At 43.4% G+C, this 72,089-nt stretch overlaps 1 protein-coding gene across 1 annotated transcript; it reads left to right on the top strand.

Annotated features, from left to right (window-relative positions):
• Positions 1-29,578: 29,578 nt before the first annotated feature.
• Positions 29,579-59,908, top strand: EDNRB (endothelin receptor type B). The gene is made up of 7 exons (XM_044429187.1): positions 29,579-30,197; positions 40,186-40,298; positions 43,142-43,346; positions 45,479-45,628; positions 46,861-46,994; positions 48,174-48,282; positions 56,128-59,908. The coding sequence occupies exons 1-7, from the start codon at positions 29,772-29,774 to the stop codon at positions 56,257-56,259; spliced, it is 1,269 nt and encodes a 422-aa protein (XP_044285122.1). The 5' UTR covers positions 29,579-29,771; the 3' UTR covers positions 56,260-59,908.
• Positions 59,909-72,089: the final 12,181 nt, after the last annotated feature.

The raw sequence follows: 72,089 nt of genomic DNA, 5'->3' as shown, positions 1-72,089 counted from the left end.
TGCAGAGATGCAGGCATGCTCAGGAGTGGGAATGGGGATAACCAGTCTGAGAACTTCATGGACCAATCAGGATGGGTGTGCTGAGCTCCATAGGAAGCCATAGAGTAAGGAAGGAGATTTCACCTTCAGGGACCACCAGGATGCATGTGAAGAGCAGGAGGACAGAGCAGGGAATGTGGAAACCAAGTTACCAAGGGAGCCACGTGATCAGTAAGTTCGGGCCAGGGTTGGTTTGCTGTAGAAATCATGCAGGGGTGTTTGCCATGGTATGTTTGCCTAAAAACTGAGGTTCCTATGACCTAGACATGGGTTTGACACCACCAGTAGAGACAACCTTTCAGAAGGAACAAAAATTATGATCCAAAGGAGAGACACATCTAATAAAGGGGAATATTTACAAAAATAAATAAAATGCTGCCCTTCAAATAACAGGATGAGATTGTTTAGAGGCCAACAGTGTATAACAAGAAAAACAACACTGAACACCACCACCACCCCACAGTTTTTTCCTTATCATTGTTGTAGCTGAGTTGCCTTTTTTTTTTTTTTTTAACTCTTAGAGCTTTCATCGGAAGTCTGGCATCATCCTTTGACGTCTGAAATTACACAACCTTATCTAAACTGATACCCCATATTGCATTTCTATAATACTCTCACACCACTGTACCTTGAAATGGAAGCAAGCCTGGGAAACCCTAGCCATTATCTCTTAAAAACTGATGAAAGTGGGAAAATGGTGAATATCTCCTGGCCAAAATTCACCAGGGCCTCCTCTTTGCAGCAAGAAAATGCTGGTGAGATTTTTCGGCGCCAGGTAAAGACCTTTTTATTTAAACATCATTCCAATTGTTAAAACATATGATCTGGCCAGGGCAACTTCTTCCTTCTCTTTCTCCTCCTATATTTTTATTTTATACTGATAATTTTAATTTTATTTTTGTAAATCAATGTATTCTTTGTATTTTTATATTTAATGGTAATTTATTATGTACTATTGTATTTCAATGTATTTTATCATGTTGTAAGCCGCCCCGAGGTTTCGGCAAGGGGCGGCATAGAAATGCTATAATAATAATAATAATAATAATAATTATTATTATTATTATTATTATTATTATTTCCCTCTCTGGATGGGCAGGGCAGGAAGACCCATTTTGGAGGCCCTCCTTCACTCCCTGTTTGCTTTTCTTTGCTTCCTCTCTAAGCTGGTGATGATTTTCCACAGAATTTTTAAAAACAGGCTTTATGGCAGTTCGATGTACAGGTTTTTTGTAACTAGGGATTTGTAACTCGGGGACTGCCTGTATATCCTTTGGAGACTAACGTTTCCAGAGGATAACAAATTGCCACCAGAGAGGAGGTGAAGTAGCTCTCTTAAAAGGCAGTTTTCAAAGGGTTCACAGGATAGTTAACCTCTCATACCTCCAAATGGAGGAATATACTGCAAAGGCTACATCCGATTTATACCTTGGAATCCCTGCAGAAGCAGAAGGCTCCAGGGACATCACCCTGTACACACAGAGACTATGGGAATTACACCTAAATCTTGGGGATTCAGATTTTTAAGGGATTAGTCTGCTTTCCCTCGCAGCAAAACCAATTACATAATTCTATCATCACATGGATTTAACACATTTACAGAGCAATACGGGAGGGAGAGGGAGAAATGGAGGTAGAAGAACCGCCTTTTCCAATGTCCAATCTGCTCACAACACTGTGGGGAAAGGGGGAAAGGTACTGCTTTTTTGTTTTTGTCTGTCCTTCCTTCCTTCCTTCCTTCCTTCCTTCCTTCCTTTCTATGCTCCTTCATTCCTTCTTTCCCCTTCTGTTGGCTCTGGTGGGGGCAGGAGGGGATGAACTGCACCAGTTCCAGGGCTGGCCTAGTTCTTCCCCTCTCTCAGGGGAATGGTGTTGTGTGCAGGTGTCCTATCAGATCACAGACAGACGCACAGGAGGCACCCCGTTTTGGCGGGACTGACATTTCAGCTTCCAATGATGAGACGCACGCATGGGAGGCTACCTATCCTGGCAGGGCTGACTACTCATACTCTGACAAAGAGATTGTTTTTGAAATGGTCCCAGTCCCAGCTGTGGCTGAAGGTCCTGACACTATGCAGGGCTTAGCTATGGAAGAGATTAGCCCGAGGGCACAGCAAGGGCCCAGTGGACCTGGCCATGGGACCGGCAGGCGTGGCGGGGGGGGGGGGGGGAGCTGCAGCCTCCTGAGGAAAGAGACATGCAAATGTAAGGGGACCTGCCACCTGCTGATAATGGGATGCCACCATGGGAGAGTGGTCCAACTAGGGACACGTGGGGGAGGAAGGCATGCCCAGATCCACAGCATTCCTTCAAGAAAGAGACGCAGAAGGGTTCATCCAGAGTTTGGGATAATGAATGACAGAAAGGGCTCAACGTTTTTCTTTGCACATGCTCAGACTCAGATGTAATAAGAAAGACTTTTGGCAAAGGAGCACTGGTGAGACTGATATTGCTCAGAGAGAGAAGCGTGGCTTGCAACAGAGGGCAAGGCATACAAATCCAGAGCCCATCCTGGGAAGGACTGCACCAGCCTTGCTCCCCACAAAACCCTGCCTTACTCACCAAGGCTTTCTCTGGCTCATGGACACTTGCATTTAATCAAATACTGCTCCATCTTACTGATCCTTGTACTGTTCTGTATTGTTATTGTAGTTTTAAACTGTTTTAAAAATGCATTTGAAATGTATTTGCATTATTGTAATTTAAATGGCTTTAAGGATGCTTTAATATTTTATTTAAATGTATTTTAATATTTATAGGTTAACTGCTTAGAGATTTTTATGTTAAGTGATATAAAGATTAATATCAAAATTTGTACTCTCCTTGCAATATTAGTGAAGATTCAAAGCACTTCCTGCAGAGCTTTCCCCAGCCTCACGGCTTCTTTACAGGATGCACTTACTATGTTCTTGTGATCCCTCAAGTCATGGAAGTTTGTGAGGCCTTTTTACATTGTTGTTCTTCTAATGGGTTTTTCCAGCCTTTTAACAGATCATTTTAGAAAAGGGAAGGTCTGGTATTAGATTTTGAACCACAACATGCTGGAACAAAAGCCTCAAGAGAACTTGCAAATCTGCTCTGGTGCAGTTATACCACAGCACCACTTTCTAATTGGTTCATAGAATATACAGAAAAGCAGAGAAATACAAAAATCTGGGGGGAAACTGCATATAAAGGATGCATTTTCCTTTTTTGCAGTACAAATGGGCTTCAGTAAAGTAGTGGACTGAACCCCTCAAGGAGAGATGTCCAAAGAGTTCTTTCAGACAGTGGGGTCATAGCACAGATATTCAGATGGAACTGTGCTGCTGTTCCACCTTTTCCTTCTTAATGGATTTTCCAGGGTAAGAAAAAAGATGGAAGAAGCTGTGGGAAAATATGGGAGAATTTAGAGTGAAAGATGCCACTGTCGGGACACTCCATAAAATTCCATTACTGAGGCCAGGTGAAGTCACAACAAAGACCTCATCAGTATGTGTCCCATTCTGGGCACCACAGTCAAAGAAAGATGCAGGCCAGCTGGAAAGGGTTCAGAGGAGGGCAACAAGAAGGATGCAGTGCAGTTGTCCTGCATAAGAGCAGCCAAGTGCAGGGGCTTCTGGATGAGCCACAGTGACATTTCTACAGACTCCATTGTCCACCTCCTGATAGGCTTTGTATGCAAATAAAGCAGTGATCCTCAGGGGTGAAGCACCTGCTCTGCGTGCAGAAGGACCCAAGTTCAATTCTCAGCATCTCCAGGAGGGCTGGGAAATTCCTGCCTGAAACCCTGAAGAATTGCTGCCCATCAGTGTTAACTACACTGGGCTTGATGGACCCCTGTTCTGACTCTGCATGAGACAGCTGTTCCTTACTTGAGAGTAAGCCCCATTGCACTCACTGAGACTTGATTTCAAGTAAATATGTATAAAGGGTTGTGCAACAAGAAGGAAATCTATTGTGTGTTGAAAAGAATGAAGACTCTTATACAAGAATCCAGAACCAGGGCAAATAAGAAAAATACTCAGAATAAGCATGTAGAAAAATCCTGGCTTTTGAAGGACTTTGACACTAGCATTTCCCAGAAAACAATAAAGCAAACTCCTTATAGTGGCCAACTGTTTTGAGCATTTTAATATATATTTATATATTTGAGTATAAGAAATTAATTCAACACTCTGATCTCAAACCCTGAGGCTGGCAAGCATGGGAACAAATTATATGCAATTAAGTTATTCGAGTCTGACAGCCCATGAAATCTGAGTGGACAAGGCAACATGAATTTCTGCCTTTAATTCTTCCTTTTTCTAGACGACATCAAAACACATAGCCTGCAAAGAGCAGATGCACCCAGCCACTCTAGCTTGCACATCATTATCACGTCTGACAGAACATACAGAGAAATGACACAACAACAACCAAGCCCAAGGCACAGAATTCTCCTTACCAAAAAATAATGCATCCAAAAGCAAAGTTAAGAAGGAACAAAACAATGCGCTATAAAAACTACAACAGTATGAGCCAAGCTTATTTTGAAATATATTTGGCTGAACTTGTTCTAGAATTTAGAGAAGCGGGTTTATTAGGGGTTTTACTATTTGTGTGCATTATATGTGGAATTAAAGATCCTGTACAGTGTGGATTTTTTCCTCCTTCATATTTGGAATCAAGTAGGATAAGCTATACTATGGGGCACATTTTTCTGAGCTGCTATGAACCAATCCTTTATGCATTTTTCAGTGTCAGACTGAAGTTCTCCACCTTGAGCAACAGCTTGCCAGGCAGAAAGTCAGCCGTGGTCTTGATCTGCACGGTGCAGGGACAGCTTACATAACCAAATAGGGGCAGTTCTGTGGCTCCTGCTCAGCCTGTGAGGCAAAGGCCATTGTCTGGGTTTTTCGCTTTACATCGCTCTGTTTATATTACTTCACTGGTATGGAAAAGTTCACAGCAGATGTATGTGCTAGCTTAATCCTGTGCTTTTCAGAGTCATTTATGTGGAAAACAAAGATAAATATGCCTAGCACTGTAAAGCTTTGGCCTCCCCAGAGGAGCTCCCTGAAAAAATTGGGCACCATAGCCAAAATTGCAGGGGAAGGATGTCTTGGATGGGCTTGCATGTCAAAGGTAGGCAGGCCTGGGCGCTTGCCAAGGTGCCTCACCCCATGAAGAGCCCACTGACAAGCGCTCCACAGAGTTGCCCCTCCTATCCATAATGGCAACCTCCTCTTCGTCCTCGTAGTTTGCTCTGTCTGAGGCAAGAGGAGGAGCACTAGATGAGACTGCCTTCTGGCTCATGGGCTAACTTTCCAGTTTCTCAGGCAGGAAACAGCAGTTGGTGGTCATGGTGGGGGACAGGGCGGGTTCTCCAGGGAAGGTGTCCATTGAAGAGTTTGAGGCCCAAGGGACCTCAAACCCCGGGAGCCAGCACTGTGTACCTTTCTGTCATCAGATGAATGTGGTCTCCACCTGAATGTCTGAATGAACTCTCCAGGATCAAACCCGAATCAAAATCTTACCATTCCTTTTCAATCACTGGCTTGTTTTCCTCTGGTTGGCTCTTGAATAACCCACTTGAATAATCTAAGTGAATTTCATCTCACTACGGTATGCCTCAAGAAGCATCTGCAAAATAGTTAAGCCATCAAGTGAATGCAATTCCCCAATCCAGTAGTTAGGGAGCCACATGACCTCTTTTATAGACACAGTCCTCTGTTTGAAGATAACCGCTACTTCAGGGGTGGCAAGAAAGTAGATCTCCAGATGTTTTGGATTTCAGTTTCCACAATTCCTGATAACCGGCCATGCTGGAAGGCGCTTCTGGCAGTTGAAGTCCCAGACATCTGGAAGCCTATGTCCTCCCCACCCCTGCTTTATTTGAGGGGCTGTACTGCCAATTCCAGTTTAAAAGTTACATGCCTTAAGAACTGTTATCTATCAACAGCACCTAAACAGGCAGGCGTACAAATAATCACATCAAAGTTTTCCAGTTTGCTGACATTTACTCTATTTCTGTTCAAATTATAATAATTTGTTCTAAACTTGTATGTATCCAACTGTGTGCCTCTGATTGTTCTCCTTTTTGGAGAGTCAATTCTCTTTTTTGGCAGTTCCTAAGTGCCTACCCTACCCTGACTGTAAGCTGCTGGGTACATGATGCCAGCTACCTCCTTCGATAATTCATATTATTGAATCAAATTAATTTGATGCTTGACAGCATCCAGAAGGCCACCTAAGATGCCTAGCTCCCTGTCTTCAGCTTGGTGGGCAACAGGTACGTTGGCCTGGACAATATCTATAGGGATTCATTATGCTACTTGGCTCATGTTATCGTTATTACTACATTGCATTTATATCCTGTCTTTTTTCCTCTTGCAAAAAATCCCAAGGTGGGTACATAGTTCTCCACTCCATTTTTATCCTCACAAGAACAACCCTGTGGGATGGGTTAGGCTGTGAGTCCATGACTGGCCCAAAGGCATTGAGTGAGCTTCCTGGCTGTGGGAGGGCTAGAAGCCAGATCTCCCAGGTCTCCAGTCCCACAGTCTTAACCACTGTACCACACTGGCTCTCTGTGGGATGAGTAGTGCAGCATTCTAAAAGGGGCAAACATTGTTTTAATTAAAAAAGTAATACAGGGTTTAAAAGAGAAACTCACTGAATATTCACTAAGTCCTGCAACCTTCTATGCATCTCTCCCCTCTGAGACATATCTTAATCTCAGGAACCATGCACTCAACTTGGCAACCATCTTTGGCAGCACCTGTGTCTGTGAACAGACTTTTTCCTGATTGAAACATCTGAAATCTCTAACCAGATCCAGACTAACTGATGCACACTTGCATCACTGGCAGTGACGAATATGGAACCGGACAATGACCATCTCATTAGCCAAAAGCAGGCCCATACTTCCCATTGAAATAGTAATACGTTTATGTTGATTAAAATTGTTCTTCATTTTAAATATTGTATTGTTTCTTCCTGTTTTTTTGCACTACAAATAAGATAAGTGCAGTGTGCATAGGAATTCCTCCATACTTTTTTCAAACTACAGTCCGGCCACCCAACAGCCTGAGGGACAGTGAACTGGCCCCCTGTTTAAAAAGTTTGAGGACCCCTGCTCTAGGGTCTCAGGATCAGAGTGGAATCATGTGACAAACTGCTACACTCCGATTAGCTCAAAAGCTAATCCCCAAGAGCATCTGGGAAGTTGACACCATGCCAGGGAAATCTAAATAAGCTTGTTGTAGCTCTTTCTTCCTCAACACATTTAAACCCATAAGCTCATTTGCACCATAGACTGACTAGTTAAAATTCACTGGCTCTTTTGAAATGGATGTCTACGGTCATTAGAAAGGCGCGCCCCAATTTAGAGATTTACTGGCTAGGCTACTGACATCCGGAACAGAGGTTATCACATTACTGGACAAAAAGGCCTTAAGCCTCCCATAAGAGACCACCTTTTACTGAATTCAGATTACCATAAAATCAGTTAATTAATTATTAGCAATATTTATATCCCGTCCTTTACAAATATCCCAGGAAAGCTTACAAAATAAGAATTTCTCCTTTATTGTGGCTCTTCTTACCAACATCTGAGCAGAAGCCAAGAAGTTCTCTTTGAGATCAATTTTTCTGCAATGAACTGTGCATATCCTGTAGAAGCCAAGATGCTACAGTAGATAACATGCAACAAAATGAATTATACTGACTTTGTTTGGAATTGTGTGTGTTTGCATGTATGATTGCTGCCTTCCCGTTGTGTTTCCTCTTTTTTATTAAATGAACTCCTTTTTTAATGTGTGGGCATCTGGCTGCTTTATTTCAATTGTGAATTCTTACCCAAGGCTCCCCCACATGAAGGAGCATGCAGTTTCAAATTCTTAAGATGTTTGTAGATTTTCGTACATTATCTGTGTCTGAACTTGAGCAAGTAAATCCAAAGCACCTGCCTTCTTGTTCTTCTTACCTAGGGCTGGGCTGAAGGGAAGAGAGCTCAGCAACTAATGGAATTATTTATTTGTTTGTTTAAAGCACTTGTATGCTTCTCAGTTGTGCCACAGTACCTCTGGATGACTCATAGTCAAGATGCTGAAAGCACTATGTCTAAGCCCATCAGATCTGCTACAGAGTTGGTGCCCAGATTAATCAAGCAAAGTCCAAATGACACCACCTTTGACCCTTTTCACCAGAATGGCTGACACCAGTGTAGGCCATGCTTCCAGTTTCCAAACACAGTAAAATTATTCTCAAAGAGTACCCAATAGCCCTCCATGAGGATAAGCTGCAGCACAAGCTGTTCTGAGTTTTTCACCAGAAGAAAGAACACAGGCTAGAAATTTAATACAGCTTTGGATCCAGCTCCAAGATCATTGGAAGATTCAAAATACTACTGTATGTGCTATAATGGTTATCGGCATTTACCATTACTGTTATTATTATTATTCATCCTTCTCTTATAATTACAAGTGGTGGTATTATTGCTGCTAATGGTTTGCATCCAGAGAACTACCTGTGGAATTGAGCAGGCGGAAAGAAGAGGATGCTGCCTTCATCCCTCAGTATCAAAAACGTTGGCCTGTGGATCAGTGGGAGATATAACTGGACGGAATCTGTAGAAGTCCACAAGATCTACAGCCAGTTAAATGGAGGCATTTTGAATTCAAATTGGTTGGCACACAATTAGATTCTCACAGGCCTGCACAACACGTGACTCAATGCACTGAATGGCAATGAACATCAGACTTTGCAGCCTACCTAGTACAATGGTATCTTGGCTCATAAATTTAATCCATTCCAGACTCTGGTCATGACCCAAAATGGTCGTGAGCCAAGTTAAATTTCCCTATAAGGTTCAATGTAAATAAGGTCAATCCATCCTGTAAGTTTTTTTTTTAATCAGAAAAATGTGAAGCAAAGTGACAAAGAACAACAAAGATCATGACCATCTCCCCTCCCCATCCTGAGCACGAGCGTGGCCATCTCCCCACTACCCACCCCCCAGCACAACCACGATCATGTCCGTCATCCCAGCACGCGGGGGGAGAGACGGCACGATCACAGGCATGCTGGGGGAGGGAGGGACAGGCGTGAACAGGGCACGCTGGGGGAGGGAGAGATGGGCACGAATGGGGTGCACTGGGGAGAGAGACAGGTGTGATCGTGCTGGCAGGGGGAGATGGCCAAGATCATGGTTGCGCTCCTGCAGGAAAGATGGGCTCAATTACAGGCGCGCTCCTGCAGGAAAGATGGGCACGATCTCAGCCATCTCCTGCTCCTGCCCCAAGCACAATTGCAGCCATCTCCCACTCGGGGGGTGGGGGGAGAGGGCTGTGATCATGGTCGCCACCCAATGTGGAATTCATGACCTGAGTCAATTTTTTTATGAAATTTGTGTTCGCAACCCGATTTGGTCGTGAACCAAAGTGTTTGTGAGCCGAGGTACTGCTGTATTATAAAAATTTGGTTGCAGTTCACAATGCAGGTCACTGGAAAGTCAGTGTGGTGTCCTGGTTAAAGATTGACTGAGACTTTGGAGACTTGGATTCTAGACCCCATTTAGCGATGAAACCCATTGGGTGACTTTGAGACAGTCACTACTTCTCAAACTAACCTACCTCACAGAGTTGTTGTCAGAATAAAATGGAGCGGAAGAGGACTATGTAAAAGCCACTGGGCATTGCCCATAAAAGAAACAAATAGGATATACATGCAATAAATAAATAAAACGATGCTAATATTAAAAACATACACCTCTCCTGCATCCAGAAAAATGCAAAAGATCACCATAAATGTGCAGAAAGCAGAAGTAGCCTTGTTGACCATAAGCAAAACTTCCAAAATTCATATTATAAAGTAACAAGGTTTCTGGAAATGGCTAATGTGTCTGCTACTGTGAATCAGCTTGGTACCCTCCAGATGAGTCAGGCTACAATAGCTCCTATTAGCCGCAGCCAACACGGCTATTTACGAAGAGGAGTGCAGGCGCATGACAGTTGAGGGTAGAAAGGGAGGGCTCCTGCCACTAGACAGCTTCTTTTCTGCCCCCAGAATTCCGGAGACATGAATGCAAGTAGCAGGATAAGAGAGAAACAATGGACAACTGTTTGCTTTCTTTCATTAAGAATCACCCCAGCATTCAAAACTACCAGGCAGAACAAGTAACCTTTAGTTCCAGCGGGTCAGGAGGAGGGAACTTAATTGATGGAACCATTCATAAGCCACCATTTGACAAATGGCGGCTGCGGCCTATGGGTCCTGTGGTGTAATAAAGCTTCCCAGTGTTGTCCCTCTCTATGGCTGCAGTTGTGCTCAGTGGGGGTTGGGCAGTGGGGCTGCCTGAGCACTCTTTCTTGCTCCCCCACCCAGAACCTATAAAGGGAACACTTCTGCCTTCTCCTGCTATGCACTGGGGTTTTGGGAGTCACCGCTTCAGCAAACTACATAGGATCTCTGTAGAAAGCTTAGCAGTCCAACAGCAGAGTAAAGAAATCATAAGCCCTATACCCACAGAATAATCCACAGGGCAGACAATAGCTAGAGAGATGTGAACGTCTAGGAGACCCCACCCAAGGACCCCCCACCCAATTTTTCCAAGCTCCTATTTTAAAAAGCTCCTATAAAATATTTTCTCCTTTGAAATTATTTGACAGTCACCCCTCAACTACCAAGCACTCTTCAACTCCCAAGATGGAACTCAGGAAAGCTACTGGTGTGCCATTGCTACTGATGCTGATTCTGGAAATGCCAATCAGATATCCAGTTACATACTGCCTCTAATTTCACAGCACTCGGCCCTGAAGTCAGTCAAGTCAAGCCAAAGCTGTTAAACTGTCAAGGTATCCTGGGATGGGGAAGTTTGGCCATGTGTCCTCTTTTACAGAGGTCAGTCCTCTATTTGAACAGCAGTTTAAGTCTGGTTTAGAGTTAAAGAACCACAATAATGGAAAGCAAAGGGGGCCTTAAAGTTGCCCATCAACAGTTAGGACCTAGACCTAGAAATGAACACAAATACACAGGTCAACTGGCCGTGGACCTCCCTGCGATGCAATTGGAATTTCTAATTAAATTATACAAATCAACTCTATATTTGGATTTATACAAGTACATATGCAAATATTATACAATTCTGTGTCCTTTTTTGTGCTCTTTTTGGATGGTGCATGTCCTCTTTTTTGTGATTGCATAAGTGGCCACCCTAATGTTGGGAGAATTTTTCCTGATAATTCTCAGGCTTCCTTAAGGAAAGCCATGACATGAAAACTAATATAAAGCATCCGTCAGAACAAAGTTGCATGCCAGGGCCCTGCACCAGAGGTTCTAATGTACACAACTTACTGACACTGTCTGATAACAAGAGTACCACATAGTAAGCTTTTGCTTGTTTGCAATGTCCATGTATCCCTGTTTCCAAAGTATGCTCATGCTAAGAATTTATACTGTTTATGCTTCACTTGAATCTCCACTCAACTCCACCTAGATATTCTGGGGAGCAGGAATTTGCTGCTTTTCACAGCCCACTTGAAAGTAAGTGGCTTATCTTGTGGGGGGAAATCTGGGAGGCATCAGTTTACCCTTTGCTTTCCTGTTTGGCACAAGATTTCCTCTTCCCCACCCTCAGAAGTGTATTTAAAATGCATTTGCAGAAGAGCAAATTTTTATCTAGTTCAAACTGTGAATTGGCATCCTTTGACTATGAGAAAAGGAAACCATTCTTTATTTAAGCCCACTGATTGAAATAGATATATTTGTAAGACTCAGGGAACTTCTCTCACAAAACAGATATTAAAAATGAGTCCTCTGGCAGATGTGGCAGCCATTTTAAACCCACTAACAGGGGTCTAAGATCCAATGAACACAATAGAATTAACTTCCAAGTAAACCTGTATAGTATTGCCCTGCAAATCACACCTACAGTCATTATAAGCAAGGTCATGTATCAGCTATGATTCTGAACAAGCACGGCAGGGTGGGTATTTAAGAATGTGGTATGGAGGACAGAATCCCTGCAAGAATTGCATTTTTTAAAAGCCAGTTTCTAGCCCGTATGGTTGAAGATACATGATTCATGGTCATAAACATGTTATGATGTAAACATGTTATGATTCAGCTGCATGAGTGTAGGCAAGCAGTCCTAAGCATCTTTACACAGAATTAAGTCCCAGGGACATCAATGGGGTTTTACCTGCTTAAGAGCGCTTTGGATTATAGCCAGAGTCTCAGAAATCAGAAAGATCATTCAGTAAGATTTCTAGCAACCAGGATAGACTTTCCCTTAATTCAAGGCTTATGAATAAGCAAGCAATTGGGTAAAAAACCCACTTCATTCCAAAAGATGCCTTTCTAGAAACCTTTTATTTCTAACACCAGGTTTGAGGTTAACTCTCTAAACTTTACCAATAAATGATTTTTACCAATAAATCAAGGCAGTTGGGAGTTGATTCTCTAATACTCACTCAAAAATTATGACTGAAAAGTGAGTCTAAGATTTAAACAACCAGAGAGCTTCACAGTAGTTGTTGAACTTTGATATATTGAGGAAACTGTATCCCTCCCCCACCCAAAAAAGATCCTCAATGCATTGCAAATAAAGTACAGAGTCTTTAGAAGCACACCACTTTCTGAAAAGTTTCCACAACCCATAAACATACTGCAAGCAAATTACATGTATTTTTGGAATTCAGCTTTTCTTGAGGCAGAAGTTGGATTATCTTACTGTCTAGTTCACAGGGGGAGGGAGGGAGGTTTCACCATTGACAGGCTCTTGGTTTTCAATTTGCAAATAATTAACACTCAGACTCATGGGGAAGGTCTACATATCTAGGCTTCTGCAGCTCCATTGGATCAGTGCTCCAGTTCCTGCAGTAACTAATGACAGCATGCCCCCCGGGTAACAGCAAATGCAACTAAAAAATCATGGCCCATGTGCAGACACTTTTATAACCTGCTAGTCACATATACCAGTGCAGACGGTTAAGTTTCCAAATAATGTTAGTACAATAGCATCTTGATGTCCTTAGGCATGACATAATGTTCTAAACCAATCAGAAATACTGGTAACAATAGTATGGAAAATATTACTGATTGCTTTGTTGATATGTCAATTCAGTAGATTTCTTTGCAGTTTGGATCCTGCTTAAACATGTAAATGTGTCTGATTGAGGAACCATTCAGAAAAAATGGTTTGACAACCACAATGTGCAGGGACTTGCCTCTGTGGGACTAAATAATAAAGCGGGTCCATTCAAAAACAAATGTACATCATTGTTTCAGTTTTCTGCAGCTGAAGAATTCCATCTTCTTAAAGTAACAGCAGCACTAAACAGTGACCTGGCTTGGAATTCAGGCACTTTCTGAGAAAGCGGTGCAGGTATTTTTATAACACAAAGGCACATATAAGCAACCTTTTTCTGCCAGGATTTATCTGAATTTTCCCAACACCATTAAGAGCTTCAAAACTCTACAACGTATAAAAATGGCAGTTGTTGTCAAACATCTATGGTTTATCTGATAAGGTTTACCATTGTGCAAAGCCACTGTACATGTTGAGCTACAGCCAACATCAGCTTTCTTCAACCTGGTGCCCTCAAGAGAAGTCTCAGTTTCCCTAACCATTGGGAATGCTTGTCTGAGTTTATGGGAATTGTAGTCCAAGATATAGGGAGCGCACCAGGTTGAGGAAATTCGGCCTGTTCAGCTCATCTGAAGGTCCTCCTGAGTATCTGTGCGTGATTTTGGAATTTCCATTCAGGGTAAGGTGATTGCTCGATACATATGATAAGTGGGTGATCACAGCCAGCTACGAGGGCAGCAGGAGCCCCTGACTCAGTGATAGGAAATGATGGGTGTCTGGTGAAAGCATGAAAGTGCAATCAGATGGAACCTGCTACTGAGATCCGTGAATTAATCGTTAAGCAAGCAGTCCTACTAAGATCTGGTGTAAACCACACAAGTTTCACTTGAAGCTTTACAGCCTTGCTCTCAGACAAATAGGAGCGGTCCCTTGAGCCACAAAGGCAAAAGCAAGTAAACTGTACATAGGTATCATAGTTGCAGATACATTTAGAACTGTGTTTTATTTTTTTCATATAATGAACAACCATTCCCTAAATAATAACACAGACAAGGTGTTGTGGGAGAATAAGTCACGGCCATGAGATACGCTCTGTGCACTGTATGTGACAAGAACAGCAAGTATGTTGTGAGCCACCCCGAGGCTTCGGCAAATGGGGCGGCATAGAAATGTTTTAATAAATAAATAAATAGGTGCGCTGGGGGTGTGCAATCAAAGAAACAGCAACCGTGTATTCAGACATGCAGGAGACACAGGCAGCATGGAGGCAGCCCCTGAAGACGGAGTCTGTACAAGCCACTTTCATACCCTCTCCATTACACGTGCAGTTTGGGGAAGGGTCAGGGATCAGGTGGGGGATCATGTGGGCAGTTTGCTAGGGGCACTTGAAAGGAAAACAAAATGGGTTGAATGGAGTCAGACAGACACAAAATGAAGAACTTTCAGGATAGACAAACGTTAGCATATCTAAAGTGTACCCGAGGGAAGAAGTTTCAAGACAGGCGCACCTTAGCCTGTGCATATGTGGGGGGCAAGACTTGAGAGATGGCTTCCTGATCAGATCAGGGTCCCATCTGAAGTCCAAGGGTGTTCTTACACTGTCAAGCTCTCAGCAGCCATACTATGGCGGAACTTTTGCTCATTTTGTTATGAATAATATTTCTGTACGTTTTGTAAGACCAGTATCATACAGCACAGCAGCCATCCCATTGCTTACAAACCCTAGAGCACACACGCACATCCAGAGCACGGGCACAAACATTGCTTCAACATCCACACTTGTGCGGATATGGCCATGATTCACACATCTTTCCATTAGGTGCTGAGCTGTGTTTCATTCTTCATTCATTATAACCACTAAACAGCATCCTTTGGCGTTTCTTGTATGGAAGAAGAGGCGTGTTGTCCAAGAGGCTCCTGTATCCAGCTTTTGACTGAAACTAAATAGATGCATCCTTGAGTAAAGAACACATTAAAAATGAGCCCTCTGTGGTTTGGTTCTATTCAGAGAAAGGGGGCGGGGGGGGGGGAAAGCTCTCCTCTTCCACTCAGTTTTTTCATTCTGAAAGACAAACATATTTTGACTGGTTGGTAGCCACAACTGCATTTAAGCACAAAAGAAGAGCTGTAATCCAGCCTACCTCTTAGCCAAAAAAAGAGGGAGGGGAGCACAGCTTGGCTCAGAATATGTACAAAACTATATATCCCACAACACAGACTGCCAAGTACAACAGATAAAGTTAAGAGAGCTTGTGTGGTCTGCAATGGTTCCTCCTGCCCCTTGGCTGTGAGCCAGATCAGGAAGCCGATACTAATTGTCCTCTATTGTCTTGCAAAGCAGATGGAATTAAGTTGGTGTGATGAGGCCCAGAGACTATTTACAATGCAAAGAAAAAGCTGAAATGAGGAATGATAGGGGAGAAGAGGAATAGGGCAAACTTTCCCCCCTCTCTCATAATTCTGAAATGTGGTTTAAAGTGTTTAATGTAATTTTATGTGTTTTACTGTTACTGATACTGCATTTTATTTATTTATTGTGCACAGCCTAAAGAGCTTCAGTTATTGGGTAGCAGAGAACTTAAATAAATACATGCTACAACCTGGGTTTACCCCATAAAGCTGAATGGTGGAACGGCCAAGACCAAAAATAGAAGTACACACTACATGGAACACTGTGGAATTTGCTAGCACAAAATGGTCACCTACTTGGATAGCTGTAACAAGGATTAGGAAAATTAATGGAGAATAAGATCAATGCATTATCTCATTATCTCATAAAGGTGGAATGGTGTACAGAGCTACCTGACTCCCAGGCCAAAGCCTACCTGCTGGCTGCCAAGTAGCCACCAAGCCACATTCCACTTGCTGTTCCTGGTAAGTACTGTTGTCTCTCCAGTCACAGTCTCTGCATGCAAAACCTGGATAGTGAAGAAAGCTGACAGGAAGAAAATGAATGCATTTGAAAGGTGGTGCTGGAGGAGAGCTTTGCATGACTAACAAGCGGGTCCTAGTCAAATCGAGCCAGAGTTTTACCTAGACGCAAATGTGACAAAACTGAGGCTGTTGTATTTCAGACACGTCATGAGAAGGTGTTGGGAAAATTTGGATAAATCCTGTCTGAAAAGCATTACTTCTGTGTGCCTTTGCATTGTGGGATCAAATCCTGTCTTCCTTCTCAAAACCAAGCTGTCACTGTTTAAAATGGCATCCCCCCCCCCCCCGCTCCTTTCTCTCACCTTTAGCTGTAAGCTACAGTACACAGGTCATTTAGTCCGAATTTACATTGTAAATAGTCATTGTTGGAATTCAGTTTACAGGAAGTATCTTTTGATAGCCCAGAGGCTCCATGTGCCCTGGCCAATTCAGAATGTCTAGAGTAGATAAGAGTCCTGAGTTCATGCATAGTTTCAGTAGCTTGAATTTACATGTCTAAGCAGACCTGGAGATGGGTTCAAGCTACTGAACTAAAGTGTCAAGACAGGCAATTAGAAATATTGTAATCTCTTTGTCACTGTATGATTGACTGATATTCCTTTATCTGTTCTGCATGTGATGACCTCAGAATCTTATTGTAATCTCTGCATTCTGTCATCAATTGCCCTGTACCTGTGTACCTATAAAATACCCTGCAATGGTGTTGAAGCTTTGCAGCAGAGTTCACCTCTGCCTGCCCGGTAATGCATGCATTATCATGAGTACCACAGGAACCTTGGGGTAAATACAATAAAGCCTCAGATGGTCTGAATGCTTGGTCTTTCCCACGAACCCACGAGATTCCGGGATTCTGACAAAGGCAAGACAATCATTTTAGGGAAAGTCAAAGGCAGAAGATGAAAGGTAAGACCAACTATGAGATGGACTGAATTCATAAAGGAAGCCACCACCTTGAACTTGGAAGAACTCTTTTCTCTCATGTGTTCTTTTCTGGGAAAAATGTGGGTCTGCCTTTCTCCCCCTATCCCTCTCTATGTGAAATCTGACAGGTATCATCCTCTCAGAAAGGGAAGGGAAAGGGATTGTTTGTTTTTAGTATTTTATTTAAAGGTTCTGATTGTACCCATAAGCAATTGGATGCCCCTGCTGCTATCTGCCTGAAATCTGAAATGCATCATTGGCTCTGAGGGGGGCTACTGTGCTTGCATATTCCACCCAGTTCTGTCAAAAAGCAAAAAGTCCGGAGCAATTTGTGTCTTTCCCCATGCAAGTCAAATGAGAGATGCACAAAAGGTCAGATTGTCTCAAGGGAGGCTTGGCTTGAGACCTGAGATTGAATGGGTCCTGCCTGAGGACCTCCCAGCTGAATCAGGCTACCTTCCCAAGTGGTGCAGCAGGGTCCTAATCACATTGTGGTCTTTGGTGCACATCCATAATGGTGAATATCCCATAGGAAGCACTTTGTGGGAGGGGCAGGATGACGTAAAAATAATGTTAGCAATCAATTCTAGTGTGACATCAGCTTTTACATTCACTTCTTTTAAATTTTCATCTATTTTATTATTATGAGGTTTTAACTTTTATGAACTGCAGAGACAACTTTGGCTATTGGTTGGTATACAAACACAGTACAACACAAAAACTTTCTGTTTTAATTGAGATTGTAAGCTGCCTTAAGCACTGGTGAGAGAAATGTGGATTATCCATGTTTACATATTTTTAAAAAATCAGTTCCACAGCAAGACACGACTAGGATGCAGAGCACCAGGTTAGACAACCAGGAAGCTGGCAGAGAAACCAGCTCAGAAATGGTATCCAGGAAATGAATGACCAAGGACAGCAAATGCAGAAGAAAATGAAATAAAACCTCCAAGGACTTCTGCACATCTGGCACTGAGCCCAGTGGGCATCAATGCATCTTTGGCTTTCTTCGCAGGAAGAGCAGAATGTCCTTCACATGAGTTTTATCCCCAGCAATTTTCCTCTCTGCCTGCTATATCTTCCTGAATGTTCCATTGTATGACACACGATGGCTCTGTGGCAAAGACCAGAACTGCAACGTTATGCTAGGGTTCCATAGCAAATAATGGCTCCATCCAGAATCCATCCTGAATTTCCTCACTGCAAAAGGAGCCATGAAAACGGCTGGAAAGCATGACAAAGGCCCTAGGAAGATGGCAAAGTCCTAAGGAATGCCCACACGCTTCTGTGAGTGAGGGATCATGAGTCCACCGCAAATGGCTGGGTTATGAGGCAGCACAGAAATAAATAAATGCAGCAAAAGAAGTCTGAGGTTCCAGAAGCCAAGGTTCTACCAGCAATTCTGCCAAAGGGATGCAGAGACGGTTTGAGCAGACGGCTAGTCTCCTCTTCCTCAGGAGAGGGTTGCTGGGAGGAGGAGGGACTGCAGCAGCAGGGTCCTCTGAATCCAGGATGGCAAAGCCATGCCCACAGAGCCCTTCGACTGAGGGCCAGGGCAACAGCCGCAGCCCCATATCTCCTGCTGTGCTTCTGCCTTGCACCAGCATTGTTTTGGGCAATGCTCGGCAGCACAAAAGCCCACACAGCAAGGGGTCCTGCACCACAGGTGTGAAATGCACCCTGTGGTATCCTGATTCAGGTGTAAGCCTTGCTGGACATAATGGCACTTCCTTTTCAGCAGAGAAGCATGGAAGGATTTTGCTGCAAATGTTTTAAGGGCTATATCACAAATCTTCCACACTCTTGCCTCCTCCCTCCCCCAGGTGAAAATGGTAAAAAAGCTAGCAGAATTCATTACCATTTAATACCTGCAAAATAATATTTCACACCTCACAGTGGCACAAACCAGTCTAATCTTGGCTGAGATTTAGTCGAAAGAAAATCAGCCCTAAAGACCCTTCTTTTCATAAAATGCAAAATGGATCACTCAAACAAAGCCATTTTTGCCAGTCAGAATTTCTTTGGGGTGGATTTTTTATTTTTTACAGTAACTGAGAAACAGCACTTAAACAATGCAGATGAGGGTGGGGTTCCCAGTAGATATAAATACAGCATGAAGAACGTCATCATACTTCCCATAATATTCCCCTGTGTACCTCTGGGAAAATAAAGGCCATCTTCCTTGCTAACTGAATTCCTGTCATTGTACTGTGGGGCTGTACTACTTCAGTTTGGAATCTGTGAGAGGAGCCCAAGGTTATCATCGCCAGGGTCATTCACAAGCCCTGAAATTGTGGACTTTTATTTTTGCAGGGTGAAGCTGGCCATAAATCAGGGTGGACAAGCTGAGCAGTTGACAGAAGTGTTGTGAGAACATGAGCCGTTTTTTACCAGAAGACGGATTGAATATGAAGGCCTGTACATTTCTTTGATCAAGGTCATCGTTTTCCTACATTTCCCTGCACAGTTGATGCGATGGGCAGCTCATGGTTTGCCAAGAGTCTAACTTCATTTCCCCCCTTCCTATTAAAGAGACAACAGTGATGAAAGAAAATTTGCAACATTATGCAGTACCTGTTTCTTTTAAAAGTACTAGTCTTCTGCATGGGGCCAGGAAACAAGAGATGGAACAAAACATGAAAATTTGCCCAATACCCAGGTCAGGCAATCTGCTCATTGATCCCAGAACTGTCAGCTTTGACTGGCGGCAGCTCTCCAGGGTCTTCCTGCCACCTGCTACCTGACCACTTAACTGGAGATGCCAGGACTAAACCTGGGCTTTTCTGCTTACAAAGCTTGCAAAGCATGAGCTCCACCACTCAGTAATGCTGCTCGCTCCAAAAGCCTGGGAAATCCAGGAGGAAGCCTGGACACCACCTGGCAGGTCCAGGGAGGAGCCAGGACATAATCTGGAGAGCCGGAATGGAATAAGGTTGGTATCTGGCTGGTTATGGGAGGACCAAGCAGAGTATGTTGGACAGGACAGTATAGAGCCCAGTGAAATCTAGGGTGTACTGGCTTTGGGAGCATCCATTATTATTGTTTTATTGAATCAACCTGTAATGAACTGGCTGATTGCACTAATATCTTTCGACAGAGCTAATATGAAGCTAGATGTATTCTTATGCAAACTGTTACTGATCTCATCCTAATCCTTTTAAAGCTGCAACCTGCCCTTTATTTACAATTGTGTGCTTTGCTTTGCTTTGCTTTGCTTTGCTTTGCTTTGCTTTGCTTTGCTTTGCTTTTGATTATGTGGTCATAGTCCAGTTTAGGTTTTGGACTATGTGAAACTAATTTTTATGAATATGATCTTCATTGTTTTGGTCTTCATTGTTTGACTTCATTGAGTGAGCAGGTCCTCATTGTTTGCGACAGACAGTGGCTGAGAGCTTTACTGGGGACACCAAAGGTAAACAAGATATGGGCAGATCTCTTCAGACAAAATAATGGCACAGAGCAGCCAAGCTATCTTTAGGAGCAGCTTCAAGTCAAGGCTTTTCCTCTAGATTGTCACCAGAAGTACTTTGGGGGCATATATAAACACACAAACCAATGTGTTCAAGGAGAGTACACAAGTTCAGAGGTACATGTTTATTTATTTCCACTGGTTTCCTGAGAAAAGCTTTAGGTGCTCTGCTAATAGCTGGCTTTATGGCAAAAGTCCAGACTGCAGAAGATCAGCAGTGTTCTAGAGGTATTTCTGTGAAGGAAGAGCTAAAGGGAAAGGAGGACTTGTCCACCACCCTCATCTATTTTTCTTCCACTGTTTCATTGAAATATGTTTCAGACAAGCCAAAATTGTGAATTGCAAAGTAGTTGTCAGGTGTTTGGGTATAGCTAATGAAGAATTCACAGCTCTCTGAAGAATGTTGGAGAGGAGCCCTTACAGTTAAACATGTATAAAAGCAATACAGATTAGTAGTGTAAATATGACCTTAGCAGAGGAAAAGGTAGCTAACCTCAGTGCCAAATAGACTTTCCACCAGCAGGTATAGAGGAAGAGTGTGGCCAATTACTGTATGGGAGAGGATCCATAGCTCAATAATTAGCACATGCTTGGCATGCAGAAGTTCCTAGATTCAGTCCCTGCAAAAGAAGTCTGGAAAGCCTCTGTCAAGCTACTGCTGACAATACTGACTTAGATGGTCTGACTCTGCACATAAAGGTAAATGTTTCCCCTTGACGTTAGGTCCAGTCATGCCTGACTCTAGGGGGTGGTGCTCATCTCCGTTTCCTAGCCGAGGGAGCCAGCGTTCATCTGCAGACAGTCTCCGTGGTCATGTGGCCAGCATGACTAAACACCGAAGTGCACAGAACACTGTTACCTGCCCACCGAAGTGGTACCTTTTTATCTACTTGCATTTGCATGCTTTCGAACTGCAAGGTTGGCAGGAGCTGGGACGGAGCAACAGGAACTCACCCCATTGTGCAGATTTGAACCAGCAACCTTTTGATCAACCAGCCCAGCAGCACAGTGGTTTAAACCACTGCGCCACCTGCATCCCTCTGTATATACATTGGTATAATAAAGGCAAGGCTCACAAGAACACAACACAAGCTTGAAACAGATACCTTCAATAGTATGGATAAATCTATTTCATGAAGCTTGTTTGATGCCTGTAGAGCTTCCTGTTCCACTGAGATTAAGAGCTGACTAAAAGAACTGGCACACAAACACTTACAGCCCTCAAATTCATAGCTGTTGAAAAGCTATTAAAATCAGCTACTTGTTTCCTGAAGAAGGAGCTTTAAAAAAGGCAAATGCATATGTTTCCTCTGGAGTTATTCCTCCAGGGCTGAATTTGGCCCTGAAAAATGGAGAAAACAAAAAGGATGCAAACCAATTACAGGTTCCAACATCAACACTACCTGCTGAAATGTTCTGCATAGGCCAGATGTGTAAGCTTCTTCAACACAGCTGTGAAGCACCTGCCCACAGTGTTTCCAGTTTTTAAATCTCACCCAACTCTCTGAGTTAAAATTTGCAGACATGCCAGACAACTTGAAATACCTAAGATGCATCTTACAATTTCTCAGGTAAGTAAAGAACCATCTCTGCTGGAATGAATCCTCTTGGGAGCCTGACAAACAACAGCCAACAAACCTGTAAAAATTTAGACTAGGTGTATTTTCACACAACATTCACATATTGAATAGTCTTCTGGCAGATCATTTAAAGTGAAGAAAGATCAAGACGGCCGCTGTTACTCCTTCATTCACAAATTCAAGGGTTAAATATAGCACACAGAATATAGCACACACAGCACACAATGTTTAGACAGAAAAAGTCCCACAACTCCTGGTGTTCCTCATCTAAGATTTCTGTCTAAATGTGCAAACTAACTGCTTTAGTTCAGGCATTGTAATAGATTTGGTTGGCTTTTGTGGATTACAACTCACTTCATCAGATGCTAAAAGTGTTCTAGCTAGATTCTACCTTTTATAAAGTAGTGAAGATGGTCTGAGTACCATGAACGTTTTCTCCATTATCAGTCCTGCAGCTGCCCCACACTTCGCTTGATGTGCATCCCGCATCTATCTATTCAGGTGGACCGTCACACAGGCCACCAAGGCATGACCTGCTTTACACACACCAGAGTAGGGGAAAATTTGGCCTTCCACATGTTCTTGGATTCCAAACTCCCATCATCCCTGACATCAGCCATGATGGCTGGGGCTGATGAGAACTGGGAATTCAGCAACACCTGCAGGATCACAGGTCCCTTATCCCTGGTGTAGACCTGGGCTCTCCAGCAAGGTCTACATATATATCTTCATGTGAAAGGAAATTTATACTACCTGTGTCACAAAAAGCATAGATATCTAATTTGACAAAATTGTTTTTGATTTCTTAAGTCACAGGGATATCACAACATTGTATCACAACATTTTCCTTGCACCATGCATTTTGTATTCTAGAACAGCAACACAACACAAAAGCAGAATGGAAAGGGCGAGGGCGAGGCAGAGGCACCATTGTCCACATCTTTCTGAAGAAATCATTCCCCTATTCAGTTCCTTACCAGTACTGACTGAGAGTGAATCTAGCTTTAATCACCTGTAGAGTAGACCCACTACTCTAGAGTAGGGAAACCTCAGTCCTCCTGCTGATTTCAATGGGTCTGCATAAAGTGTGGGCATGCATGGATCCACCCTGCAGTCATAAAGTGAAGTTAAATATAGCTTAGGTGTCTCAGCATGGATGCAGATGTAAGTTGTGTGTGTGTGTGTGTGTGTGTGTGTGTGAGAGAGAGAGAGAGAGAGAGAGAGAGAGAGAGAGAGAGAGAGAGAGAGAATGCACATGTATCACATCAAGCAAGATTCTATTAAAGTTTTCCTTCCCCAGTAGAGAAAACTCTAGGAAATTTCCAAAGGTACCCATGCCTCTAGCAAGTGCCGGACTACAGGGAGCCACCATAATTCAGCAAAAAGAAACTGATAAGCAGCATCAGATTTCTTTCCACTTGCAAGATGCACTGAAATTATACTGAAATTATAAATTATACCCTTCCAAATTATACTGCTGGGTGGAGGGGAAGCAAGTGCCAGAATGAGTCCACCATCTGTTCCCTCCTCCTCTCCCCACCACTTAACAGGCATAAGAGCTGGTGGTGGTGCCAGTTTGATCTTGTTGGCAATGGAAAGAGGACCCTCAATGACCATCTGCAACTGAAGGCACAAGGTCACCTGCTCCATGCCTAGTTTCTCATATCCCTGAGGCAGCAGGGAGATGTTCCAGCCCAATACATCACATCCAGCAGTGTATGTGCTTTTCTTTCCAAAACAGTTGTTCTGGACATTATCATTGAACCTTGGAAAATATTCCAAACATTGCATTCTTCAATGTTATGTTGTCCAAGCTTATCTTCTTGAGCTCAGTTTTCTTGTTTTTAGTTGCCTTTGGATCTGCTCGCGCTCCCTCTCTCTTTTCCCATAAGGGAAAGATGAGAGATGAGTATCCAAGGGCCATGAAACCCTGAGAAGGGGCACATAAAGAGTGAAAGCAGCAAAGATCATGGCACTCATTCCTTGGATAACTTAATTAACTGCCTTGATCTGGGCCCAATCTGGAATGGAAGGAAGAAACACCATGATATGCTCACAAATCTAACAGAAGCACCGCTGAGTCCATATGCACTGCGCTCGCTATGCTAGGATAGCTGAGCATTCAGCATGTGCAACAGATAATTGCATGGCGCATGACGGCAGGGCCACCCCTTTAGGTCCACTGCCATGTTCCCATCAGCCATGCCTCTATGGGCACAGGCTCCCCCCTAGTGCGGACCACCAGCCACATATTGTGCTTTTTTTTCTCAAAGTCCCCAGAGTGTAGCGAAACCAGGAGCTCTCTCAAACCTGTGGTAGGATCCCATATTTGCTTAGTGGCAAACAACTCTCATTTTGCAACAGCCTGGGAGGCTCACTTTGGGTGCTTATCACACTTTCCCCTTGCTGGATAATGCTGCTTTGCATCAATAGCCTGCCACACATGTATCACATTTGTGTAGGGAAAAGGAGGGGAGTTTGTCAGTCAAAGGGCCTCATTCCAATCTGGCTAAGGTCTCATCTGTGGGCGTGGCCAAAAGCCAATGAGTGCTCAAAAATATTATTCTTACTCTTTGCAAGATGGCTTGCTGGGGCAGCAGAGGGTGCAGCCATCATCCAAGAGGACCAGAGAGAGCTGCACTTTCCCCATAACGGGCAAAACGGCAGTGCCTTATTCTACCTCTGCTGGCATCCCTGGGCACCACGTTGCCTCCTTGGTGCTGTGCTTGGTGCACAGGCACAGCCTAGGCTGCACACAACTGGAAGTCCTGAGTGTGTGGGCTCACATGTGGTGAAACTTCCCAACTGCTCTGTGGGCCCTGCTGATGTGCTCAGTGCCTGGCAGCACCATCCTCTCAAGGCAGTCCCATGCATAAATATTCAGAAGACATTGAAGAGCACTTAGGGGCAAACTGTAGCTCAGTTACAGAGCACATGTTTTGCATGCAGATGTTCCAAATTCGGTCATCTCCGTGTGGGGTTTATCTGGAGAGTTGCTGCCAGTCAGTGCAGGCATGCTTGGGCTAGATGGCCCAATGTTCCAATTCAGTATAAGGCAGCTTCCTATGTGAAATGCAGAATCGATGCATAGTGATCCTAAAATAGCTGCAGTAAGATAGCGGGATATCTTGTGCTTCTCTGTGTATGCGATGCTGGTGTCATACATCACACATAAAAGGATATTCAAAACTAATGATTTGAAATTCACCATTTGTACATCATGTTATCCTGTAATCTTATAATTACACATTTACTAATTTATCAAATTTATTAATACTATGTACAGAATCTATATAATTATAGTACTTCATAAGGATAAAACCATATTTGGAATATTTCTGAAGTTAGAATATGTTTTTTCACCTGTACAGAATTCACAGGTAGAAAAAGAACATGAAATGTTTCCATGAACTTGGCAATGTACTGCCTCATACTCACCAATATGAAAAGATAAGCATCCCGTTTTTAGCTGTTTAGTATATCTGTAATGCAGGAAAAAAATGAACCTGAGGTTATTGTAGTAATGTCAATACCAAGCCATGATTTAGCACTTGACTTCAGGGGCCACTATATTAAAACACAACTGGAGACAGAATTCCTCCTTCAGTTTGGCTCAGAACATGTTATCCCTTTTAAACTAAATATAGATGTGTTTAACACACACACACAATCTTGGTGTAACACCACTATAATGTTTTGGTGGAAACCAGGTTGTGTGATAAAGCCGTGCTTCCAAACCTGTACTATGCAAATATCATAAATATGTAGAGAATTCTATTTATAAAGTCCATTTAAATCATATAGGATTTTTATTTCTCTTTTATGCACAAGGTATGTATGCAGGACATGACTGAAGTCAGGCAAGTTCACATGTTTAGCTGTAAACATCTTGAAAACTTTTCAGTAAACAATAAATGACTAAAGGATTACTTTTCTGTGGACAAGAACAGTTGTTTGAATCTGGGGAACATGTTCACCTCCGTAACAGAAACAAACACATATCTTGCGGGACATGGTGCCTGAGCTGAGCAGACATGGCTTCCAGGTGGTTGTTCTACTTAGGTCTCTAGGAAGCAATCACATGTACCAGGCAAGGGATGTGATTTAATCACATCAGGGAAACTGATTCTCACATCTGGAGAACTGCTACATCAGCATCTTCTCATTGTTCAAGATTTAGCCACGCACAGGTTGCAGCTACAATGAACAGCTTTCCCACAGGTTCATGATGAACAAGTTCAGTGAGCAGTCATTTAGTGAGACTGCCATGCTGTACTACTGGAAGTCTGAAAACTAAGTCCTCTTAATGACGCTGGAAATGGGAATGTTTCAGCGAAGTTCCTTTAAACAGGAAATTCTTTCCTGCTGTGACTTCTGAAAAGACGTCCCATCAAGTTGACACATCTTTGCATCCTTTCTAAATTCATTCCAGAGCTAGAAGTTGTAAATACACTGGCCATGCAGTCATGTACAACTTTAGTCCAAAGGTCCCCTGCTCCTTTGCAAATAAGTATGTGCTCTCTAGCGACAGACACTTTTCAGCAAAGAAGCTGCAAGGAAGTTCAACCTGCTGATTTTCTCCTGAAACTACTCCCTCGACTACCTTTTCTTCAGTGGGGTTTGGAACAGTAACCCCTCCTCACCAGAGCTTCAAGTATTCCATGCAAACACAGAAAAACACAGAATAGGATTCTGGGTGCAGAATTCCACATCCAGATCATCATGGCTTCCATTTGAAAATAAGTACATTTCTAGACATTCTTTGGGTCTGTGAAGATGCCCTTGAAAAATGCAGACATTGTTTGAAGGGAGTTAGAGGAGGTCAAAGAAGAGTCTATCACTAGGGATCAGTAGGGTTGTTTTTTTCATATCTGCAAGGGCTTCAAATAAATAACAGCGCTCTTCTGAGTACAACTTCTAATGATTTTCAACTACTGAAGCGACACATGAACAAGCCCCCAAATGCAAGAGCATGTAAAACCTTTATGCTTCTCCAATCTGGCACCTTCCAGACTCCCATCGTCCCCATCCAGAATGGGTTATGCTGGCTCCAGACAATGGGAGACGAGCACCTCTGAAGGGCACCTGGTTGAGGAAAGCTGAGCTTGAGTGTTGTTAGGTTAGATGGGAAGAACCAGGTTGTTAGCCCCGCTAGAGTTGCTGTGAGGATGTATGTGCAGTGAAAACACCGTATGCCAGCTTGAGCTTCACAGAGTAAGGGAGGACTGTGACCCTGATCATTCCTGGCCAGGTGGGTGCATCTGCAGCCCAACACATCTGAAGAACAAAAGGTTGGGAGAAGGAGCTGCAGCCACCACAGCACCCAGCCTGGTCCGGTTATTTGCACAAGGCTCTATCATTTTGTGACAAGAAAAGGTTCTCTCCTTCTTGCCCTTCCCACATCATGCATGGCCTGTTAGATGCCTGTGCGAACAGGAAACTTTCTGCTGATGTTCTCCAGGCCTTTAGAGCTGACCAGGCAGAAAGGCTCTGTGTTAGGAGTGGGTGGAGTTTGGCAGTGACTGATGGGAAAGATAGAGTCTATGCGTATCTAAGGAAGAAGAAGAGAACATAAAATTAAGGACCTTTATATCTCTGCCATCATTTCCAACAGCTGCAAAACCGTATACAGTGTACCAACCAGGCAGTGCGGGCAGACCATCTGTAACAAGAAACGGCCTTTCACAATCAGCCACCTTAACTTCTTGGGCACTTTAACAAGGTAAAGACCTGTTTCAATCCAGTTAAAAATAAGCATGTACTTTTACTAGGAAAAGTAGGGCATATCTTCCTTTAAATTATTTTCAAATGGCTTATTTCTCCTTTTTTGTGCTTTTGTGGGGGAGGCAAAACTGCATATTACCTTTTTACTCTCAGGGTTAAGAACCCTCCATCTGTAAGCATCCACTGAGGAACAATTACACCCTAATAATTAAACTCTGGAATCACTAAAGTTGTATTATGTTATGTGCAGTGAGATTCTTCTCCCAGATATGTGTACCAGGGATTGCAGTACTCTGTGGCATTTCTCAATTTGACTGATTTAGGAGTTACTCTCATTGCTTCTAAATAAGCAATTGAGCTTAGTAATTTCTTGAGCTTAGTAAATGTTTACAGAGCATGATCAGGCTGCAAGCCCACCCCACTGTTAAACGTTGTTTTATATTTATTCATTTGTTTTCATTATTTACATATCAGGGGTCTACAAAAGAATAAAGGCAAAACAAGCAAAAACTATGCACATGGACGCGCGCGCGCGCACACACACACACACACACACACAAAAGCACACAAGTGTATTGTGAGGCTGGTACAAAGACAACTCATTGCTAAGGAAAGTCAGCATAAACAGATACTTTTTTGGTAAATGCTAAAACATTCCAGAGTCAATATGGGATGTACCTCAGAAGGGGAATCATTCCATAGGGCAGGCACCACTACAGAAAAGGTCCAAATTTGCATTGCTGCCAAACAGAAATCCATCTTACATTTATTCTTCATTTTTATACCATATAGCTGTTTGCATGTTTTGCATTATGGGTGGTTATTTTAGGGGGGAATGTCATTTTTTGTAGTATATCGCTGAGTGTATTCTATTGAGCTGAGAGGCCAGATAGAATGTTTTTAAAGTAATAAATATGTTCCAGAAAGGACAGCAAAGTGGATATTAACCAATACACCTACTATATCAAATGTAAACATGAGGCATTTCCTAGTATCTTTAAAGACCATCATCACATTTACTGTTTATCTAGTGTTAGCCCTACTTAGAGCAGAACCATTAAAAAGAATGAAAGCTATGCTGGACTACATGGAATACATTTCTTAGGATGCAATTCTGTACCCATTTACCTGGGAGTAAATCTCACTGAACATACAGAGGTATGTAAGACTGAGCTATAAAACTGTCCAAGAACAATACTCCCGAAAACAGGAGAAAATAGCGATCAATTCACTACCTACCAGCACGCTGCTTTAACTGTGCTGGGGTTTTTAAGCGTCAGAGTCTAACAACTGAAAAATTGCTATTTTTAACCCACTCTTTTCACCAAGCGGGAAGGATCCGGCTGATTTCTATATTTAAAATATAGCCTAAGTCAGTCCTTAGTTTTTCGCAGTTTCTGCTGCATTTTTTTGTAACATCCCCTAACAGAGATCACCTAGCGCTTATCTCCTTTGTTCTGTCGCGTTTTCCACCCTAAATACAGTTCATTATAATTGGAGCAGTTATTTCGGAAGTGATGGGAGAAACGGAGATACCGATTCTCCCAAGCGAGGGTCTGGGTTGTCCACCCCGTCTCCGCGCACCCAGTCCAGAACTGGCTTTGACCCGAGGAAGGGCCACCCGAGCATGACGTGTCTGCCCAGGGTTTGTCCTCCTTGGGGAAGACGTGCAGGAGTGGACGGGACTCTCGTTCAAGTTGGTTTAACCTTGGACCAGAGCCAGGGTGGGGCGGGACTGGATGAGCCCGGGAATCGACGCGCGTTTGGCTGTGCGCCTTTCCGCCGCCGCCTCACAGAGCAGCTGCCCCGACGGCGCGCAAGGCGGCCGATCCGCAGACGCCGCGACTCGTTCGGGGTGGGCGCACGTGCTTGGCCGAGCTGGGATTGACCGCGATCGGGAGCTGCTGGGCTCCGCTCTCTCTCCCGCCACGCCACGCCACCCCGGAGGAGGCTGCTCCCGCGCCCGGGGCTCTTCGTTGCTTGCCTTCTTTCCTTCCCTCCCGGCTTTGGGTTTCAGGCGGCGCCGGTGCCTGGCCGCGCGGCGGGCGCGATCATGGGCGGGCGCGGCCTCTGGAAGTTGGGGCTGGTGGCCATCCTGCTGAGTGGCGGCGGGGCGCTGGAGCAGAGCGAGGCGCCGCCGCGCCCGGAGGGGCGAAGCCAGCAGAGCCCCGCTGCCCCCTGGACGAGCACGAGCCCGACCGCGGGCGGCGCCCCCAACGCCTCGCGGCCGGGCGGCCGAGCGCCCCTCCCGCCGTACCCCACGTGCACCCGGAGGACGGAGATCGCGAAGGCGTTCAAGTACATCAACACGGCGGTGGCCGGCCTGGTCTTCGTGCTGGGCATCATCGGCAACTCCACGCTGCTCCGGATCATCTACAAGAACAAATGCATGCGCAACGGGCCCAACATCCTCATCGCCAGCCTGGCGCTGGGGGACCTGCTTCTCATCCTCATCGACATCCCCATCAACCTGTACAAGGTAAGCGGCGGCAGAGCTGCGGCGCGCGCGTGGCCAGCTCTGAGCGCGGCGGCCCGGGAGCGCGCTTTCCTTCAGGCTCGCGCGGTTTTCCCGGTTTTGCGTCTGATTATCACGGCCTCGGGCTCTCACAAGAGCGAGTGTGCCCCTGAGCCTAGGCAGAGTGCATTGCGGTCAGCACCCAGCATGCAGATTTGCTCCAACGGCAGAGTTTCTCCAAGCAGATTCCCTCATGGACTTCACGCTATTAATCATGGCATACCATAATGTTTACTTATAAGTAGTCCTGTCGGTTACAGTGGTTCTTATTTTCAGGTAAGTGTGTGAAGAATTGTACTTAATGCCTTTAAAAAATTCCCAGTTATCAAGTGCAGGAAGCTAAAATGAGAGGGAAAGAGCTCATTGTTTCCTACGGTCAGAGGTGCAAAGGTTTTAGCCTACAAGAACATTATATCCTCAGGCATTGCACCCTCTTCCTTTTGGCTGATCACAGATATCTTAGTGTTGGCTGCCCTTAACAGCGAGGAAATGTATGCCTGAAATGCTCACAGGCATTATCCCCTTTATTATCATATAATGAAAACTAATTTCTGACTCCTGATAAAATCGCTCCCACTATTCGTGTTGCACCTCTGCACATGCATCCTTGGCAATAAGTCTCATTGAATTCAGTGGGGTATATTTCTGTTTAATTGGGACATCACAGGAACTAGAGTGCCTTGAATGAAATATGCATTCAGCAGGCATAAAACAAGCAAAGACAAGCAGGGACTCATTGGTAACCATTGGCTGCAAAACTGGAAGCTCAACTGGCCTTTGATCTTTACGCCTGAGTTGAAGTTGAAATCGACCAGACTGACAAGTGCTGAACATTGGTTGGTTGATGCCTTATTTCTCATTGTGCAAACCACTTAGGAACTTTCTGTTGTTATTTCGGTCATACTGAATAGTCCCCCAGCAAATTGGGTACAAGGGCAGAGTATAAACCTCCAAAACTAATAAAAATTATAACGTAATGGCCAGCGGTATGAAAAACAAAAGGAGTCAAATTTATGAAAGACAGAAATAGCAATATGAGTTTATTAGTGATCAGAGAAATCCAGTGTCTCTCCTTCCAGGCACCAAAGGTGAACTCTCAAATGGGACTGCCTTTGTTAATGCTCACTATGTGATGAGATGCAGAAGGTGGGGAATACTTCAAACCACTTGGCCACTTCTGGGGAGCTCAAAAAGAAAACGCTCCTAGGGGCTTAGGGAGAGGCAGCCAGCCCTGAGACATGCCGCTTGGCTCATTGTTTGAGTCAGTTAGGGTCTCAGAAATGTCAACTGATTTTGGGGAGGGGAGGAGCTACACTTGGGTTAACCTGCTTTGTGGCTGGAGCATTCCATCTTTTTGAATGGTCTCCTTTAATTATCTCTCTAGTCCTCCAGAATTTGTAATTGCTTGAGCATTTGTAATTCTTGGTTTCTTCCGAGTTGGACACAATAGGATATCTATAGAGCCACTCTCACTGAACATTGGCCTGACTCCTTATTCGAACTTCAAGTAACCCACAGTCCTGACTTTCCTAAGCATGGGTCTTCAGATGTTGCTGGACAAGTCTTCCCATCCCTGACCATGAGCCATGTCTCTGGAATAGTGAGGATTGTCCCAGTGACATTGGTGGCCCAAGGCTGCATTTGGAGTTGACTGAACTGCCAAGACAGGGATACTTTGCTTAATCAGGCATGCGCTACTGAAGTGCCCCAGTTCTCAGCTGGAGGCAGTATGGATGACTTCTGCCAATTTTTGTTGTTCTGTATATAATCCTTTGCATGTTTAGACAGAAACATGTCCTACAACTTGAGAGTTGTATTTCTCTATTAGATTTATCTCCACTTTTTTCTTACCACACACTCAAAATAGCTTACACTTCCTCCTGCTCTCAGTCTTATCCTCACAAAACAGCCCTGTGAGATAGGCTGGGCTGAGAGTCTGTGACTGGCCCAAAGTCAGTCACTTGGCCCCATAGCTCAGTGGGGACTAGAACCAGATCGCCTGAGTCCCCTCACACTCTTAACCACTACACCACATTGGCCAAACAATTCAAAGCTTTCCAGATACATTCCTGCTCCCATTCCACAGGGATCTTACAGGCATCCAGAAAAGACCTGGCCAGCTTATGAGCTTTGTGTGTAACTGTTTTAGCCTTCCAGACCAATATTGAGCAAGTGTTTTAAGAGCGGCCTTTGCTAGTGTTGTTTTTCTGGCTATTGAATTTCCAGCATTTCAATTCAGTTTTGCTCAGTCCTCTAATACTTACCATTATTTGTCAAAGAACATTAGCATTCATGTTGTTGCATCTGTATGCAGATCTGCCTGAGCCTGCTGTGAAGCCCTCGCCTTTAGTGCCAATGGCATGTTGAATTTCCTGCACAAAACCAAAAGAGCTCTAATTTGCTTAGCTCAGGAATTCCATCTCCCATCTGCTTTCTTTTGCTGCAGAGTTCATTCAGAAGTATAGCAAAAGCTGTGCCTCAGTCACTGCATGCACATTCAGAAATTTGCTCAGAATGGACTTAAGTGTTCAGAGGTGATGCCAACTCTCCCAGCCAACTGGAAGAGAGGTGTCTAATCATTCACATATAAGTATGGGATTGTGAGCACTCTGTGTGTTAAGTCCTTCGTATCTCAGATAGACAGATAATACCTCAGAAGCAGATAGATAATACCTCATTACTGGGTTTAAAGCAGAGGTTGCATGACCATCTACCAGAGATCCTGTAGCTGTGGATTTCATAAATCAGCTGAGGGGGGTTGGACTGAATGATAGATGAGGTCCCTTTCAGTTCTATGATTCTGTTATTCTGTTCCAGCCTTCCACAACCTAGTCTTCTCCAGATGCTTTAGACTGCAACTTCCATCAGCCACAGCCAGCACTGCCAGCAACCAGGAATGCTGGTAACTGTCATTCAAAATATCTAGGTAGCATTAGGCTGGGCAAGGCTGCCCAGGTCTTCAAAAGAGATTTCTTCTGTCTCTTTCCTTAGCGGGGGGGGGGGCGGGGGGTGGCATTCAGGAATGTAATTTTGCATTATAGTAAGGCATGTGATCCCTTGTTTTAAAAGGAAAAAGCTGCCTTTTTTCTCACTGCTGAATTGCCATGAAATTCAGCTGTGTTGCCCACCTGTAATTTAGTCATTTGACTTACCAAGTGTTTATATCAACCTTCCTCAATCTAGTGCTCTCCAGATGTGATAGATTGCTGGCTGAGAATGATGGGAGTTGCAGTCCAACACATCTGGAAGGCTCCAGTTTGGGGGAGTAGGATTATATATGTACCATGATTGAGTATGCGGTCCACTATACACACTTATTTGGAGTTAAGTCCCATTGAACTTAGTGGAGCATCTGAATGGACATGCTTAGGTTTCCACTGTCTTGTTTACTCTAGGTAAGCGGTCACACAAATTCCACATGGACGCTTCCCATTCACAATGCTAAAATCATTGGAAGAAATCCATCTTCCAGTTATGGGAAGGATAAACCACTCATTCATTGCAACAACAATGCACGTCATCTCTGGGTATCAACATCAGAGCCAGAGGTTCTTGAGGAGATAGAGGGAGCCACCTCTCTCTCAAACATCCTCAACCCATACCACATAATTATTCAGTGTACAAGCAGCTCTCCACCAGGATCTCTACTGAGGTCCATATTCGGCATACAGACAGATGTCCAGTGAGGTCCATCTAAGGATGATGCTGGGATAGTGGGGCAGCTGCTTGTTTTCCTTGCGCTTTGGCAAACATGCTTTTTTTATGCCTCTCACCACCCCCATTCACAAACACAGCAGTGCTTTCAGCCAAGACATCAGACTTAATTTAATCAGCTACCTCAAGGAATCTTAGAATAGATTAGGTTTTCTTCAGTTTGCTCATGCATATTCTGAGTCCTGTATTTCAGAACATGCTGGAGTTCTCTAGTATATCAGTACTGTTCTTACACATTGGTCAATTTAGAATGCCTTTGCTAAATTTCCTTTGGGCTGCTGTGATCTTGTCACAGCAAGATCCCTTTAAAATTAGCACCAACTTTAAATGTTGAACCTTATTTACTCCCCAAATGCAAGAGTGCAACTGGATTGTACTGTGCACATGTGTTCAAGTGTGTGTGTTTGAAAAGGAGAGCAAGAGAGAGAAATTTGTGTTGCGAACCACATGTATCAGTCCAGGTGGTTTATTTCTAAGAAGAGTAGCTCTCTACTGTAACTACAAGTTTTTTGAATCCTCTGTTTGCTGCTGCCTGAACAGTAGAGCTGTGCCTGGCATTTTGCAGTAGCTTTGTGATTCTTACTCTTGTCTTTAAAACATTCTGTATCACATACTCCAGTCTACACAAGCTTATCTGTTTTCTGCCCTTCCCCTGCTCCTCTTTTGCCATGCCTTTGCCTTTAAAGATCTTTCCTTCTCACTATTCATCAAGCCCCTTCCTTCTCTTTCAGATGGATTTTTTTTTCAGCAAAGTCTTTCTGAAGTAACCCTACCAGAGCCAGCCCTACCATTAGGCAGCAGGAAACAATTGCTTCCTGCAGCGCAGACCCTTTGGTCATTACCCTATCTTGAAGGGCAGAACTATCCTGCAGCCTAGTCTAAGCTAGCTTGCTGCCTGCAGGTGTCAGAAGGATCCAAGGTGGGATAGGCTAACCATGAATCTGGGCTTTGTCCTACCTTCTGCATGATTGACACCAATTTTTCTCTATCCCAGGGGTCCTCAAATTTTTTAAACAGGGGGCCAGTTCACTGTCCCTCAGACTGTTGAGGGGCTGGCCTATAGTTTGAAAACAATATGAACGAATTCCTATGCACACTGCACATTAAAAATTAATTAAAATTAAAATAAATTACAATTTTAAAAAATAATTACAAAATTTAAAAATGTTTGCTCCACTCACTTGGGCTGCAGCAGAAGCTGAAGCTGACACCATGCCGCCCACCGAAAGAGAGAGCATGACACGAGGGGGAGCCATGAGGTGTGCTCAACTTGGTCGAGGCCTTCCCGGCTCCTCACCACTGCCCTGCTTTCAAGCTGGAGGAAGGTCCCCTCGCAGCCGCCCACCTGGCTCTGGGAGCAGGAGCAGGAGGCCGGAGAGGCGAGCACAGGGCGGCTCCCCCGGCCAGGAGAGGGCTGCGAGGAGGGAGGTAATGGCTGCTTTCTGTGGGCCAAGGCAAGGGGAAGCAAGCGACAGGGCCGTGGCCAGCCAAGTGGGGTACCTCCCACCTCTCCCCGCCACGGGGGGAAGAAGAATGGCAGCCACTCGACAGCAGTGGCTTGCCCAGAGGAGGTCACGGTGGAGGTGCGGGAGCCGCAGCCCTGCTCCACCTCAGCCCTGCTCCGCCTCAGCCCATCTGCCCCTGGGCCTGGTGAGGTGGCTGTGGCTTGGCCCACAGCCTGGGGACGTGGCTCACATACTTAAAAATAGATTTTAAAAGTTATATTTTTTTACCTTCTATCCTTTTTTAGGGTGTGTGTGTGTGTGTGTGTGTGTCTTGCTCTCTCTCTTCTGCCCTCCTCTCTTCTGTATTCCTGCTCCGTATACCCGCTCTGTATTCAGAGCCACCACATGCATGCAGTGGGGGGGCGGGAGAGAAGAGCAGGTGCACGTGCAGTTGAAAGTAGCTGTTACAATTTGGCGCGTGTGCCGGCTCTCTGCTAGTCTCCGAAACTGAAAGAGTTTCAGAGAATGCATGCGCCGGTTCAGATCTTTGGACTCACTCGGAGATCGCATTCTCTGAGCAAGTCCAAAAGCTCTGAGGCAGGCCAGGTAAATGACCATGGCAGGCTGTATCCAGCTCACGGGCCGTAGTTTGAGGACCCATGCTCTATCCCATCCTTACTAGACAATGGTCATGTCTCTGTAGCACTGATTTCAAGGGCCTTTGAGTTCTGAATGCTTGTTGAGTTCTGAAAAATGATGATAGGCTGGGGACAATTTTAATAAGGTGGTAATTGGATGGTTAAACATGCAGTCATTGTTCTCTTGATTAGATTTGCATAGATTACAGTCTCCCTGGTTTTGCAGTGATAGCTTGATTGTTGAAAGTGATGGCTATATCAGTCATTTGCCTTCACAAGATTTTGCCATTGTGGCAACAACAGATGTCTTGAATTGATCTAAATTATGCTTCACCTGGGATTAGTTAGACACATAGTGTAAGTCTGCCCCCCCCCCCCCGCTGCCTCACTTAAAATATATCTGGGGCAGCATGATTGCCGTATACTTTGCAATTGTTCTCACATATTCCCCAGTCACATATAAAACCTTAAACCAAGGAGAACAACTGCGAAAGCTTCAGGGATTATTCCATACAGTATCCCCCCACCTCACCAAAAAAAGCCTTCCCCAATAGTCTGGTGCTGAAATTCAATAGCAAACTGCCACATGGTGCCAAAGGGGTGAAATTTAGCTTGTTCTCTAACTAAAGTTTACTCTTTTAGTGTCATCTTTAGTTTAAAGAAACATTTTTTGCCTACATGTTGCCTACTCTTACCTTATCCCCTTATACCAGGGTTTCCTGGTGCAGTGATACGGTGCACATCCTGGCAGTCTGGGTGTACTCTTGAATGTGGTCTGGAACCTGGATGGCCAAGTCATGGCACTAGCCAGGAGTGTGTTAGCAAAGCTGAGGCTAGTACACCAATTGTACCTTCTCCTAGAAATACCTTATCTGGCCATGGTTGCATATGCCTCAGTTACATCTTGTGTGGACTGTTTTAATGCGCTCGACAAGGTGCTGCTTTCAAAAACTGTTCAGAAACTTGAGCCAGTCCAGAATGTTGCAGCCTGACCGTCGATGGGGGGGCAGGAGAAGATGACTCCCTTGTTATAACAGCTTCACCAACTATTGGTCTGTCTCCGGGCAGAATCCAAAGTGCTGGTTATGACCTATCATGTGGCTTGGGACCAGGATACCTGGAACTCTACCTTCTCCCATATGATCCTGCCCAGTGCCTAAGATCTGGAAAGGCCTTCTTTCAAGACTGCTGCCTTCAGAAACACATTTGGTGATGACCCAAGAGAGGGCTTTTCAATGGCCATTCCTAAACTATGCAGTTATCTCCCCAAAGAGGCTAGATTTGTTCCTTCTTTGATGTACTTCCTCCAGTAGTCAAAGACTGCTTTATCTAAGACCACCTTTAATCTGTAAGTGGATCTGGTTGACTATGTGCTACTTTTAATCGTATCTTTTCTGCAGTTCATAGTCTTTACTGCATTTTAATGTATTATTTTAATCAATGCAAATTGGTTCTGTAAGTGGCCTTGAGTGCCACATTTTAATAGAAAGGCAGCATACAAGTAAAATAAATAAGTCTTCTCTAATGGGTATCTTACATCAAAATAGTGAGTGACCTCCAAGTCTCTCAACTTTGGCAGTACCACTGTAAAGAGATACTTTGATCTTTGCTATCTCTGTTTGAGAAGAACCAGGATTCTTGATGAGTACAAATATTCTCCACCAGACGTAAGGGAAGATGCAGCCATTTTATTCCCTTGGCCTATAGTTGCCTATAGCAACACATTGAGTTGACTGTGGTTAAGTATAACAACATGCTGGTACACACACACATTTCCTCTTCTGCCCCAGCCACCCAAAGCGGGTGTGCCTGACTTTGAGAAGATTCAAGAAATCCAAGAGGCCAGCATGCTTTTGAGTATGTGTGAAATCCTAGTATGAGCAAAATCCTGAAGAAAAACAGTGGTGTTTAATAAAAATAAATTCTGCCTACCATAACAATAAATATGGAGGTAGGGATCTTTTAACTTGTTTAATCAAGTTTATTCAAACCACAGTAGAGGGTTTGCAAAGCATTGTTGGCCCTGATTGAGAGTGGAGCTAGCCATGCACCAGCACTATGCATTCCAACAGAAGGTGTTTGTTGATGGTTTAAAATACTGTTATCCTGCTCCATAGCCAAAATGGTTACATGGAATCAGTTTAAAAAAAAACCCAGTCTCTGCCCTCAGGCTTACCTTCTAAAAAAGGCAAAAGGGAAGAGAGCCCCCCCACCAAAAAAAAAAAAAAAGGAAGTGGTCTTGCAGTAGGGGTGCAGGAGTGGTGCTGCTTCTCCTTGTTTTCCCCTGTACTGCCTGCTGTGATAGCTGCCCATAAGCACATGTATGCCAGGTACACTGGTTTGTGGACTTTGCCAATTATCTATATAATGGATCATACATATGTGGGAGGGTGCAGGATTCAGGTCTCACTTTCAGATCAGACTATACTTGTCCAACTGTTTCTGTTCTTCCTACAACTTTCCAAAATCCACTGCATGAGACAAGTTCTTGCTTTTATAAATTCTTGCTTTAAAATGCTCCAATTACCCAACTCCCCACTTTTCCTCATTTGCACTCAAGACTTTCCCTACTTTAATCCGAAGATTATGTTTATATTGTTCGATATTTTGTAGGCTCCATTCTTTACAGACTTTACCAGTAGATCAACAAAAGCTTTAGTTCATTGATTAGTGAGAGCTGCTTTTAATCTATGGGCTGGGTTTATGGGGCAACTGTCTTGAAACTGTTTGGGTTCTGGCACATCAGTGTATGAGGGAATGGAAATTTAAAAAATTAAAGGCATCTTTTCTCTTTAAGCAGGGTTTTTTCATGGAGGGTGAGAAATTCTAAGTTATCTTACATCTCCATCAACATCTCAAAATGTTTCTTACAAAGAAGTTTTGGCATGTCTATCACATTTAAAATCTTTCTTGCCTCTAGGAATTCAGGCAGGGTGACATAAATGGTATTATCCCATTTTATTTTCCTTTTGGTGAAATACAAGGTCTCAGGGCAGAGTTGGACAACCTGGCCCATGGACTGCATGTGAGACGCCTAGCCTCTAATGCAGCCCTGCTGTCAAAATGCTCCATGGCATGAGAATTCCATTGAAAAGAGGGCAATTTTGAAAAAGCCTTCCTTGAGTAGCTTTTTCCTCACAGCTCAACATTTCTGCCCATTCTAAACACATTCCAACCATCAAAAGCATGCCAGGACACCTCATTTTTCTAACCCTAACCTAGTGATGGTGAACTTTTGAGAGACCAAGTGTCCAAACTGCTACCCAAAACCCACTTATTTATGGGTACAAGGGCTCTGCATGCCTGATGTGGCACTTGTGCCATAGGTTTGCCACCACTGGCATAGGATATGTTTCACTTACTTAGAAGGGGATTTCATATGTATAGTGGATTAGCACACCCACATCACAAGTATAACATAACCTGAAGCAGGTGCAAACCACATGGATGTAAACACACATAAACCCTATTCTCTAGTCATATAATCCAGGTTATATGAATTATCCATATAATAATAATGTATATTATGCATGAATTAGATGTATAATTCATATAATAAGGAGGTTATTCATGTAATTCTACTTCAAAAAGTGGCCCAACTTAGACAAATTGTATAGCTATTGTGACAAACATTGAATTGTAGATGCAAATACATGTGCTTGGTCTTGCTCTACTTATAGAAACCCATGGCCAGCTGAATCTTTCAAGCAGAGAAGCATTGTGACTAACTTGATTTCCATTGATTTCTGTGAGACAACCTTTGCAGAATTAGGCCAGATATGTGCATTATATTTTAGATTACGAAAATGTACTTGTAACTAACTAGAATTACAGAATGGAGTCTAAGCATTTCCTGGCCATTTTTCAATAAAGTATTTATCCTAGTTTCAAGGTAAGTGGTTAATGCATGTTTCAGGCTGATTCCCTCAGCACAGCCTTCCCCACCTAGTACTCTCCAGATGTTTTGGATGTAAGTTCCCATAAATGGCAGCCAGGATGGCCAGTGGTCAGAAATGCTGACAGCTGTATTGCAAAACATCCAGAGAACACCTAATTGGGACAGGGCACCTTAGTATAAGTATTCTTTTAATGTTCCAAATCACTTGGAAATTTGCAGTGTGCATTTGTTAACCATTGGTTGTTTATTCTCCACAGCTTCTTGCAGAAAACTGGCCTTTTGGAGTTGAAATGTGTAAATTGGTTCCATTCATTCAAAAGACTTCACTGGGCATCACAGTATTAAGTCTATGTGCTCTCAGTATCGATAGGTAAGAAACCTGTTCTTCTTTTCCTGCTTTCTCTATTCTTTCTTCCAATATGCAAATTTGACATACTTAAACTTTTAAATAAATCCTAGGACAGTGATGGCGAACCTTTTAGAGACCGAATGCTCAAACTGCAACCCAAAACCAACTTTTTTATTGCAAAGTGCCAGCACTGCAATAAAACCCAAATACTGAGGTTTTAGTTTAGAAAAAACAACTTAGACATCTTTTGTCTTAAAAGAAAAATGCCATAACAGAGCTTTCAGTGATACAAACAGCTTTTTATTGAAAGGTAAAAGTTTGCATTTGGTGTTTTAGTCTTATTTTAGTCTCCCTAGACAATTTTGAGTTTGCTGTTTTCCGTCTTGGCCTTAACAGATAGCAGGCTTATCTCCCATACAGTCCCATGGTTAATTAGTTTGCTTTAGTTCTTGACAGCTTCTCTGATCCTTTAAATAAAAATTGCCTAACTGTCAAATGATTTCACCCACAGACCCCTTGACTGAGTTTGCACAACACAACAACCCATCATGTGTACTGTCATGCTAACCTTGGACCACTTTCCACAGAGTGGTTCATACTGGGGCAACAAGACAGCCTGAAACCCCTGACTTTTTCTAGGGATTGTTGTACCCGTGGCAGGTTGTCATGTCATCCAAAAGTGGAAGATCCTCCCCATCATAGAGATTACAGGAAACAGTGAATAAGTCACTCTACAAGAGCAGCAAAACAACCCTCACCTCTCTCAGCAAACTTGTCCATGTTGTCATCAGTGACAGCTGCTTAACTGATGCCAAAGTAACACTTTGGAATGACCATCACTGGTTTCCTTACTTTTTTAGGTTTTGGGTGCTGGTAGAAGTATGTGCAGTTGAGAATGGGGGGCGGGGGGCAGAAGTGTGCAAGTGTGCACTTGCACACTTCTGCATTTCTGAAATGAGAAGTCTTGCCTAGTCAACACCCTGACAAATGTCTTCTGTCAGTAGGCACCAGTTGTGGACACTGACAAAGCATGCCTGCAAATAAGTAATTTTATACTCACCTGACAGGTGTCAAATGGTAAGCTGTCACATGAAAAGCAAAGTGGCAAAAGGATTTTTGTTCACAAAAGTGGATGACAAGTAGGTCATATTTAGCAGTGTGATTCTCTAGTTTTTAAGTTCTTAATGTTCCCTACCTTTTCCACACTTCCCCCAAGTGTTAGGTGTTCTGGAAAGATAAGATCTATAAGCCACCCCTGCCACTTTTGACAGCTGTTAAAACCAGCTGTCACATACAGCTAATGTGCCCAAGTTACAAAGGGAGAAATATAATTGGACCAAAGCAACTCACAGTGGATGAAACAGAGGATTTGATGTTCTCCCTCTCCTTCCTTGGTCCTCCTGTTAGGATCTCAGGATCCTGTGTAGGAGAATTTGGCTTGACTCTTCTCCCCACTATAATTACAAGCCCTCTTTGGTACCATTCCACCCACCCACACACATAGACATATCCTGTGGTGCTACCACTTAACCATTCCATGAAACCCCAGGCTTGCAAATGCAGCAATGAAATCTGCCAAAACAAGCACACTTAGCCCTGTAAATAACTCTGCTTTCTTTTTTTAAACCCCTTTCTTCCCATTTTTCTTAGGAACTCTGCAGTTACTTTCAGAGGTAGAATTCCCAGGCTAGCAAAATTTTCACCCATGCACAAGCTCTTATACCTTTGGTCAGATCACATGCCGTGTTGCTGTGTTCAAAATAGCAATGTATGAGGAATCCACTTGGGGTGGGGGGGATCCATCAGACTTTTTCTGCTCTGCTGCAGAATCATGCCTACTACTTGAACAGTAGGGCCATTTCTTCCCCAAAATCTGACCTAATGCAATCGTTTATCTGTTGCTGAGGCAATCAAGATGTTCAGAAAACTAAGGTAATATTAAAAAGGACCCCAAATTAGCTTTCCCCAGGCTGTTGTCCCCAGATGTGTTGTCCAGCAATTTCCATAATCCCCAGCTCATAATTTGTACAGGCTGTGGCCAATGAGAATTTTTTCATGATTTTCTTGGAGCTAAATGCCTTCTTCTGGGACATCCGTAGCAGGATTTACTTCTGTAACTGAAAGCCTGAAATCACTTGAGCGATGGGTTCCCATGCTGATGCAATCTTTCCCAAACTCTGCAAGAAACAGTAGCATGGGAAAGAACTGTGCCACAAAGTCCTTCCATAAGAGGTAGGGTATGTGCAGGAGCAACAGCCTCCACTCCACTAAGAATACATTCTTTATATTTATTGAAAGGATTTTTGTTTTCCAACCAAAAAAGGCTTGCAAAACATCACACAAAGATCAGTAAGAACATGGCCCCTGTCCGTGGGCTTAAAATCTAAATGATGCAATACATAAGGAGATTGGATTGAGAGGAAGGAAGAAGAACCAGAATTGGGCACTAGTTCTTAGTCTACAAGACCAGCCCCAGCAGAGGGACATAGTCCAAAGAGAGGAGGAACCACAAAGCACTGGTCTGTCAGTCAAGCCAGTAGAGTGTCCCTGATTTCTATCACTGTATCTGCTGCTACCTCCGAGAATGGCTGTAAGATGATAGTTGGGGAGAGACAAAGCTTATCAGACCTGGCCCTCTTCTGTTTCCAGTTTAAATTCAGAGGGAGGCACAAGCTCCTACTGCTCATTTCTCAAGCATGTTATCTTTTTACCTTCTGTGGTACAGATGTGTCTGCAGTGCTTAACTAGAAAAGGATTGAGGACTTAAGCATTCCCTCACAGACAGATGGAATAAGAGAGATGTAACTCAGAGAGAGCCAAATTTAGCCCCATTCTGTGGTGTAATAACTATTTTTTGTGTTTAGATATCGGGCAGTCGCTTCGTGGAGCCGTATCAAGGGAATTGGAGTGCCAAAGTGGACAGCAGTTGAAATCATATTGATCTGGATAATGTCTCTTGTTTTAGCTGTTCCAGAAGCTATTGGCTTTGATATAATTCCTTTTAAACATAATAATGAGAATATTGCAGTTTGTTTACTTACTCCTGATCAAAAAGCACCTTTCATGCAGGTAAGGAACTTTCTCCAGTCAACTGCTACCATGCTGGTCCTTCTGTCTGTCTGTCTCTCCAGTGTATACCCTCCCTCCCATACATGACTAAGAGGGCTGAAGCACTGGCCTGTCACCATGAGTGTGTAAGAACTGGGTTGTTCCAATTTGGAACAACCAGTGATGCCTCCTTCAGATCATCAGTGTTCCCTCCCCTTGGCTGTCCTTAAATATGAGGAGGTTTGTAGTTCTTACTCACCCTGACCTTTCCCTTTTCCTTCATTCTTGTCCTTCTTGGGAAGAAGGAATCCCTACCAAGTTATATATACCAAGGACTGACAGCTGTTTCCTTCCACTGTTATCTCCTGCAACTAATCTTCCCCCTAGTTGGTGGGAGGAAGGACAGGGAAGAGTTGCTTTAGAAGAGAAGGGTAGGAAGAAGGATAGCTGCTAGCTCCTCCTCCTTTGTGCATATAATGTAGCTTTGGGAAGGGTCTGAGCTTGCTGTCAGATAAGGGACTCACCAGACCCATTGAATGAGCAGCACCAGAAGCAGAGGTGACCAACCAGCATCAAGACCAGGCCAGGATCATAACCCAAGGTCCTTGATCCAGGTTCTTGACCTCAGGAGTCCAGAACCTCAAGTCCGGAAATGACCCTTCCCCACCAGGGAGCCAGACCCCCATGTTGGCCCCCCAGGCCCCCATGTTGGCCCATTAGCATGGGCAACAAGTAGGAGGAACACCAAAGTGATGGGGGGAATGTTGGAATTTCCACTTCTCAAGAAGGGTGGACTGGATTTCAGGCATAATGAGCTCCATTCAGGTCTCAAACTGGTTGCAGCAGCTTGCTCACTAGAAGCTCACCTTGCTTCATTGTAACCCATGGGCTCCTTGCCTGAACCAGCAGAAGACACAGGGAAAACCATGGGAAGGAGTCTTCAGGATTCTGTATAAGAAGAACTAGTCTGATACCCACACCATGAGTATAACTTGTAGCCTCTGTCTTAAAGTATCTTCTAGGGAGTGGGCAACGAAACTTCTGTCAGTAATTCAGTCTGTCAATGGATATGCACATTTACAGAGAGCAATGGTGTACCGAAGCCAAAAATTCAGCATTGCCCTTTTACTTTTGTTTACTAACAAAGATGCTCTTAGCACTATCACACATCCTAAGAATTCCCCCTGAACTTAACTGCAATCCTCACAGGAGATGAGGGAAAATGTATTGTGCCCTGTCACACCACAAAGTATTTTGGTTTCATTTGGAGTGGGCAGTTCAGACTCATTCACTTTACAAAAGACCTGGTCCAGAGGAAAACTGCCAGAACACCACTGCCTGGTTTTCTGAATTCTCCCTTTGGGTCTGTGGGGACTGTCCTGGCAAGCACCTTCAGTACAAAATTTACCACTACACCACTGGTAGAGAGACAGATGACTTAAAAGCGAGACAATTTGGTGTAATGGTTAACAGTGCAAGACTGGGGCTCTGGCAACCTGGGTTCTAGTCCCCACTTGGCCATGAATCCAACTGGGTGACTCTGGGCTAGTTACAGACTCAGCACAACTTACCCCACAGGGTTGTTGTGGGGATAAGACTGAGAGCAGGAGGAGCAGAAGCATAAACTGCCTTGAGTTCTTATTAAGCTTTTAAGCTTATTAGCTGCAATTTTGGACTGTCCATAGTCTGAAAGGGATAGTCAGCTGAGATGGCGTCAGATATCTGTCAGCAGGCTCTGCCCTCTCACTTCCTCCCTTCGTGTCGCACATGGGCCCATGGGTCACTCCTTGTGCTCTGCCACAGGGAGTGTCCCTCATCTTTCCATAGCAGGGTCACACCTCCCAAGAGCACCTGTCAGCACTAGGATGCTACCACCGTGTCAGGAGGGTTGCAGCTCTTCTCCTGTAGCAGCCAGCCAGCACCACAGTTCTTCTGGTGGAGCAGCCCATACTGGGTCTGCATCCCAGAGACAGGCCTCCTTTTTCAAGGCAAATATTTGTTGGTTCCTTCCTGGGAATGCTGTGAGTGCTGATCAGCTAATTTTGGCAGGAGATGTTCTGTACTTAATTGATGCTCATGTTTCCTTCAATGTGGCTTGAAAACAAACTATGAAAATTATCTCTTAGCCAATACATTTTTCCCTTCTTTTTTAGCTTTACAAGAAATATAAAGATTGGTGGCTCTTTAGCTTTTATTTTTGTCTGCCCTTGGCAATCACTGCCCTCTTCTATACTCTGATGACCTGTGAGATGTTAAGAAAGAAGAGTGGGATGCAAATCGCCTTAAATGACCACTTAAAGCAGGTAAAAGCAACTGCTGTCTTTCCAGAAAAGGATAAAACCCTGGCACCACTGAGACATCCTGTTTTAATTAAAAGTTTCCCACACAAGTTTTCTATAGTTGCTTATTGTAGCAATCAGATTAAAGAAAGGATCTTCATGCTCAATGATGAATGATCACAAGTGGCCTGATAGAAAAAAAACAGGCTTCATTTACAGTGATTGGTAAATGTGAAATGGGTAGATAATTTAAGTATTTGATGTCAGTTTAATAGCTGAAGCTTTCTAGTGGGTGGAAGAAACCATGACTGCATATTGCTTCATGGGGAATTAAAAGGCATAACATCAGACCCCAGATTGCAAACTAGGGTAAGGTGAACTGGTGCCCTCCAGAGATGATGGTTTACAAGCATGGTTGGTGGCAAAGGATTACAGGAGTTGTAATCCAAAGCATTTGGATGGAACCAGTTTACCTCCTCTTTTGCTAAATATAGTGACAAATTTTGCCTCCTGTACCCAGTGCCTTCTTTAAAGAAATGAAAGATGAGGAAATTGAAAAAGATTCATCCCTGAGCAGACCAGAATATGGAGATAGGATGCCAAACCTCATGGGATCTGGCAAGACATGCTTGGCCAAAGTCTCTTATGCTGGTGGGATACAAATGACCATAGTAAATCCCTCTCACTTGGTCAAGGTTATCACCATTAGTTTCCCACTGACAATCATTACATTCATGGTGCATATACAGCCAAGCAACACTATAAGTGCATTGATCTGGTCAAGTATGTGAGCCCTTGAGTTGCAGAAAGTCTGTCCAGATGGTAGCAATCACAGGGTTATATCCAACTTTAGTCTTAATGTTGAGTAGACCCATTGAAATGATAGGGACTTAATTTAGAGTAAAAATGAATATGGTCAACTGCCATTTCTATCTTTTTGGTAGTTTGTTGCTTGAAACAGGTAAAAGAGAAATGCCTAGTAAAATATACAAACTTTCCTTTTGAAGTGGGAGGAAATAGAAAGCCTTTTTCATCTTCTCTCTCCAGCATCTTTGATGCTTTGCCTAATCCCCTCCGCTTTTCATAGCATAAATCCAGAAGCATGAGTCAAAAGGTAGATGTATGTAGAATGAACATGAGGAATCCAGAGATTGCCAGGAATAATTTTCAAAGTGAAGAGTTCTGTTACTTTGACCCCAACCCAACTGCTTATTTTCCTGTTTAATTTTTCCCCAATGTTGCTACTCTGCTTTCAGAGACGGGAAGTCGCTAAAACTGTGTTCTGCCTAGTGCTTGTTTTTGCATTATGTTGGCTCCCACTACATCTCAGCAGGATATTGAAGCTCACTCTTTATGACGAGCATGACCCAAATAGGTGTGAACTTTTGAGGTAAGATCATTATAGTGGCATATCACCGATACTGCCTTTTCTCAAGCAAGTGCTGTCATTTCAATTTCCTTCTACTCTGGATGCATTTATAAAGATAAACACAGAGCCAATTCACACAGCTGGCAGGCCTGTGCAAGCACTGCAAGGAGCCAACAGGACTGTCAACAACTTTTAGATCTGTGACTTGCAGAGGAGCCAGCAGCTTGCAGTTCATATAAGAGTGTATTGAGTGCCAATGGCCTGCTGCACTATCACACATCAGTGGAACCATAAGAACAGCAAAAGAACCATGCTGGGTCAGACCAAAGGCCTCTGTAGTCTAGCATTTTGTTTGCACATTGGCCAACCAGATACCTTATTTGCAAGCAAAGATCCCTCATGCCTCTGCTCCCCTTGACAGCTCACCTTTTGACAACTGTCAAGAAAAAACACAGGGGAAACTATTTGGAGTCTTTTTGGTTCAAAGTTGGTACTTTAACAGCACATATCCCCCACCCCAGATATTGCCCAGCCAAGAGGACCCATTTCTGTACGCATGAAATTGCCTACCTTCCTATTCGTACAAAGCTGGCTAAAAGGGAAAATAAGTCAAAATATTTGCACTCATTGTAGACTCAGAAAGTTTTAAAAAATGCTTGTCAACCACTGACAGCTCCTTCAGTCTGCTGCTTGGGCACTTTGAAGGGGTTGTCAGAGCATAAACCACAAACACTGGCTATCAAGCTGGAGATAATCTTCAAAAATAAAAGGTTAAACATCTAGAGCCACAGCTAGGCAAGAGGGCTTCTGATCATGGTGGGCAACATCCAGCTAGTGCTAATCAAGCTTGGGCACCTGTGGGGTGACCGGCAGTGGCTTGGGCAAACCTGTCAAGAGTAGCAAGGGATTTTTGCCACTCTTAGCAAGTGGTTCACCAGTCATTTTCTGGTCCACATGATGGGATGTGTCAGCAGGGTTCAGATGACGTAACAACCCATCATGGGGAAAACAACTCTAAAAACAAGCCATGGATCATCAGGGTGGCTTGGTTCCTACAGTGGCTTGTTGTGTCATGCAAACCAAGTCACTCTCTTCCTGCAATAAATTGTTTAAAATATCCTAATGTTCTTGTTGTAATAAACCTTCAGTATTAAATTTTAATGAACAATTACATTTAGTTCTATCTTGTTTACCATGCAGTTTTTTGGTTGCACTGGGCTATGTTGGCATCAGCATGGCATCCCTGAACTCCTGCATCAATCCAATTGCTCTGTATTTGGTGAGCAAGAGGTTCAAGAACTGCTTTAAGGTATGAAGACATCATTAAGTATTTATTTTTAGCAATGGAACTCAAGAATATCAAATGAAAACTCCAGCACACCTATTGCTGTGAAGTATTACACAGAGCTGGCTGCAAGTATTTTGGAATTAATGGTTTGAAGACTGCAAATAGATGGTCCTCCAGAGAGCAACACAGTTGAGGCCTGTCCCACCATGAACTATGGAAGGCGAAAAAAGAAAAAGAAATGGAGCTGTTCCATGGGCAATGATGGGAAAGTCTTGCGTGTGCTGTGTCCTCGTGGAATCCTGCAGCTATGTGAGGGTAAAATTGAGTCATGCTTGGTAACATGCCCAAGGCACAATGAATGTTAAAGCTGTTCCCTTGTCAGAATGAAAAATAGCTCATTCCAAAGTCCACAGGACACCCCAGCAGGCTTCAGTGCGTATGTTACAGTTCACCTCACACTCTCCACATTGTAGAAATACAATGATTCAGCATGTCGTGTATCCCAATATTGTGCCACTGGGTGAAATTCATACAAGTGCTCTTAGGATTCTTGAGTTAAAATTCAGCATGTGGCACAAAGATTGAAGGGGTTCCAGGTCATTCAAATCTAGAGGAACATGCTTGAATCACCCAGACACGGAGCCCTAAGGATTCCTGGCATTATTACAACATGAGATTTCAAAGCCTTTCATCTTATCACACAAGTGCAACCACACTTTCTGTGTGACATAGACCCTCCTACTATTTGCATGAGTCATGCAAATGTCTCCTGAAGTAAGCCCAGTGTTTGTGGGCCAGGGTGAACCTCATATCCAAGGGCCATTTCTGGGTTTCCTATGTCCCAGTCTGGCCTTCTGGGGTTCCCCATATGGTCCCACTCCTTTCCCCTGGCCCCACCCTCTGTCCTTCAACAATCTCTTGCAGGTTTTTTACCTTTTGCACAGGTTTTCCCCAATTTTAAAAGGTTAAAATGCTTCACCTAAACCTTAGTTGCCAGCAGTAAGCACTTTAAGCCATAATATGCTGGATTTTATTTTATTGGTATTTTGGGCCTTACCACTTTTGCCTTCTGCCCTTTCCACCACTGGAAAGTCACCTCCAAGAATTTCTCCAAAATTGAATTTGGCTCTCACGCTAAAAGGGTTTTCCCATGGCCGCCACAGAGCTACATGCAGTCTGGTTTTCATGCAACTCCAGTAATGTACATGCCATGGATCCTGAGGGGAGTCTACACGCACACACAGTGCCACAGGGGAAGGATATGCAGCACAGATGCACTCCCCACTTGCATAGGGCAAGAGGATTTGTGGCAAGGGATTCTTTCTCCCTTGAAAGCATCCAGAGAGTTGAGCAACTTCCTTAAAGATGCAGTGCAACAGTCAAGTAGCAGCATTCCAGGCATTATAGGTTCTATAAAAAGAAAAAATGAAAGGAATCTAGATTTGATTGAGTTCTTTTCTGCTGTGCCTGAAGTGCTATCCTTGTGTTAGCAAAATCCTATAGAAGAGTTCTTCATAGACAGAATCACTTCAGATGATTCTGGGGTTGGGGGGGTCACATTCTTTATTGCTTCTCCATATGAAGGAAAAATGCCTTCTACACTGAGAACTATAAATGCAGGGGGAGATCTAAGCCAGAACCTTCTTGCATCCCTTGATTACAAGAATTGCCCACCTACTCCTACCATCTGCCTGCCCTCGCTCTCAGCCTGTTTCGTATCGCATGACTGGTGAATTCATTCAGTGGACTTGGGTGAGGCAATTTCTCAAAAGCTTTTTGAAAATCCCAACGTACACTATATACTGCAGTGACCACAGGCACCAGTGTATCTCAGACACCTTCCTTGGCAGCCACCAAAAGGCCTCTCATAAGTATCTTTCATACTTAAAAAAAAAAAAAAACATTTTTTCCTTACTGGCAGATGGATTTGCTGTGAAATAGATTTCTGCTGGTGCTGGAAACTTGGTGCAAAAGAGTTAAGGTTCAAACCTTAACTCTGCTATGTACTCAGCTTTTGGGGCATACTACTTGGCCTTTGCCATGGCTCCAATGACAGTCATTTTGTGCTGGTGCCCAGGAGAGTTGCTCAGTTTACCAAATGTGTCTGTACCAAAGGTTGCCTACCACTAGTTGACCAGGTTTCCTCTATAGTTTAGTCCTTGTGACACTCAGGGTTAAGCTGGTAAGAAAGGATGTGGTTTCTCAGAAATTATTTTGATTCTTCTTCAACACGCTTTGTTCCACTATGGGTTAAGCAATATTATCTTTCATAAAACCCAAAAAGACATGGTAACTGGCCTGTAATTTTCAGGACCTCCCCACATCCCTAGAACCTTCATGTAAAATTGACCACACATTGTTTACTTTCCCCTCTTACAAGATGAACGCCAATTTTAGCCGCAACATGCCAATTATTTATTTATTTATTTATAACTTTTATATGCCGTCCCTTATTTATGGCATCTTGGGACGGCTCACAATCAATAAAATCAATATCTTAAAAACAATCTAACAATAAATAATTTGTAACCAATAAAACACAACTGTTGGATTAAAATATTAATTTTTAAAATAACAGTTAAATAAAAAGGTTCTGACCTGGTGCTGAAAAGACTATAAGCTCGGCACCAGACAAACCTCTCCGGGGAGCGTATTCCATAATCTGGGCACCACCACAGAGAAGGCCCTACTCCGAATAGATGCCCTTTTCAGCTCCTTCAAGGAGGGTTCTCGGAACAGGGCCTCTCTCACTGATTTAAGGGGCGAGGACGTATAAGGAAGGAGACATTCCTTCAGGTATCCTGGACCCAAGCTGTTCACGGCCTTATAGGTCAAAACCAGCACCTTGAATTGGGCCCGGACTTCAACTGGGAGCCAGTGGAGCTGGTAGAGGACTGGCGTTGTATGAGAATAACGACCAGTCCCCGTCAGCATCCTGGCTAATCTATTCTGTACCAGCTGAAGTATCTGGACCATTTTCAAGGGCAGCCCCGCATAGAGTGCGTTACAATAATCCAACCAGGAAGTTACCAGAGCATGAATCATCGTTGCTAGGCAGTGTTTGTCCAGGTAAGGACGCAGCTGATGGACCAGCCAAAACTGTAGGAAAGCGCTCCTCGCCACTGCTGCCACCTGGATTTCCAGTGACAGCTCCGGGTCAAGGAGTACTCTCAAGCTGTGGACCCTGTCCTTTATAGGGAGTGCTACATCCAGGACAAGGTCAAAATCACTTACCTGAAACCTCAACCTGCCCACCAGCAGGACTTCCATCTTACCTGGATTGAAGCTCAGTTTATTGGCCCTCATCCAGCCCATTACCTCAGCCAGGCACCGGTTCAGTACAACCACTGCCTCACCTGGAGTAGATGTAAACCCTGCGCCCCTACCTGGAGTACGACTGGAATACGACTGCCTGGCGACAGTGACACAAGCGCTGGTGACTTCCCGCCTTGACTTCTGTAACGTGCTCTACGTGGGGCTACCCTTGAAGACGGTCCGGATACTTCAATTGGTTCAAACTAGAGCTGCCAGGCTGCTGACGGGGACTGGGTGTTATGTTCACATGACTCCAGTCCTCCGTCAGCTTCACGGGCTTCCCACTGAAGTCCGGGCCCAATTCAAGGTGTTGGTGATGACCTATAAAGCCCTAAACGGCTTGGGTCCTGGTTACCTGAAGGAGCACTTACATCCATATACGCCCGCCTGCCCCTTGAGATCTGCGGGAGAGGCCCTTCTCCGGGAACCCTCCATGAAGGAAATTAGGAGGGTAGGTACTCGGAGGAGGGCTTTCTCTGCAGTGGCGCCCAATCTATGGAATGCGCTCCCCAGAGAGGTCCACCTGGCGCCGTCGTTATTTGTTTTTCGGCGCCAGGTAAAGACCTTTTTATTTAAGCATCATTTTAATTGTTAATGTTATTTGCTTATTTTATCTGGCCAGGGCGACTTATTTTATATTGTTAATTTGTTGTATGTATTTTATTTTAATTTATGTTGTGAGCCGCCCCGAGGCTTCGGCGAATGGGGCGGCATAGAAATGTTTTAATTAATAAACAAATAAACGAGAGGTAGAGCTGGGTGTAATCAGCATACTGGTGACTCCACAGCCCAGCCCTCCTGATGACTTCTCCCAGCAGTTTCATGTAGATTGTCTGCTGGGGTTTTGAGACTAGCTCTCTTCCCTCCTTCACACACAGTCACTTGTCACCCGTGAAAACTCAGTCATTATGAACCTACGTGATTATGAAATGCGTGTCCTTTTGAGGACACACTTACCTGCAGAAGTCTGTTTCTTGCACAGTGCAAAAGGCCTTCTTTTTTCCTGCACCATGCCCAAACTGTGGAATGCTCTTGGACCTTTACACTCTCCTGGCCATTAGAAAATGTGTGAAAATGAATCTTTTTAATCTTGCCTTTTAAATTATGTAGTACCATTAATGTTCCAATATTTTACTATTTTTAATGCTTGTATTTTTTTGTGTTAAGGTGTTACTGTTTCAAATTGCTGTGTACCACCTTAATGCCTTTTTTTAGCAAATAAAGTTATAGATAGAAATTAATAATAAAGAAAAAATACATAGCCAGTAAGGTGCAACTCAGCTGCTATGGGCATTGCTTGATTGTGCCAGATATTTTCACCCCTTCTTGCCCTTGGGTTCTTGTCTTCCACATCCAATTCATCAGATGTTACTGCTATACCTACCTGCATTCTCCTTTCAGTAACTGCCTCTTTTTGCAAACTGAGGTGAGAACACTAATGCAAACTCCAATTAGCCTTACCTCTTCCCTAAGCCTGTACTTTTTGTTACTCTAAGGATAAGTAAACTTGCAGTGTTTAATCCTGGGATTCTCCAAATTCTTCCTGATAGCTCATTTTGCCTTGTTTCAGTTTCTGAAAGCAGGAATCATTTCTTTAAACACACACACACACACACACACACACAAAATGCTCACACTTGACCCCCCCCCCATTGGTTACAATGTGAGAATGCAGATTTGGGGTGGGTTTATAGTAATGATTGGTTTTGGAAGTGCACAAATGTGTAGTTTCAGAAGTGTGTTTTTGTACAAGTGCATAGTTCTGAATGTGAAAATAAGTCTGGGAAATTGCTAAAAATTTCCTAAGAAATGTCTTCCTGCTCATGTTCGCATTAAGAATTGTGATTAGAATGTGTTCACGTGAGCTGCAAACAAGAACAAAATGCTTGGGCAGCTCTGTATTACATAGCTCCTTCATTAACACAAGTTCTGTTCCTGCTGAGGATTCACCTTCAGAAGGCAGTGCAATACTTGTAGTCTCCAGGTTATGAATGTCCAGGTTATGAACAACCCTTACTTAGGAACACACAGACTGCCATGCTATATTAATATCTCTGGAGAAAAGCCGGGAATATCTCTAGGGAACTATGCAGCACATTTGATGACACTCTATCAGTGACAGTCTAGTTCCCTAGAGATATTCCCAGCTTTTCATTCTGCTGCATCAGCTCGATCGTGCCTGACCCAGTGTGTTTTGTGACACTTGTAGGGTCTCAAGGATGAAGCAGAACTTTTCCCTACTCTTCTGTTGTTGTTGTTGCTCTAGTTCTTGTTCTTAACTTTAAAATCTTGCTTTTGTTCATAACTTCCTAATCCATGAGGTCACATTTTGTTTTAGGTTAGGTTTGCTTGGAACTGTGGCATTTTATTACTGTTATGGTTTATTGTAAATTAGCAGAAAAACTCAGAAATATATTCAGAAAATGAACAAACAAAAAGAACAAACAACATATAGTACTTTGAAGTGTTCAAAATGCTTAATATTCATGATCTTGCTATAAACCATGCAAGAATGACAGTGAGCTAGCTTCTATAAGATTTGAAAGAATGTTCTAAACTGTTCTTAACTGTTTTGTATGTGTCATGTTTTAATAGTTATTCTTTTTTCCTTTTCTTTTTTTACAATAACGTATACCTACCTACATGTATACAGATTCTCTCTTTCTCTCACTTAAGTGCCTGCAATTACTTTATTACTGTATTATTAGTACAATGTTGTATTGTGTTTTGGATGCTTTAGTGAATATGGAAGTGTTTCTTAAGTATTTTATATGCATAGAAAGGTAAAAATAGATACATAGGCTAAGACAAACATTTGGCTTATTCACGTGATCTGACTTACAGACAAATTTGACTTAAGGACATTCTCAGGAACAGAACTGGTCTGTAACCCAAGGACTACCTGTATATTATTTTGAAACTAACCTTGATTCATTTTCCATACATACCCACATTTTCCTCCACAAATGGTGGACCTAATTTTTATTTCTTCTGTTTCTTAAATACTACATTTGCAGAACTGCACCTATCTGAGTTCCAATATGCTTGATGTATAGATAAATATCATGGTAAAATATAGCCAGGTTATGACTTCATGAAGTAGCCATGATCTGATGCTGATTCTGCTAAATTACATTGTTAGATAAACTTGTCATGGCCTGTAGATAATTGACTATACATAAAGGGATAGGAAAAGAAGAGGGACAGTTTTAAAAAAACGACTCTGAAAGATTGGTAACTTCTCTTTCCATAGGTGCACACTTTTCAGAGAGAATCCAGCAGGTAGCTACAGTATGTCAGTTGTGTGCCTTCCTTGTACAGTTTTCCATTGCTAAGTAAGGGGCTATGACTGGGGTCCTCAGTGTTATGTTAGTGGGCTCCAATATGCTGCAGATACTTCTCCAAATGGTGGCCAGGTGCTTCGTCTATGCTCCCACTGGGGCAGGGAGCAGGTACTGCCTAATAATGTTTATGTTGGTTGTGCATATAGAATAGCATGTATATTTCAGCATAGTATATGTTATCTGATATTTTTAATGTGTAGAGTATGTGTTTCACATGCTTTTTGCATGGGACATAATGTGACTCTCAAGGTGACTCCAGTTTGCCTTCTGTGAAATGGCTCTTTGGTTGCTCTTTATGGGAGCAATAATGTGATTTGGCATTTAGAACTCAGATCCAGCTTCTGCCTTGTGCTCAATTTCTTGGCCAAGTCACTGTGAAAGAGCTGACGGAACAAAAAACTGGCTTCGAAAGAATGTTTTGTGATCTTGATATCTGTCTCTCACGTGCATGTTTTCTCTCTCTCTCTATCTCCTCCCGCCCCACTCTTTTTTCTACCTTGTATTTGGGTTCTTAGCCAGGTTACTTTCTTATAGTCTTCTTGGAAGTGAATATTTTTGTGACCAACCATGCCCAAAATGGTATCCCTGAACTAAAGCAGCCATGGGACTTCTGAGAAATTGTGGTTAGTCCTTAGGTCCCTGTCGAGCCTTCTTTATGCATGTAGCCTCTAGACACAGGGAGGAGTGATGGGAAGTGCAAGGTTCTAATCTGTGTGGTGAGTTTCCTGTGGACAGTTATTCTCTACACATGGAGGGCAATCAAGAGGGGGATGAATGGCCAGACAGAACCAACACTTTGCCCATACTTGTCTCTTCTTGTGTAACGATTGCATTCATTAAGAATGAATAAATAGGACTAAGTAGGAAGGGAAAGCTAACTCAGGAATGCATATTTTAAGAGTTGGGAAAGGAGGATTCAGGGAAGAATATGATACACACATGTGTGCGCTCATGTGCATACAAGCAATTAGCCATCGATCTTCACTTTGTACCTTAAGGTGGACTGTAACTTCTATCATTCCCAGCCAGCATGTCCATCACATCAGGAGGACACAAGACTGGGAAAAGTGGGATAGACTCTGTTCATTATAACAAAAGGGGAAATGGTTCTAGATTTTGTGTCACAAGCAGGCAATTCAAGTTCTTTATCTGAGTGCATTGCACTAATGAGCCTTTCTAATGTGGTATTTCTTTTCTTTTTCAACAGTCATGCCTGTGTTGCTGGTGTCAGTCCAAAGATATGCTATCCCTAGAAGAGAAACAATCCTGCTTAAAGTTCAGAGCCAATGATCACGGATATGACAATTTTCGCTCCAGTAACAAGTACAGCTCATCTTAAGCAAGACAGTGTACACTCAGCTAGCTTCGACTTTCAGGGAGTGGACAAAGAGGACTGTAATGATAGACAGCAGATTTGGGGGGATGGGGACTTTGGGAGAAGCAAGTTAGGGTTTACAGAAAAACACTAAAGCCTCAATTTACAGTCTGTACCAATGATAAAGATGTGTGATGTCTGTAGCCATTAGAAAGCCTGAAGATCACTTGGAGAAGCAAAGAAAAAGAACCCCTCGTTAAAGCACTTAAGCTCTTCAGAGTAGGCGCTGGCAGATCATCCTGAGATCCTATCAATGGCAACCCCATTTCAAAAGTTCAGTCTTGCATGCATGCAGTATGTTGCATCATGTTGCAGACTGAGTAAATCTTATCAGGAATTTTAACTGCATCGCAGGGACCAATCATTAAAAGGATGCTATCAGACTTGGAACAAATTTGGTCCTTGTTTGCTGTTACCTAAGCAAACGTAAGTATAGCTTCGGAGTGGAGCAGCAACAGCAGGGGAAGTAATACAAAATTCTTTTCCCAGAAAATGCCAGCAGAGTTCTTAAGCCATGAACACGTGAGTCATGCATGGAAACCCAGCTGTGCTTCTCAGGAAACTAAAGCCAGTTTCTCATCAGTGGAACAGCACTTGTAGCCTGCAAAGCTAATGGATTCCACCAGTCAGGCAGCAAAACCAAGAGGCTTATCTGTGGCCCCAGTGAGCCACTTTCTATAAGCCAGGGCTGTTTCAGGCCCAGGATTGAATTCCATTTTAGAGATACCCTTATGGGCCAGATTCCAGTGGTAAGTGAAGGCCAAAGGCAAAAGAGAAAAGGGCCCAAATACCAGCATACCTTACCTTAAAGCTCTCATCACCAGTAACTAAGCTTCAGGAGAGACATTTCTGCTCTGTCTTTACCATCTTGGCACAGACTGGCAGCTGAGACCTGAAGTTCTTCATGTATGATTTAATCTGCAGGCTACATGGGGCATAGTGAATCATAAGATGGGAAGACCTGCATTTGTTTGAGACAAGGACCCAAAAAAATAGAAGACTGTGCAGCAACAGAGTCTAAACGCATCTTAGGAAAAATATGTATTCTCTCCATAAGGAAGAGCATATATTCACCAGCCAGGCTACAGAAAGAACAGTATTAAAGCATGGATGGCTGACTGCTTCTACACAGCTTGCATCTCCCCTACTTCTCAAGTTGTTTTATTTTACCTCAAAGTTCAGGGGAGCACTTAGTTGGCCCCATCTTGGGAATGCCATATCTTCCACCTTGCAGCAACAAGCTTGGACTCAAGCCAGGGTTATCAGCCATTACTCATGAGTCCCCTGGAGCTCTTCAGAAGGAACAAATGCCTTTTGGGACACAATCCTGTCTTCTTCACTGTCAAGATGGCTATGAGGATGAAGTAGTCCCTGTGGAAAAGTTTTCTGTTTTTCCTCAGAAGCAGGAAAAATATCCAGATAAGATTTGGGGACTCAATACCCTGCCTACTACTTTCAGCCACCCCAGTGCTGGCAGAAGCAACCTACATTGTACAAAATAAATTGCAGAATAAAACACTGCAGAATAAATTGTGCAAATTAGAGCAATTTCTACAATTCATTTAGCTTCTTCACTTTCTCCCCTCCCAACAGAATTTGGCCTGCCTGTGTGTAAAGATTTCCTCTGGGAGGAGGCATAGCACAGAGCCATCCCCAGATTTTATAGCTTTGCCAACTCTGTAGCAGAGAAGTACATAGATCAACTTAAGAGACTGCTTCCAGACAGGGAGAGCTCCTAGTGGCAGCACTCAAAAGTTTTGTGCAACTATTAAACCTTTCCCCCCATGCAACAAATCTTTTTCTGGTAAGGAAAAGGTGGAAGAAGCAGCAGGAACACATGGGAGGGTGACAAACAGAAGACATCTGATTCCATGGACAAGGCAGAATTATTGTGCAGCATTACAGATGCCTCATCTTGTCACAGCCTGCACTATGCTTTCCTGTTTCGTGGGGGTTAACGTTCTTAAAGTATCCACGAATTGTGAAAAACTGCAAATTTGGTGCCGGCCGCCAAGGTGGCGTGGGCAGGAGGTGTGGGCTGGGCTGGGGGGCACATGTGTGGTGAGACAGGGGTGCACACACGCAGAGATTGCTGGCTTACTCGCAAGAAGATTGGCTTGGACTTGCTCGGAGAAAAATCCTGCAAAAGACTGAAGTCGCGAATGCTGAACCGCAACGGGGGTATGCTGTATACAGCAAGAGGTCTCTCTAGCTATCACTGGGGCAGAGAAAGTACCATTTCTTCACAGAGCGCTAACTACTGTGGATGACCACCGGACTTGTATACAGCCAGGCCCCGGTTACGAACCTCCAAGTGATGAACAACAATATACTTACAAATGAACGGCCATAAGCCTATTTAAAAACCGAATTAAAAACAGTTTGTATCTTTTGGAGTTTTGCAGCCTACTGCAGAATATTGTCATTGCCATAGAAAGAGAAAGGAAGTGAATGAGAAGAGAGGGAGGCCTCTGAAGCATGCCCCTTTGCCCTGCCCAACTGGGGAGGGACATCCCTCCAGCATGTCCTTGCTGCAAGGAGGAGATGCTGATGAGTTGTGGGGTAAACTAGAGAGACTAGTGATTTTTCCACTTTCATGGTGGTCCTGTGCCCCTAACCACCACGGCTGTGGAGGGCCAATTGTATATTGAAGTCTTTGTTTTATATGCATGTTTATGTTTATATACAAATGTGACTTAAAGAGCTCGTTCATAAAGCAGGAACCACTTGTATTTTCAAAGATTAGATTCTATCCTATACTTTTACTGCAATTCTAAGGAGCATTTAGTTCTCCTTTTGTAAATACTTCAGTTGAGACATAACCAAACTTCAAATAGTAAGTAATAAATCAAGGGCAGGCCCCAGTACTACAGAGCGGGGGGGGGGGGGGAAGTATGTGCTCATAACACAATGTGCATTGCCAGGTGCAGGTCACATTTTTGTATGTGCAACAGAGGTAGAAAATTTCTTTGTTAGTTGATATATGACCACTAGTAAAAACTATTAAACTTGTTCTGAGTTTTACAGGATCAGCTGAAGAGGCTATGTGTTACTTTCAAGGTAGCACTATAGAAGGATCCACTGTCATGAAAGCCTACAAGGTACAGCCACCCCAGATAGCAGATTAGAGGCAATATTAAAGGATGGCATATTGCCAGACTGTTAGGGTTACTTTACCATGGAAGACTGCAGAGGTTGCTTCTCGGACACCACATGTCTTGGACTGCCCCCAAAGTAATAAGAATAATAAAACCTATGCCCTCAAGTGCCTTCAAAATGCTAAGGTTGGGTGTTTTTGGTTTTGCTGGAGCTATTCAAATTTATAACCCCACTGGATGGGAGTAATTCTCTGATCATGGTTAGATTTGTTTCTAAGTAAGCTCAAAGGGGTTGCACTATTATAGAACGATCCATGAGAAACATCTCTGCGCAAATGTCTACTGAAAATGAACTGGAATGCTAACAAGCTGTGTAAAGCATTCCTGATAGCTTTCATCCTCAGTGTGTTTTGCCATGTGGGGGGCCAGAGGGGGCAGTTGCACCATTATACCACTGCTGCCCTCATTGCTTTGAGCTCTTAACTGTAGCATTCAATAAAATCATGATAAAATAATTGTGGGTTGTTTTCTGTAATCCTCTGAAGATGGCAGTCTAGATGAAAAACTACTGTAGAAGGAGGGAAAGGGTTTGAGTCTTCAGCTGTTAATATAGTGAATGCTGTCACAGTGGTTAATATGCAGTAGGCATTTTACTTATGTTCAGAAACGGCAAACTAAAGCATCTTGATGAATGTGTTCGATGTCATCTGAATGGCATTGTATATACTGTTGAAGACCTGCATGCATTACCTCCGCATACATACAGTCCTACACACACAAAACACCTTAATAGCTACTAGCTAATAGCATCTTTAGGCTTCTTAGCAGTTAGTGGGTTGACTGAGGTGAAAAATATTTATACTGGCAGTGCTAATCACTGATGGTAGATTGGCATATAGAAACTGAGTCAGAAGGGCCATCTAGTCTGATCCCCAGCTCCACTCACGACATGCCCACCATGCGCATGTCTAGCTTTTCCTTGAACACCCTCACCGATGAGGCCTCAACCACCTCCCGTGGAAGCCCATTCCATACCCTCGGGGTCCTAACTGTCAGAAAGTGCTTCCTGGCATCTAAATTGAACCTTGGTTCCCTGAGCTTTGCTCTGTTGCAGCGCGTCCTGCCCTCTGCAGGGGAGAACAGGTCTCTACCCACCTTTGTGTGACACCCCCTCACATGGCTGTGTGTTGCCAACAGATCCCTTAGGAGTCTCCTTTTCTCCAGGCTGAAAAGACCCAGTTCTCTTAGTCTTGCCTCATACAGCTTCCCCAGCAAACCAGCCACCATCCTTGTGGCCCTTCGCTGCACTGACTCTAACCTTGCTGTATCCTTCCTGTAATGAGGGGCCGAAAACTGAACACAATACTCCAGTTGCGGGCGCACCAGAGTCGTATAAGGTGGTGGTAATACCTTTCGATCTAGAAGCCACACTTCTGGCTATGCAACTAAGAGTGACGTTTGCCCTCTTAACCACCGCATCACACTCCTGACTCATGTAGCCTGCAGTCAACCAGCACCCTGAGATCCCTTTCACAAGTGCTGCTCTCCTGCCACTTGTCCCCTAACCTGTACTTATGACACCCTATGCCCCAAGGACACCTTGTGCTTATCCTCATTGAACGCCATCCTCTTGTCTCCTGCCCACTTCCATAGTCTGTCCAGATCCTTTTGGATCTGGAGTACCTGCTCCTCAGTTGTGGCCACTGCCCTGGTTTTAGTATCGTCTGCAAATTTGATCAGCAGGCTGTTCACCCCTTCTTCCATGTTGTTAATGAAAAGATCAAACAGGATCAGACCCTGCTTGTCACTGGCTGCCATCCCGATGATTCCCCACTAATGGTTACCCTCTGCTTTCGGTCAGTAAACCATGCCCTAATCCATTGGACAGTGCATCAGTCTATCCCAGTTAGTCTTATTTAGGTCCAGTGTGCAAGAGGGAATCGGGATCATAATGGCTGGACCAACCTCTAACCACCCTATTGTGGAACACCCCCCCCCCCGCAATCCACTTATTCTTTATTTGTATCAGTACACTTATATCCCCCTTTAACTATGGAATGCAAGGAGGTGTTCATGGGAGTTCTCCCATTCAGATGCTCACTTAACTTCAGTGAAGTGGCTACATAACGTCCTGAGATTGTGCCTTTCAGCACTGATCTTGGGGTACAAATCCTATATCTATGACTACACACACATACACACATGTGCACACAATCACATAATATGACAATCTATGGTGGATGTGACATGTAATACATGATTAGTCCATCCTTGCTATATGGAAAGTTGGTTATTCCTTGAGTTTCAGTATTTTCCCTGAAGCAGGATTATGGAACTGTCAGCCTATGAGCTAAACTACCCCACAGAGCCTCCTATGGTTCCTCTGAGGGAGAGGGGAGGATCACTTTGAGAGGAAATATCCAATATCAGATTTATTTGTATTTCCAGATCTCACAGAGGGTATTACAACATTCTGTTTTGAGCAATATATATAAATACCTTGATTTCGCAGGATCAATACATGCAACATGAATGTAATTATCCTTATGTATGCATACCTGGAGTACTTAATAATTTCTTTTTTGTCCAAGCACTGATGGAACCCATAAAGGGCAAGTGAGCAATTTATGGCCCTCCAGATGTTTTGACTGATGATTCCCATCATCCCTCACCATTGATTGAGCTGGCTAGGGTGATGGGAATTGTAACTGAAAACATCTGGGATCTAAGTATGCCCATCATGGACATGAACTGACAAAATAATTTGAGATGGAGTACAATCACTTAGTTCACCTCCATGCTTACTGCTAAAATAGCAATAAGGACCCATATTTGTTTGGAATTCATCCATTAGATTTCTCAAAAGACATACAAAAAAGCAGCCCTTGGGAACATACGGCCTTCCACACATTGTTGCACTGCAACTTCTATCATCCCCAGCCAATATGACCTATTGTCAGGAATGCTCAGAATTGTGGTTCAACAACTTCAGGAGGGCACCAAGTACTTCACACTTGAAACAGAATCAATTGCAATTACACATAGTGACATTTAAGGGAGCACAAAAACAAGCAGATGGTGCACTATATAGTTGATTGTATGTAATGACAAAAATAAAATAATCTGGAAGCTCCACAGGCTTCCATTAAAAAACCAAAAAGTTCACAACCTATATCTTCAGAACTTGCAGCTCAATTCACAATCTATAAAAATGAAATAATAAGGTATAACAGTCTGCAAAGCTAAGCATTCTGACTTCGAAGCTCCATCAAAAACAATAGGATTTACATCCAAGTGCTTTTGTCAATGCAGTTGATTTCTGCAGCAATAGATTGCCTTAAAATGAATTATATTGCCTTTTGCACAGCTCTGAGCTGCACTCATGTGGCTGCCCTAAACAAATTAACAGGTTTCAGCAGATTTTGTTAGATAAGGCCTTTGCGGCTCTCCGGATTGTATTTATGGTTTGAACATTACATCATATACCATATGATTTAAATATTATAAACAAATGTATAGAGAAGTAAGTTCCATTAAAACCAAATACCATCTACTCCATTGTACATTATTACTGGCTGTGGGGGATCAGTCAATCATTTCAGTTTTGCTGTGATGTTAAAAAACAGACTTGAACGCATTCCAACACTGCTTAATGGAAATAACCTTTGCTGTTGCTCCATGGCCAAACATCCTTTCTGCCCTCAGAGGAGCAGGACATAGAACGAACCACACCTAGCTCCTAAATCCAAGCATGCCAGAATTATCACAACATCTTCAGTGAGGCCTTTCCTGCCACCCCCTCCCCTTCTGCTCTCAGATACACACTGAATTTCCTTTGATGGCATGACTGGTTTTACTATTAGTCAGTGTGTATTTTACTTAAACGGGAAATACTGCATCAGTGTCATTCAAACCATGCCTTTTCTTTCATGCACCTTTGATGTAGTAGCCCTTGATATGCCTCTGCTAATATGCAATCCATTTGGCTAGACACACAGCACATCATACATATATATATGATTGGATCCAGACTTAGTCATAACCTGTGTAGAAACTTATTTGTTGTGTCGCAGACCCAGAAGTCAAATCTGGTCCACCTGGGAACTTCATTTATTTATTTTTATTTATTTATTTTTCAATTTATATCCTGCCTTTTTCCTACAAAGGGCTCAAGGCAGCTTACATCTCCTCTTCCATCTTATCCCCACAACAACAACCCTGTGAGGTAGGTTGGGCTGAAAGTCTGTGACTGGCCCAAAGTCACCCAGTTGGCTCCATGGCTGAGCGGGGACTAGAACCCAGATCGTCTTGAGTCCCAGTCCCATGCTCTTAACCACTACACCACACTGGCTCTCCTGGATACTCTAGAGCAGGGGTGGGCAATTAATTTTCCCATGGGGTCACATGAGAAACTTTGACAGTTGTTAAGGGCCGGACCAATACACTTAAAGCTCTGCTCAATATATATCTCTATAAAAACAGTAAATGAAACATTACAATGAAAATGTGGAGCACAGAACACTATTTAATGAATATTCACAAAAACATTAACATTACATGAAAAGCAATAAATTCAATTCAATTTAGCAGATCCTTCAAAATAAAAGCAGTGCAGTTGTATTGCTTGCATCTATATTACGATGATATATAATTGCATTGACTTTGAATTTGCCAGTGACCTCATGCGGGCCAGTCAGGGTCAGCCATCGGGGTGGATGTGGCCCGCGGGCCGTGCGATGCCCAGGTCTGCTCTAGAGGGCCATGCCCTCTTCCCCAAATTACCAGGTGCTTCTTACTTTTCCCCCAACCACTTATAGAATTTAGTAGTTTCCCAGCTTTTATGCAGGTTTCTCCACATTCTAAAAGATTGAAATGCTTCTCCCAAGGCCTATTTACTGGGAGTAAGGGCCTAAAGCAGGGGTCTTCAAACTTTTGCAACAGGGGGCCAGTTCAATGTCCCTCAGACTGTTGCAGGTGTGGACTATAGTTTGAAAAAAAATAATGAATTCCTACGCACACTGCACATTAAAAATTAATTAAAATAAATTTAAACATAATTAAAATTACAATAAATTTAAACATAATTGAAATTACAATAAATTTAAAAATTAACATTTTTTTAAAAAATTAAAAATTAAAAAATGCTTGCTTGCTTGCTCAGAGAAGGCCAAGGGGAGGCACAGGAGCCCCACGGCTTTGTCCAAGTAAGCTGCTCTGCCTCAGCCTGTCCGCCCTGTGCTTGGTGAGGCGGCCACGGCTTACTCCGAGTAACCTTTCTCTGCCGTGGCCTTCTCTGAGTAAGCCGCTCCGCCTCGGCCTGTCCGCCCTGGGCTCGGTAAGGCGGCAGTGGCTTGCTCCCTCAGAGAAGGCTGTGCGGCCTGGCCACCCCTGGGCTCACATAATTAAAAATAGATTTAAAAAGTTATATTTTTCTTACCTTCAGTCCTTTTGTAGTTTCTTCATCTTCGTCTCTCTTTCTCTTCCACCCGCCTCTCTTCTGCTTCCCGCTTCGTATTCCCGCTCTGTACATGCGTGCAATAGGGGTGGGGGGAGGGGAGAGTCAGCGCATGCGCAGTTGAGCTGTTGCAGTTTGGTACATGCAGCAGCTCTGTGCTCAGTTTCTGAGAACGCCTGCACCGGCTCAGAGGTTTTGGACTCGCTCAGAGATCGTTTTCACTGAGTGAGTCCAAAACCTCTGAGGCAGGCCAGATAAATGAGCGTGGTGGGTCAGATCCAGCCTGCGGGCCGTAGGACTCATGGCCTAAAGCTGCAATATGTTGATTTATTTTCTACATTTCACTTTTGTCTCTACCTCTTTCGCTTTTGACTTTTTCTACCACTGGAGCACAACTTCCAGGCTGGAAGAGGCTGGCCACCCTTTTAATAGCTGTGCAGAAGAGGGAATGTCAACAAGAGCAACCTCCTTATCCCTGCATGAAAAGCTACACCTCTGAAAACCAATCTTCCACAGGTAAGGGATAGGAAATCTGTACACATAGTGGTCACACTTTATTTTATATGTAAAGTAAAGGCAAAATTTCCGCTGCACATATGTGCTAGTTGTGTCCAACTTCTGTCCACTTTAGCCTGGGACTTCTCAAGGTGGGCTTCTAAGAGATCTATATACAATGGAGGCACTTTAACCTATACAGTTCAGGGAGATCATTCAATCAACTTTCTGCTCTGATATACCTTACGGGGGGTTATAAAGATCAAGCCCATACCTGAATCACTTAGAACACTCCAAAATGCTATATAATTTCAAAATCAGTCAATCAAAATATTGTTATCCTGCTCCTCAGTCAAAAAGGCTCCCAAAGCAGGTTACCTACAATCAATAAAAAACAGGCAGTTCTTCCTACAGGTTTATAATCTGAAAAGACACATTGCAAAATTTAAAAAAGGATAGGGAGAAAAGAGAAGCAACAGCCAGCATCCTCCAACAGGGCATGCTTCCCCTCTCCCTTTGCTGCAGAATTGTTTAGTGGAACTGATGACAGTAAGACTGATAAAGGGTTAAATTGTACAGTGAAGAAAGCTGGCAGGAAGAAAATTGATGTGTTCAAAACATGGTGCTAGAGGAGAGTTTTGTGAGTAACTTGGACTGACAAAAACACAAACAAGTGGGCCTTGATCCAATTAAGCCAGAACATTCCCTTGAAGCAAACATTACAAAAATGAAACTTTTTTTACTTTAGGCTGTCAGGATTTCAGACCTGCAAAGAATGAGTCCAGATCCAAAAGAAGCATTCAGTCAAGCACTCAACAGTTTATTAACAGCAAACAGGTATTCCTAAATACAACAGCACTGAAAGGTAGCCATCTTTGCACATATTGCGATGTATATCCTGCCTTTTTCCTTTTTCCACATGGTGCTTGTTATACAGATTCTCCCTGATGGAAAGTCCCTCTACTAATGGTTGCTTCCTGCCCATACTGCGGGGGGGGGGGGTCAATATTTTCTACCAAGGTAACCCAAAAACTGCCAAAATAGTTAAGCAGTTCTGCAGCTTGCATACATTATTTAAACTAAACAGATTGCTGTGATTCATGTTGCATTGCACAATTTATTTTGCGGGGTTTCTGGGGGTGGGCTACTATTTTTGCATAATTTGTTCTGTTGTGAAAGAGAAAAAAAATATGTCAATGCCTGATGGAATCTCAAAAGCTGTATAAGTTGCTGGAAAATGGATCATTCAGCAGCTCCCCAGGCTTGGGGAATATGACCAAGCATTGCTGCAGGCATTCATACTGATCTTGACAACAGTAAGGTCTAGAACAGGGGTGGGCAACCCACGGCTCTGGAGCCGCTCTTGAATGTGGCTCTTGAATCCCTCTGCTGTGGCTCCATCGCTCAAAACATGCGCCGGCACAGCCCCGATCTCCTACACATGCTGGCACAGCTGCCGATCTGCCGATCTGCGACCCGTGCCGGCACAGCACAGCCCCCGATCTGGGACCCGCGTCAGCACAGCACACACCCCGATCTGTTTCATAAATGCAACACACTATAGCTTTTTTATACATAGCATAAAGGTAAAAAACAATATATGCAGTGTTATTTTCATTTTAGAGGTCAAAAGAGTTTTGTGGCTCCTGGTGTTTTCTTTTCTGTGGGAAACGGGTCCAAATGGCTCTTTGAGGGCTTGCCGACCCCTGGTCTAGAAGGTTGCTTTCTTCACGAAATGAAACTGAGATCATCCAGAGACAATCCTCTGTTTCAGACCATATTTTACAGCTTTGCCACACTCCCAGAAAGTGCAGCAGTACACATGTCCCTGGTGGCCAAGTCCTCCACTTTAAAGAGAACAGTCCCATACTTGAAGGTGTCCTCTATTGAAGAGGTGTCCAATCCAAGTCTGGTGTAAAGTCAAAGGACCATAAGGAAGGAAAACAAGGAGGAGTTCCTTCACAGCACAGGAAAGCAGGCTGAACAGATACACAGGTATCCTAATCTGTTTTCTCCATTATTGTGAGATCTTTTCTATTTCTGTTTAAATTAGTTATTATTTCTAAAAGTTTACATATATAGAAAAACTAGTATATGTTTTTCTATATGCAAATTGGTGGCCTCTCTTTTGGCAGTTATAAGCTGACTCTGGCATAAATTCTGCTAACTCAATATTACATGTGGAACCAATAAAGCCAAAATATTAGGTAGCATGGCAGCACTTTCATAAATAAGTCTCAAATGGCAGAATTTTTAAAAAGAATCTTTGCCCCTAATGTTGATTAGTTCAGCAGACGATGTGGTGAATGACAAATCTCTTTCCCTTCTTCCTGGTAAACAACATCCTACTAAATCCATTATTCAGGAAATATAACCCAGCATTATTTAGATGAATTTTGAAAACAAGTGAAATGAGACATGGCCCACCTTCCAGAGTCATCTGCCAGGAATGTCTGATGTAGCTGACCACAATGGAACATTCCTTGGTATTAATGTAATAAATTGATTCCATCTCAGATGAAATCCAAAACTAATCAGGGTTTAAATTATGCCATTAGTCTGACTTAGAGAGAGTAATATCAATCTGAGGTTCCCCCCTCCATGGAAAATGAATAAAAGAAGAAAGTGCTGCAGTTAGATAGGAAACAGTCATACAGTCTAGTAACTTAAGCAGCTCCATCCTTCCTACTTCACTTGTGCAAGTGCTGGCAATGAAAGGGGCAGTTATCCTTGGCACACATTTCACGTTCAGGCAGATATGGACTCATCAGGTGATGAGGGATCCTGGGAACCAGGTGTTCAAATGGAAGTCCTCACTTCAAGAAGCCTTTCTCAAAGGCAGCCTCCCAAGATGTTCAAAGTCACCTGAAGCAGCTGCTTCATTCTGCATAATAGGCAGGCCAGCCCTGTAGATCATCAACAATATATCATGGCTGCAAAAAGGGCACATGCTATTTTAGGCTGCATTAATATCTTACAAATCACGTGAAATATTAGTTCTCCTCTACTCAGCACTGGTTAGGCCTCATCTGGAGTACTGTGTCCCATTCTGGGCACCAAAGTCAAGGATGCAGACAAGCTGGAAAGGGTTCAAAGGAGGGCAACAAGGATGACCCAGGCAGTGGAAACAAAGCCTCATGATGAAAGATTGGATGAACTGGGCATATTTAGTCGTGAGAAGAGAAGACTGAGGGGAGACAGGACAGTACTCTACAAGTACTTGAAGGGCTGTCACAAAGAGGAAGGCCTGGATCATTCTTGATCATCCCAGAGTGCAGGACATGGAATAATGGGCTCAAGTTACAGGAAGCCAGATTCCAGCTAGATACCAGGGGAAAAAATCCTGACTGTTAGAGCAATAGAACAATGGAACTAATTGTGGACTCTTCCATATTACAAACATTCAAAGAATATGGACAGTCACCTGAATGGGACGGTGTAACTTAATGTCCTGCAGTAACAGTGGGTTGTACCTGATGGCCTTCTGGCCACTTCCAGCTCTACTATTTTATGATTCTGTGACTGTCCATCATGGAATGAATGCTCTGAGCAGCTGGATGTTACACAGTCCTGTCTCTGAGTAATATGGCTGTATGTACAAGATACATCATTTTTAAAACCAGGCAATTTAAAAGTATTAAACCACTTAGAAGAGAAGAGGAAGAAGAAACAGAATTCGGCACTACTATAGAAAACTTCCTCTACTTCAGAAGTAGTTAGAGTGCATCAAACTTTGGCCCTATGTTACCATGGCAAGATGCATGCCTTGTATGTAGTCTTTACAATGCTTCCTTTTGTGTGATGTCCATAAATTTTTGGCAGTCATTAGAAAGTCATCCAAGAAAAGACTTCCCTTCTGTGAACCAGATCCTCCTGGTACCCTTAACAATGGGCTCTCTTACTAATTGACTATGCATTCACAAAAGAATGGTTTCTTTCAAGCTGCATCCCTCCAGGCTCTTTGACAAAAGAACACTGAGACCTTTTTGTTGTTAGTTCTTCACACATTATCAACTGACTGTTAATAGAGGGAAGAAGGTCTATTAAGTCTTTGCCATTTGTCTTCTCCCCCTCCCCCTCCCCCTCCCCCCCTCAATTCATTCAGAACTTTATCAAGTTCAAGCCAACAAGACAGATGAATCCAAATGTTGGAAGGAGGCACAATATCACTTCCCAGTTAGAGAAATTGTTTAATTTTAGCAGCTGTAAGTACAAACTACTTCTTGCAACAGTAAAACAACTAACAACAATCTGGCAATCTGAGTTTCAACATACTGCCATCTAGAAACTCATGACAGGTTGTGAAATTTAAGGCCCCTTCTTGCTCTCCTTCCTTATGGGTCTTATGCCGGATTTAAACTGGGCAGTGCTTCAAGCTGAGGAGAGGAACTGCCTTCTGCCAGCGCTCCAGAATATAGGGCTATTCTGTTTGAAGTAGGACACCTGGCCTTTCCAGAATCCTGTTATGTTTCCAACACCTGTGAGATGTGTGAATTCCATAGGTAGAGTACAACAGGCAACACAACTTGTATACACCTTTGAGTACAGGTGCTATGCTGACAAGGCCAATGACCAGGCTCCTGCTAACCAGTCATCACTGTCCTTCCTTCTGGGTGAAAAACAAACATAAAACGAGGAGGAGGAGAAGCTGCCCATGCCTGCTATCTTGGCTGACACTATAAATAGATGCTGTGAGTGACTATCAGTTGGAAGAAAATTGCCATCTATGAACTCAAACAATAGGAAAGGGGAGAGAAGGAGTATTTGGCTTTGTGTCTCCTACTGTGCAAATGTGCAGCGGAAAACAATGATAAATGCAAGCATTGCAAATGAAAATTCTAATTGAGCAGGGAGTTAATACGGAAAAGATGCTGAATTTGGGAAACCAAGGGCAAATGTCTTGTTAGTGTTTAATTAGTGTGATGGGTGGATCCATAGTTCCCCCACAGGCCTCATCCTTGAGTTCTGAATTCTGGAGGTAATCTTAATATCTGTGCTCTGTTACCTTCACTGTTGCTTTTTCCCATAGAATTTAATTACAATATATGAAAACTTTACTAGAAGCTGAAGTGCCCATGTGGGAATTAATTGTATGAACAAAAGCAAAAGCTCATGGACAAGTGGCATCTTACTAGCTTGTCTGTGTGTTGCAATACACAAAGACTTGTCTATTTTATCCTTTTAAGGGCATCAAAAATGCAGAATTTTTAACTCATCAGCCCTCATATGTGGAGCTGTGACAAATAATCATGGGAGGGGGGATTGATGAATTGCCCTAAATTAGCTAAGGACAAAGACTGGGTTTGCACAATCATAGCAGAGAAATTAAACAACAGTGACTTATTTCCCCTGCCGTGCATGGCGGTTTCAAGCTGGTGAAATGTGCCTAATTGCTCTTGCTGGTGCAGACTGCCATATCACGTAAACCGAAGTGGCATGGTGTGTTGCCATAGATGGCAGACTTCAAATAAGCCTTGAGTTGCTGACCACCCCAACAAACTGTGCCACCTTGGTTCGCATGACACAACAAGCCACGATAAGCTGGGCACCGCTGGGCACCATGCAAATTGGCACCTGTAGTACCAAGTACAGCACAGTAACCCCTGCAGTTAAACCGCAGTAGGCTTGCCATGTTGTGTGAATCAACCTGACATTAAATATCTGGTTTCTATACAGTTCAGCATGATTTTATTTTCCATAGAATTTAGGAGCATAGACAGCAGCATCCATCAAAGCAGTCACTCGGAGTGTTTTTCAGAGGGCTGTCCTCTGTATGAAGCCATCTTCTATTTGAAAGGCTGTCATTACCCAATTCCAATTTAAATCTAGAGAACCAAGTAACTTGCTGATCAACATAGAGCACATGAACAGCAGACTGAACAGGAACACTCACCAGCTCCAAGGTCCGAGTCTTCCACACTGTGCTGGAATTTGTGACCTACTCAGACCCTGAGGTCATTGGGGATCCTTCTTTTGGGAACCCCTTCCAATGGAAATGGGTTGGATGGCTACCAGGAGGAGGGTCTTTTCAGTGGCGGTATCCCAGTTTTGGAATGCACTTCCCAAAGAGGGGTGCCTGGTGCCTACTTTGTATTTGATTCAGTGCCAGGTGAAGACCCTTTTATTTTCCCAGTATTAATAGTTTAACTTTTTAACTTTCTTTTTATATATTCCATTGTATTCTGTACCACTGCACTGCTTTTGTGCTGAATCACAGCAACTGCAATTGCTATTGTGATTTTACTCTTTTAAATTAATGTTTGTGTGTGTATTTTAACATTTTAAATTAAACTTTATTAACCACTCAAGGAGCTTCAGCTTTTAGATGGTACGAAAATGAACTACATAATAAATAAATTGCTCATTTCTATTCTGATTACAATATTCATTTATTTATTTATTTATTAAAAGCTTTTCTAACCTGTCCACTACAAATGTCTTGGGACAGCTTACAAAAAATGAGTAGAATATAACAAACATCACAGCATCCAACATATACTATCCGACATGACATACTAAAACTCCAGTTAAAATCAAGTAAACATTAAAATGGTAGGAAAAGAAAAGCGGTTTGGCTGAAACCAAAATAATATAACACATTTTCAGTGCCAGGCAAACCTCTCTGGAGAGCATATTCCATAATCAGGGGGCCACCGCAGAGAAGACCCTCCTCTGGGTACTCTCCCTCCTAATCTCCTTTGAGGAGGGCTCCCGGAGTAAGGCCTCCACCTCAGATCTCAAGGGGA

Source organism: Varanus komodoensis, unplaced genomic scaffold (assembly GCF_004798865.1).
Source record: "Varanus komodoensis strain SLA01 unplaced genomic scaffold, ASM479886v1 scaffold2, whole genome shotgun sequence".
In the NCBI taxonomy this organism is placed as follows: Eukaryota; Metazoa; Chordata; class Lepidosauria; order Squamata; family Varanidae; genus Varanus; species Varanus komodoensis.
This window is presented reverse-complemented; position numbering and strand designations above follow the sequence as displayed.

Excerpts from the sequence above, each read along its gene's own strand:
- EDNRB (XM_044429187.1), top strand. The coding sequence starts at position 29,772 with ATGGGCGGGCGCGGCCTCTGGAAGTTGGGGCTGGTGGCCATCCTGCTG. Across the intron at positions 40,299-43,141 it reads TGTGCTCTCAGTATCGATAG|ATATCGGGCAGTCGCTTCGT; the intron begins GTAAGAAACCTG and ends TTTTGTGTTTAG. Across the intron at positions 43,347-45,478 it reads AAAAAGCACCTTTCATGCAG|CTTTACAAGAAATATAAAGA; the intron begins GTAAGGAACTTT and ends CTTCTTTTTTAG.